This window comes from Amphiura filiformis, unplaced genomic scaffold (genome assembly GCF_039555335.1).
Source record: "Amphiura filiformis unplaced genomic scaffold, Afil_fr2py scaffold_50, whole genome shotgun sequence".
In the NCBI taxonomy this organism is placed as follows: domain Eukaryota; kingdom Metazoa; phylum Echinodermata; class Ophiuroidea; order Amphilepidida; family Amphiuridae; genus Amphiura; species Amphiura filiformis.
The window spans coordinates 751,580-823,668 of NW_027305514.1; the positions used below are offsets into that span (position 1 = coordinate 751,580).

Sequence of the window (72,089 nt, forward strand, 5' to 3'; positions counted from 1 at the left end):
TTTGTCAGATAAGGAAAAGAGGTAAGGATTTATTTTCTTACCTCGATATTTTATGGCAGGTAAGGATTTTTTTCTTACCTGCACGTAAAATGATATTGTCAGGTAAGGAAAAGAGGTAAGTATTTATTTTCTTACCTTAAACAAAAATGATCATGGCAGGTAAGGATTTTTTCCTTACCTCGCACGTAAAATGATTTTGTCAGGTAAGGAAAAGAGGTAAGGATTTATTTTCTTACCTCGATATTTTTTGGGAAGGAAGGATTTTTTCCTTACCTCGCACGTAAAATGATTTTGTCAGGTAAGGAAAAGAGGTAAGGATTTATTTTTCTTACCGTGACATTTTTTTTGGCAGGTAAGGATTTTGTCCTTACCTCGCACATAAAATGATATTGTCAGGTAAGGAAAAGAGGTAATGATTTATTTCCTTACCTCGATATTCTTTGGTATGTCAGGATTTTTTCCTTACCTCGAATAAAAATGATTTTGTTAGGTAAGGATTTTTTTCCTTACCTCGCACATAAAATGATTTTGTCAAGTAAGGAAAAGAGGTAAGGATTTATTTTCTTACCTCAATATTATTTGGCAGGTAAGGATTTTCACCTCAATATTATTTGGCAGGTAAGGATTTTTTCCTTACCTCGCACAAAAAATGATATTGTCAGGTAAAGAAAAGAGGTAAGGATTTATTTTCTTACCTGAAACAAAAATGATTTTGTCAGGTAAGGAAAAGAGGTAAGGATTTATTTCCTTACCTCGAATAAAAATGATTTTGTCAAGTAAGGAAAAGAGGTAGGGATTTATTTCCTTACCTCGAATAAAAATGATTTTGTCAGGTAAGGAAAAGAGGTAAGGATTTATTTTCTTACCTCAACATTTTTGGAAGGTAAGGATTTTTCCTTACCTCACATAAAATGGTTTTGTCAGGAAAGGAAAAGAGTTAAGGATTAATATTCTTACCTCGAACAAATATGATTTTGTCAGGTAAAGAAAGGAGGTAAGGATTTTTTTGTTGCTTTGCACATACAATTATTTTGTCAGGTAAGGTAAAAAGGTAATAATTTATTTATTTATCTCGACAAAAAATGATAAAAAATAACAGATGGAGCTATCACTGCAATAAAATGATAAATGTGATCATTTTATGACCAGTTGTAGAATGATTCATATGATCATTTTAGTGAGGTGGTATGTTGACAAAATATTTTAACGCAATTTGACGCACCTAATGACGCAAGACTATAATGTATTAAATTACACATTTCGATGTGTTGGGAAATCCTTTGACCACAACAGAAATCTCACGAAAATATGCCCTTTTGTGGTGGATAGTCACATGTTTCAATTCAATTTGTCGATGGTAAGGAAATAATGATATTTTTTTCACATTCATTCATATTTTATTCATATTTTATTTTATTTCCATAAAAATCAAAGACATTACATAAAAATATATATAAACACGGTACATATGGAGGAAAAGGCTGGAAGACCAAAAAGGTCTGAAAGTTAGCCTTTCCCTGAAATCAAATGAAATTAACAAAATAAATCAACATCACATAACATAACCAAAAGACAAGGGAAGGGGGGGCTGCTCACGAAAAAGATTAATTATATTTAGAGATCAGTTTTGTTTTGAATTGATTACGGAAATGTTTAACAGATTTTGAAGCTTTCAGATTTTTATCTAAAGAATTCCAAAGAATGGGACCTCTTGTACGTATTGCATGATCAGAAAAGACTTTCTTATTTTTGGTTAGATTTACAATTTTTTAACCCTAAATCGTGCCGTATCTAACCGAAATCGCCAATTTGTGATAAACATGATGCAGTCATGTCTACAGTAGAATTCACCACAACCTTTGCAGGACTTAAATCCCATTCAAGGCTAAGCTAAACCAAGATAACACTCATTGAAAACAGCTCAACTCGTCGGCTGTATTCCATAGTGGAGTAAAGTGATTTTTGGTCATTTTTTTTTAAAAATTAGCACATATGTTTTTAGTGATGTTCTCTTTCATTTTTTTTAAGTCTCATCAGTCATAATTAGCTAATTAATTAGTAATTAATTAATTAAATGTGGCGTATAGCTACAAAGTGACATTTTTTGTATTCCATAGTGGCGTATCGACCATACGCCACTTTGTATACACATTTTATAATCAAGAAATATCGGCAAAAATGAAAAACTTTGTATGTCATAGTGGCGTACACGTATCGGACCTATACGCCACTATGGAATACAAACAGCGAAAAGTAACGCCATAGGAATTACACGGCGACCGAGGTGGCGTAAGGTTAACGTTAGGTTAGGGTATTGCGTTTTGTTTGTTTTCCATAGTGACGTATAGTTTTGTGCTTTTTATTTTCAGTTTGTCAGCAAGAGTGTGTATTTATTTCTTTTGAAAAATATATAACATTAACATCTATTTAGTTTACTACAGAAATTTCACATCATTTACAAAATATAATGAATGTCTGATTTACACAACTCGATTTTAAATTGGCATTTCTTCAAACCCGATTTTCCCGAAAAGTTGTTTATTCGCGGCGCCCCACTATACGCCACTATGGAATACAGACGACGAACTGATTAAATCAGACCTTCTCTGGTTAAATCCACACAACACATGTGTCTGTTTTAACTGTGCAATGAGCAATGAGCTGGTATTATTGTTTCAGTTGGGTGAACGATTATAAAGCGAACGCTAGATAGCAATTCTGTGCGCGCTTTTGTTTACGAAATGAGACAATACTCTGCTTATTGTTAACCAGCGTTCTTGAAAATGAGAAGCATAGTGGTTTGCAGACTTAACATGGTTTGGAAATAATTTCTTCATATTTTTTGCGTTTACATATCCTTCCTAAAACACAAAAGTGCGACTATTTCCAAACACCTATTTAGGACATGTTACAAAACTATATTTTCTAGAATATCAGAGAATACTTTAAATATTGGCCGGTTATTTTTCGCACAGTGACGTTAACTAGGCAAATGCCTATCCTTCTAACGTACACTACTTGTGGAGGTCACGCGTCAATTGTGAGAGCTCTGTGTATTGTGTATAGGAAAACGGACAGTAACTGCAGTATGAATGTACTGTACCTGCTCTTCGTCACAAAACCAAGAATTACCAGTCCCAAAATTGGTGCCAACGTAGTCGAACCCGTGATTATACGGCAGATGTTCACCATCATTGTGATTGTGCGCATTGACACCTGAAACACACGTGATAAAGAGGATATAAATAGACATCGCTGAAAAGCTATCTTTTATACTTGGTGGCAATTAAAGTTCCATTCAGTGATCCCATCGAAAGTGCAAAAAAAAAAAGAAGGGGTATGAACGTTTGGACAGTATTTATTGTGGGACATTAGAGCACATCAGACATATCGAATTGCATTCTGAATACGACGAATGTCCTTCTGATATCAAATAATTTTGATTTTTTGAAATTCGCAATGTAATACACATTTTATGGCAAATCATTAAAATTGATATTTTTGATATTTAACAGTACTTGAAGTAAACTTTATAAATCTGATGATTTATACTTAAAGTGTATGTAGGTGGGATGAAAAGCCGACGATCAATTGAAAATTTTAACCTTTCGTATTGAAGATATGGATTTTTTTCCCAAAACACCAAAAAAAATAGGTCTTTTGGGGAAAAAAATCCATATCTTCAATATAAAAGGTCAAAATTTTCAATTGATCGTCGGCTTTTCCTCCCAGCTACATACACTTTAAGAATAAATCATTAGATTTATAAAATTTATTTCAAGGACTGTTATATATGAAAAATTTGAAAAATATCAAATTTTAATAATTTGTCATAAAATTTGTATTATATCGTGAATTTCAAAAACAAAAATTATTTGATATCAGAAAGACACTGATGCTTCGTATTCAGAATGCAATTCGATACGTCTGAGGTGCTCTCATGTCCCACAAAAAATACTGTCGAAACGCCATAAACGCTCATTCTAGATCCCTTAAAAGTGAAGGATAATAATTATAATAATTATAATAATAATTAATAATCAACGTCATTCAAATTTTGGCAAAAAACATGAAAACGAAAACAGCAGTATTGACCAAGTTGAAGCCCATTCAAATATATGTGCTAATTTACATACTGATAGTATATAAATAACAGATTCATGTAAAATGCCTTATTTTGTCTCAAATACATGGCTTTCGGCTGAACCACTAGAAGGCTCTGTTAGCAAATCTATGTCGATGACAAAGGTACCAAAATCTTAATTTTGATGATTTTTACGGTTGTCCAGATGAGCAAATCACCGAATGGGCCTTTAAAGCAACATTTGCTGAGGAGGACACCATAATTTTTTTTTTTTTTTTCAAAATTCTCTTTAACTAACATATTCCAATACTCTGCAAAAATCAAGACTTTTAGGTGGCGTATTTCTGATAAAATATGAGATTTTAACCAATTGTCTTATCATATTATAAAGATGTATTAGCCGAACGCGTACGCAATGTTCATAAGACTATTAAAAACCTCGGTCGAGGTTTATCAAAGTTTAAAAAATAACGGTTACTTGATGAAATAACGGTTAGTTAATGAAAAAATAAGAAGTGAAATTTAGCAGCGCGACGAGGTTTATTTACCCGTAATAGAGTTCTATTGAATTCGCTATTGTATCCGCTACTGTATTCTATTCATAAAAACTACTGCAGGAATCGCGGTAATTCCTGAAATACACATTTAGTGCGGATATCCCCGTAAATATCTTTATTGATTCATTTTCGGCTTACCAAAAGTCAGAAGTCGTCAAAAAGGCCGGCAAAAAGGGCAACATCCTCACCATTACCAAACTGCTTTATAAATTATCCTCGCTTGACCAAACACGCATAGTACGTTGATCGAAAGACCTAGCAGAGACCGCGTGGCTTGTCTTAACAATGCAAAAGAGACGTACATCTTGCCCACTAACACTAACCCATTTACAAAAACCTATTGAACAGTTACGTAGTCATTCGATAGTGCGGACACTCTTCACTCGCAAACCACCAAAATTCGTGCTATTGGGCCCTCTCAACAATGATCTACTATCTGCCTACATGTGTACACTCTAGAAATGCCAACTAAAATCATCCAACAACTTCATTTTAAGAATTATTTCAGTATAGAAATCAATAGGAACAGAAAGAGTATGGTCTACACATTCCAGGAAAATGTTTCATTTGTTTCTTCCACCATTCTATATTTCCCTAAAATTATCACATTTTTCTCCAAAATCATATGTAAATGATTCTCCACGCAACGCAGAAATTATATGCGATAAATCATATAAGTTTTACACAATTTTACATAACTTTAGACAGTATTGGAATATCTTGATGATTTTTAGGCATTTTGAAGGGCAACATAAGTATATTAAGAAATCAAATATCACGCCCTCGTCGCAACCTCCATGTAATCGAATGTCGTAAGGCTGAGTTCACATAGAAGTATACGGTATACGGTATTCGCTATACGAAATACGCTCATTCGATCAGGCTGAGTTCATTATAGGAGTATACTATGTGAACTCAGCCTGGTCGAATGAGCGTATTTCGTATAGCGAATAGCGAGTATACATTTGTAGGTCAGTTTACCAATTTTCGTCGTCTAATCAAATGCTTGTAACTTTACTTCTTGAGGTCACATTGCATTCAATGAGGTGTCATAATGTGCAGAATTAAATGAATTTACACACATATGGTTTAGTTTTAAAATTAGGACGGTATATGCTGCACTAAAATCGAGCACGCACGATTCCCACTATACTATACTATACTATACTATACTATACTATACTATACTATACTATACGGCCTTTTCGAATAGTGCCTTATGTGACCCGGGACTATGAAATTACCTTGCCCGATTTAAGCTATACGCGTGCACCTGCAAAACGTGCACCGTATACCCGAATAGTATACTTCTATGTGATCGTAGCCTTATGTGACCCGGTACTATGGAATTGCCTTGCTCGATTTAAGCTATACGCGTGCAACTGCAAAACGTGCACCGTATACCCGAATAGTATACTTCTATGTGATCGCAGCCTTAGTAACAATAGAGGGTATTCATTACTTTATCATTTATGTGGTTGCTAATGCATACAATTCCTCCACATAGGCTGTTTAGCTTAATCGGGAAGTGACCTCTTGAAATGATATCACACTGATTATACTGATCTTTATGTTATTACAGCGAGGCCCATAACTTGGAGAGCTAACAAACCATCACCGCCAAATTCGACTGACGTGTATACACTCGTTTTCTGATCATGCATGTGTGTTTATGGTTCGGATAGCGGTTACTTAGCAACTCTCGTTCCGCTTGGGTTTATTGAATACACTCTATATAAAGTCATCAATATGTCGTTTCAGTTCCTGGCTGAACTATTGGGTTCAGCTATTAATTTTTTAATAATTCTTTTACCCCATAGCATTAAAAAAAAACTAGTATTTTGATAATCAAAATAGCAGGATGCGGTATGCAGCTGATTGGGGTGGTCACGGGTCGTTAAAACCACTAGCCCCGCAGGGCTACAAAGAACCGCTAACCGCGAAATATGGATATCCGACTTGTTTGCCCCACGGAGATTCAAAAAACCACTCACCGCGAAATATGAATATCCAACTAGTTTGCCCCGAAGGGCTACAAAGAACCATTAACCTCGCATGGCTACAAAGAACCACTTACCGCACAATATTTTTTACCTCAAAAAAAGAATTAATATCTACCAAAAAACGTTTCAAATGTAAAAAGTGACCAAAGTTTAAAAATCTTTCCTGTGTGGCTTTTCAACCTTTTTTAAACTTGGTCCCATTTATGAAAGTTTCTAAAGACCCAAACGAAGTCATCTAGGGCGAATTTCTCGATAGGAGTCTTAGTAAGCCTTAGGCTTAAGGTGGCCTTGAGGCTACTAAGCCTAGCCCGCTCTCGAAGCCCGAGTCTTAACTGTAGCCGGATTTCTTGAACGCAAATTCAACCTGGTCTTAGTGGCCTTGTAGGCTTAACGCTTGACAACCGCGTCCCTTTCTACCAGCGACTTAATTGTATAGGCAGTTGAAGGTAGATGTGCATAAGCTGTTGTCCTTCACGGTTTACCGTACTAACAAGGTTACCAGCGCAAAGACTAGCCTAGACCGGCGGTCTTGTGCTTGGGCTTACACCGTACACAACTTGATGCAAGACTAGTATTTTTTCTGTTTTTGTGTCTTTTATGTATTATTTTATTTCCACTTTACTTTATTATGAGTCCTTTTTACTCGACTCATTGATTTTTCTTTGCATTTCAAAAAGGTTCAAACTGCAAGCCTACAGAAAAGGAAACTTTGAATCCCCTTAGGGCGAATTTCTCGATAGGAGTCTTAGTAAGCCTTTGGCTTAAGGTGGCCTTGAGGCTACTAAGCCTAGCCCGCTCTCGAAGCCCGAGTCTTAACAGTAGCCGGATTTCTTGAACGCAAATTCAACCTGGTCTTAGTGGCCTTGCCGGCTTAACGCTTGACAACCTCGTCCCTTTTTACCAGCGACTTAATTGTATAGGCAGTTGGAGGTAGATGTACATTTAAGCTGTTGTCCTTCATGGTTTACCGTACTAACATGTTTAGCAGCGCAAAGACTAGCCTAGACCGGCGGTCTTGTGCTTGAGCTTACACCACTGTACACAACTTGATATGCAAGACTAGTATTTTTTCTGTTTTTGTGTCTTTTATGTATTATTTTATTTCCACTTTTCTTTATTATGAGTCCTGCTTGCATGAATGATACTTCTATACTTTTTACTCGACTCATTAATTTTTTATTTTTTATTTGCATTTCAAAAAGGGTCAAACTGCAAGCCTACAGAAAAGGAAACTTCGATTCCCCTAAAAGTAGGCCTAAAGCAAAAATTGTTTCACACTTCAAACAAATCATACGCATGTTTGTCAAAAGTAAATCATCATTTAAGGATAATTTTGGTGCAAAAACAAAAACATAACCAAGCATTTGACCACCATCGCGTGTGTTATCTACTGCTGATATTTTCATGTTCTATTTGATGATGATGATAATAAAAGTTTTGTTTTTTGATCATTCAAACGTTTCAAGAACTGTTCCTTCGGGTATGTTAACGAAACGACTCCGTTCACAAATATAATCATTTTTACCATGATTACTTTCAGCATGCCTCCGAAGTGAAGTCGAACTCAGGCAACAAATGTACATGTTTACAGAATAATAAATCTCAGGCAAAAAAGAGGAAAGCATGGGAGCAAGTTCATGTGGAAGGTCAAGATTTTAGGACATGTCAAACATGGGGGGGGGGGCACTTCTATTTGTTGACCGTTACAAGTTAGGTTCAAGCAGATCAGTAAGCCTTAAAACATTGCCTTTACTGAATCGGCAGCGTGATTTAAATTTGGTATACGAATACTTCAGAAAAGGATCCTTCCTCTCCTGAAGACGCTCACGATAGCAAGTTGAGGTCGAAGATAATCTGCGTCTTGCTTTAATTGCACCCCTTTGGCACCGTTGCTCCAAAAGAAAGTCCATATTCAAAATGAGTAGGCCTTTATATATCACAGCAGGTTTAACTGATTCGAATGAACACTCAAATAAAATGGTGAAATGTTCAACTAACAGCAGGTTTAACTGACTCGAATGAACACTAAAATAAAATGTTTTAATAAATAAAAAGTGTTTTAATAAATAAAATAAATAAAAGGTGATATGTATCAAGAAAGGTGATATGTATTTTAATATGTATTGGTTATTTTTTGATGTTTTAAGTTTGACCCCTGGGCCAAACTGAAAAACAGTGTTTACACTGAGTTTTGTTACCCAGGCAAAAGAAGTTTGAATAAATAAATAAATAAATAAATAAATAAATAAATAAATAAATAAATAAATAAATAAATAAATAAATAATTAAAGAAAGAAAGAAAGAAAGAAAGAAAGAAAGAAAGAAAGAAAGAAAGAAAGAAAGAAAGAAAGAAAGAAAGAAAGAAAGAAAGAAAGAAAGAAAGAAAGAAAGAAAGAAAGAAAGAAAGAAAGAAAGAAAGAAAGAAAGAAAGGAAGAAAGAAAATGGTGAAATGTTCAACTAAATCGAACAATGATTATTACTTAGGGGTAGGGGCCTACTCTATGTTGATTGAAAGACAGCATCTGCTTTGGTTCAAAAATATGAAAGAAAAACCATGAAAACTTTGCATTACAATTTAAGCAATTTGTCAATTGAAATAGACCAAGGCTTACGACCTAAGACCTGCTCTGAGGCAGGGCCAAGAAAAGCCGCTGTAAGCCTGGCCTAACAGGCTTGCGTAGACTACGGCTACAGAAGACTGATTTCGAGAAATGCAAATTTTACCGAAGCCTGGGGCTAATCCTACAAGCCTGGCCCACAGGCTAACGAAGCCTCGAGGCTATGGTAGCCGTGTTTCGGGGAACGTGTTTTCAGTTAAGCCTGGTCTTACGACCTCTTAAGCCTTCAGGCTAGACTAGCCAACTGTTAAGCCACCCGTCGAGAAATTCGCCCTAAAAGTAGGCCTAAAGCATAAATTGTTTCACACTTCAAACAAATCATACGCACAAAAGTAAAACATTATTTATGCGATCTGATTGTGATGATTCACCATGGCAGCGAAATTACAGCGCTTTGAATCCTTCAAGATCTAGCTGGAAAAAGGCGCTATATAAATCCGAAATTTATTTATATATATATATATTTTTTAAGGATAATTTTGGTGCAAAAACAAAAGCATAACCAAGCATTTTTAAAACAACCATCGTGCGTGCTATCTATTGCTGATATTTTCATGTTCTATTTGCGAGTTTAGCATGAGTGCATAGTTGATGATGATGATGATGATGATGATGATGATGATGATGATAAAAGAAGTTTTGTTTCTTGACTATTCAAACGTTTCAAGAACTGTTCCTTCGGGTATGTTAACGAAACGACTCCGTTCACAAATATAATCATTATTACCATCAGCATGCCTCCGAAAAGTCGCACTCAGGCAACAAATGTACATACAGAATTGAATTACTGCATACTAGTATTTTGCATGCAGCCACTGCTTCATGCCATTGAAAGCAAGGCGTCCGATAATAAATCTAAGACAAAAAAGAGGAAAGCATGGAGCAAGTTCAGATGGAACGTCAAGGTTTTTGGACATGTCAAATATGGAGGGGGGCACTTCTTGTAGCAAAATATCGTAAGGTTAGCAATATTATTTTGTTGAACAGGAAGGAGAGGGCTGCTTCTATTTTGTTGACCGTTACAAGTTAGGTTCAAGCAGATCAGTAAGCCTTAAAACATTGCCTTTACTGAATCGGCAGCGCGATTTAAATTTGGTATCCGTTCAGAAAAGGATCTTTCCTCTCCTGAAGACGCTCACGACAGCAAGTTGACGTCGAAGATTGCGTCTCGCTTTAATTGCACCCATTTGGCACTACACTATTGCTCCAAAAGAAAGTTCATCATTCAAAATGAGTAGGCCTTTTATAGCAACAGCAGGTTTAACTGACTCGAATGAACACTAAAATAAAATGGTGAAATGTTCAACTAACAGCAGGTTTAACTGACTCGAATGAACACTAAAATGTTCAACTAAATCGAACAATAATTATTACTTAGGGGTAGGGGCCTACTCTATGTTGAATGAAAGATAGCATCTGTTTCTATTTCTCAAAAATATGAAAGAAAAACTTTGAATTACAATTTAAGCAATTTGTCAATTGAAATAGACCACGGCTTACGACCTAAGACCTGCCCTGAGGCAGGGCCAAGAAAAGCCGCTATAAGCCTGGTCTAACAGGCTTGCGTAGACTACGGCTACAGAAGACTGATTTCGAGAAATGCAAATTTTACCGAAGCCTGGGGCTAATCTTACAAGCCTGGCCCACAGGCTAACGAAGCCCCGAGGCTATGGTAGCCGTGCTTCGGGGAACGTGTTTTCAGTTAAGCCTGGTCTTACGACCTCTTAAGCCTTAAGGCTAGACTAGCCAACTGCTAAGCCACCCGTCGAGAAATTCGCCCCTATAGGCTACTTGTTGATTTTCTTAGTTGTCAGTGTTTATTTTGTAGAGCAAATGAATTAATGTTCGTGCGTAATTGAAGTTTTTCCGTATAGACGTTATAATGTATTTTGATTTAAGAAAAAGTAGCAAATACTCACTTTGTTAAATTCTTCATCGTCATGTCCGATTCTGCGCCTTATGTACAGATGTAGGGCCTATATAGCAGGTTGACACACAGTCAATTTGCTAACTATATATAATACTCTACTACTTTTTATGAACACGTAATATAATAAAACATAAACCTTGAAATGTTTTTGATAATACATAGCCTACGTCATATTGCACCGCTTTCGAACAGTCTTAAACCTATAAGAGCACATTTTTGCATGTAAAAATTAGGACTAATTCTTCATGTTATTACTACTTTACTAAATGGGACCAAGTTTAAAAAAGGGTGAAAAGCCACACAGGAAAGATTTTTTTAACTTTGGTCACTTTTTACGTTTTGAAACGTTTTTTGGTAGATACGTATATGCCGAACGGAATGTTGACAATACAATTGATGCGCCCGGCATCATAGTCACGATCGAAATACTGACACGCTTTGACGATATAGGCGCTGGTATTAATTAGCGATGTTCTTTGTTTGGGGTGCACCGCTCAGTCCGACACGTCGCTAGTCCGACACGCCGCTAGCACGACTACACAACTGCTTAAAAATGCAACTCCAACTCCTAACCTTTCCCCGAACTCATAAAATACATTTTACTCACCCAAATGCCACTTTCCGACCATGCCGGTTGAATACCCTACATCTTTCAATGCCTCTGGAATGGTTATTTCTAACCGAGGCAATCCGTTGGTGCATGTTGCTCCGAATACCCTTCCTCGATCACGAACGCCAACTCGTTGTGGCAATCTTCCTGAAATGTTAAAAAACACGACATGGGCTATTCCAGTTGAAGTCCATAAACCCCCTATGGAAGACATAACCATGCATATTCTCTCACACAGGGGGTGCAAATTTCAAATGGAGTAACCCAATCAGATAAATCCATTTGAAATTCACACGGCCTGAATGTACTTATTGTATACTTACCTACCTCAGGCCTGATTTCTGGGATTCCATTAATCTTATTGGTATCATATGCCTAATAATCAAGAGATACTGGACTAATTTCATAATGCGCTGGCTGGACTGAGATGTTGCAGAGCTCTAGCCAAAATTGACAGCATTTAGACTAACATCCAAATTAGTCAAGTTACATGCTTGACTGGTGTATCTACCTTGTTTGACTGGTTACTATACCTGGCAACTACAGTCCCGCAATAAAGGGCATGATGTGACAAGCATTGTGTTAGTCATTATTGCCACCATCTGGACTAATGTTTCATGGGTCAGTATGACCATTTTGGGATATTAGTGAAAACATGAACTAAGAAAGAAAAGAAAGAAAGAAAGAAAGAAAGAAAGAAAGAAAGAAAGAAAGAAAGAAAGAAAGAAAGAAAGAAAGAAAGAAAGAAAGAAAGAAAGAAAGAAAGAAAGAAAGAAAGAAAAAGAAAGAAAGAAAGAAAGAAAGAAAGAAAGAAAGAAAGAAAGAAAGAAAGAAAGAAAGAAAGAAAGAAAGAAAGAAAGAAAGAAAGAAAGAAAGAAAAAGAAAAAAAGAAAGAAAGAAAGAAAGAAAGAAAGAAAGGTGTGATTTAGAATTTTTTGCAAATATTCAACATTCAGGAATATTTAGGACTTTGTTATAGTTAATATAGTTAAAAGAACTTATCATACATCATTTTTACATAGTTACAGACACTAACCTGTCAGAAGACTTGCACGACTTGGAGAACAAAGTGCGGAAGTTGAGTAAAAGTTTGTGAACCGCTTTCCTTCGAGTGCCATATCGTCGATGGGACCCCACTCTTGTGTAGGATGTCCAAAAGAGGAGAAATCTGCCCATCCTACGTCATCACCATAGAAGATGATTATGTTTGGTTTGTCTGGCCAAGGAAACTTTTCTTCATTTGCACCAGCATTGACGACTGTGGGAATGCATGCGACCATACAAAGAATGGCTAGAATTTGATATAACCCCATGTTTAGCGAAACTGTTGAAACTACATGAAAAGAATCGAATATCTAAGTGTTCCGTGTCGAAGACGCTTTTATTTATACCTAATTATTTTGTAGTCACGTGTTTTGCAGCTGTATCAATGGATGCAATACGCATGCGTCACGTCTGTTTGAACCCGCAGGTAAACTTCGTTTGAACTCATCTCTATCAGTCAGTGTTGCCGATGGCTTATTTACTTATAATCTTTATTCACGGTAGGCCCGAATAAGCTAACCGCTGGTCTTTTTTCGGGGCCCTGCAATACAAATTTAATACAACAATAATGATATGATATTTAACTTCAACTAACATATCAACTCAGGCCCGTACGCAGGATTTTTTTTTTTTTTTTTTTTTTGGGGGGCTGATTTTGAAGAAGTGGACTTTGTCTCCAAGGGGGGCGAGTTTGTGAAAAGTGGACTTACTTCCTAAAATTTGACCTTTAAAAGCACAGGTCCTTGCAATACACAAATTTAAAACAACAATAATGATATAGGCCTAATAATGATATAATATATAATATTTAACTTCAACTAACATATCAACTCAGGCCCGTACGCAGGATTTTTTTTTTGGGGGGGGTGCTGATTTTGAAGAAGTGGACTTTTTCTCCAAGGGGGCGATTTTGTGAAAAGTGGACTTTTTGAACAAAAAAACGTAAAAATCCATGATTCTTTTTGCTCGCTACGCTCGTAAATTGTGATATTTTGGGAATGTTTGTATACTTTTGCAAATTTGTGTGTGGGGGGGGGTGCGGCCGCATCCACCCCCCCTTTCCCTCACCGTAAGGGCCTTTATCAACATAACACTTCAACTCATATTTTTACAACAGTATAATAAACTCAAGAAAGAGAGAACATCCTGCATGAGCACCATACACATAAATTAGTGCCGTTTAATTAAAGTGATGTCTCTTATACGTCTCCTTAAGGGATGTGCAATGGGCGGAAACCTGGTTTGGATTCCAGAGATAGTGTGCCTGTAAGAGACACAGCCATCAGAAAAGGAACAGCTCAGATCGCGCGTCAAATAGGTTTGCAGTTCAGAAATTGCATTTTTTTTCTCAGCCTTGAAAAAAAGGCAGAGCTAGGAATCGAACCCGGGACCTCCCTGTTGTAAAAGCCAAGTAACTATTAGCTGCGAGAAGTTTGATATTGCTGAATAGAATAAATCAATACCTATATCCCTATTTATCTAATGTACGATGCAATTCAAAATCAATACACGTTCCATATGGGCCTATAAACTAGGAATATGTGTGAAATGGCTATCAATCGATCAATCAATCAAGTTTTCAAGTTATCAACAATCAATAATAAACCGATGAATCATGGAGTATTATTAATTACATACTAATCTGCCAAATAAATAAATAAGTCAGTAAATAAACAAATAAATAAATAGACATAGGCCTAAATAAATAAATACATACTGCAGAAAGCAGTTAGTATTTTAGGTACAAAATTTTATTATTGTATTATTTATAATTTTCTACTATACACGCAAAGGACCTGTGCTTTTAATATCCGAGCCTAATCAATTATGGGTCTTTCACCGTGTTTACTCAATAGTTAAACTATACTTTATCCCTGTAGGATTATCTACTGACCAGGTGGATGCTTTAACAGTACCCAATCAAATGTACATATCAAGGTCATAGCAGGGCATTATACAAAGAATGGTCAAAGGTCAACGTTTCCAAAGAGTATAGAGGTATATGCAAGTGCGGGAAACATAAAAACATATTCCGCAGTCGTGGCCTCTTTATGAGATTGATACGGCGCCGAAGACTAGAACTGTTCCATAATTTAGTCCGAAACCTTGTTTCCAAACGAAGATTTGTGTGTTGTTAAAAGGAATTCAAAGTTATTTTTTCATCAAGTGAGCCACATAGAGGAATACGACATATATCGTGAGCCAATCTGCATTCTGTTGCCTGCAAAAGCTGACGATCAGGTAAAATTTCTAAAAGGAGCGTGACCAGATATTTTTCTTAATTTCATGATAAGCTGAAAATGCATTGAAAACGCCAAATTGCAGTCACAAAATATATAATATTCGTAAATCACCAAAGCGAATTGTAACGCAGGTATGTGGAAAAGAAGTGCAATGGCAAGTATGTGCCCAAAGAGTTGTCTTTGGCATGTCGCTTTTTTAAAATATCACCAAAAATATCAAATTTTTGAAAAACGCCCCAAAATTTAAAACAAACACGAACCTTCCAAAACAATCATCATTTTTGCTTCAAAATGGCAAAAATATTAGCGCGCTTCACGCGCATTTATACCATAAACATGATAAACTTATTTTGTAGCAGAATTTCCCATACTTTTTACAAGAAATTTTTCCATCCCCATCCCCCACAATGCCAGCAAGAAATGTACGCCACTGGTTTACCGCAATGTACCGCACATCTGCTCCTACTAAAATTAGACTGAAAAGTCAAATTGGTCATAGTCGTAATCAGGCGTGGAGTATTATCAGTTTAACAACAATCTTCCTGCATATTATTGACACTGAGCCATGGATAACCAATAAAATCCTTGAAAATATCAGGTACAGGCACCATAATAAGATTCAGATTGATATGTAAGATCTGCAAAAGCAGAGCACTAATAGTAGTAAAATATTGAAGAACACGAACATGACTCTAAAAACAGTGGCAACAGTTGAAAACATTTGGCTGCAGTAACAAACCTAAAAGTGAGACCAAAGTGGTTAGTGATATGCTGAAACTTGTTTTGATACAAACAAAGTGGCAAATTATATCATTGAATTTATTTTTACTCTCAGTATATAAATTACAGATTCATGTATGGCTTTATTTTGTCTTAAATACACGCCTTTTGGCTGAACCACTACATGTAGCAGGCTATGCTAGGTTATGCCATTGTCATAGATGTCATTGATGGTTTTTATGATCGTCCGGATGAGCAAATTACTGAATGGGTCTTTAAGGAGCTGGATATGTTGAAAGTGGAAGACAGGGTTATGTTTTTAAAATCTACAATGATATTGCACCAGAGTACCTAAATTCTCATTTTGTGAAAATTTGTCAGACTCACAATTACTATACAAGGGGCAGTGCAGCAATTTTTTTGGTACCAAAAGCCAAGGGGCAGGAGTAGAATATTTTTTTACTGGTGTACAGGAATGGAATTTGTTTCCAATTGATGTAAAAAAAATCCAAAACTCCTTCACAGTTTAAGAAGGCAGTTAAGAGCCAATTTTTACCTTGATTTGAATCTGTTTTATCACACTTATGCAGTTTTATCATATGCAATTGTCTCACCAAAAGTGGAATAATTTTTTTATATTTCTAAAAGGACCCCAATATCAATCAACCCTTCTTAGGGCTTTCTTAAGCTATGCTCGGCATTCCATGTTCTTTTATAAATATGTTGTGTGGTGTATTTTCTTGCAATGTTTTTCATAATTTGTATTCTGTTCTGGTGTATTGTAATTTGTACAATGTGTTGAATTTGCCAAATAAAATCTATCGATCTATCTATCTTTCTATAAATACGCTGATAGTGTCTTCAAACAGACGTCGCAAATATTATATATGTTTGGTTTGATAATTATGATAAAAACGCTTGCATGCATATTAACATCCAGGGTAGTACAAAGCTGGTGCTTGTTTTTGATTATTCAGGGTATCCCAAATTTAGGGTGTCCCAAATAATATGCACCCCGTGTCACTGCCGTGTTACAGTGTATGTTTCTGTTATTGCTGCTGCGTTGTTGTTATTTTCACTAGATCTTCATTTAGCCGTTAACACTATCACTGGTTCTCGGTTTTCGCGCGGTTACCGTGAATGAGTTCGCCCCAGAGAGATTGCAAAGCATGTAGATGTTGTGAAGGGGCAATTTAATAAGGTACGTTAAGAAGTTTCACATGCCGGGTTTATTCGGCAGAAAAACACAGGAGGAATGGTACGTTGAGGTGAGATAAATGGGAAAGGTGTAATATGCAGAGTGGGCATTTGTTCTCTCTGGGCCCATTTCTAAAAGCATGGCTAGTGGTGATAGGCTTCCAAAGCAACCAGGCCTAAGTCCAATTAGTCCAGTGACAGAGGATGTTTAAAGACATTCCCATAACCCAATGGGGTTTCTGACCTTGGTATGTCTGCCTTTTGTACACATGTGGCACAGTTGACCATATCTTGCATTATATCTTGCAAATATCCGGTGTTTTCATCCTTTTATTTAACATTCAAAACATTGAGACTTATGAATAAAATTAATGTAGTGGGACAATATGAATGTTTCCTGTAAGAAAGTCAAATATAAGTTATAAGTCTCAACTATTATTAGCTTGTTGGCTGCAGTTTTAAAATTACGATTTTGTGTGTGTGGCAATGGGGACTTTGCCTTTAAAATTAGGTTATATTGATCAAATTTCCCAATCATAGTGCATTGTAGGAATGCTTTTAAGCCTCCTCTGGTCCAGTGATTACAATTTCACATTATACATCACCTAGAAAGCTAAATCAATAAAATGGATCCACATTAGTAGATATTTTGATTTTTGATTTCTGTGTCTTAGTGGGTATAGTGATGACGACAACCCACGTTGGCATAAGTTGACAAGTCGGGTGTTATTACCCATCACCAAGACACCGATTGTATGGTAATGGAATGTTTCTCACCCTTAACAACTTACGCAATATACTTTCAGCACCAGTTATCTGACGATAAAGTGAACAATACATACAATCGACAGTGTGTTGATTAGAGTCTGTGTCGCGACCCAGGCGTCGAGAACGCAGATTAGTCGATTAACCAATATCAGTTAAATCCATAGTGTATGATTTCGGTAAATTTCAATTTTGTTATACCTTACCAAAAACTATTGCAAAATATTAGTAACAACTGTCAAGTAGGTTTTCTGATCATTTGAGGTAAAATGAATGAAAACTATAATCGGGAAATTGGCGAAGAAAACCCGGGATCCTAGATTTTTAAACAAAAACTCTTAAACTCTTAAACTTTTAAAGGTTAGTGTAATTAATGGAATTAATTTACATCATCCAACTAATGTAATACCAACATTATGCTGACTTTAAAATTGTTTAAATGTTCGGAGCTTTTTTAAAAGGTAGTAACCAACAATGGACAATTTAACAACGAAATTTGTTTATATGGAAAATTAAGCTTGCAGTCCATTTTCTTTTAAAGTTATGGCTACTTATGACTTTTGTCATTTTTGGGTATAAAAGACAGATTTCTAAACAAAATACCTCAGTTCACGTCACTTTTAGAAATGCCAGGCGGGTTAAACAGATATAGGAGGCTGGTTAATTCTAACCCGGCTGACACGTAACCCTATGTAGCCAGAAAGTGGTCTCTTTACTATATACGATAAACAAGATTTTCTTTCTGAATTGGCCGTATTTTTACGTGTAAGAAATCAATCGCATTATCGTGCACACCCTAGCGTAAGTTGGGGTCCGGCAAGGTCCGAACTAAGAGCTGGCATAGTATTTGTTCGCGGGCAAGTCAACCCAAACCTCCACGTGGTGCCGAACGCTAACTTGGGCAATGGGGAACAGGCTTGGATGCGAGGAAGTCACCTAGCGGAGGATCATGTAAAGTTTTGGCCACGTTCTAGCCCTTACTCGGCTGACTCAGCCTGGTGTGGCTCTGAAAGGACACCATTTGCATTTTAAACACGTCTGCAAGGAAATGAATTTGGATTCACCATACGAGTATACTGCAAGAGGCACACAACGTGGCATCAAGATAATCACTGATAATAGGAAAGAAAGTCCTGTCAGACATGTCATATATGGAACATGTTGAAATATTGGATTTCAGAATATTTTTGTGCGTGTCTATTGTCACGCTATACATTATGTTATTGTTGTTTTGATGAAATTGATTGGATTGATCAAATTTGGTAGCTGTAGTTTTGTTAAAATCCGAGATTTTGAATAAAACGACGGAACCGGCGTTTTATTATTACGATGGAACATACGAACACGTATGCACAGTACGTACACGGCGTGCGGGATACACATAGGCCTACACCCCGAGGATCGTACCGTATTACAACCGCGGGAGTAACATGCATGGGCGCTTGTAGTAAATTCCAATTTTTTATGCTTTATCTCACTTGTTCGGCGCGAAATTAAAAGGGGACATATCTGACAGTAAAAGCTAACATTTTATGGAAAATAAATACTAATCTATTTTTACAGAAATGTTATAATATGGCTTTAATCATGTCATGAGAAAGTAACTTAAATATTTAAAAAAAATTTAATAAATAAAGGCATTTGTCGACAAAGACACCAATAATGTGAGGACAAGGATGAGATAAGGCAAGACAAGTGAGACCGACGTACATGTTGAGTCTATGAAAAATATTATTATAGATTTATATCTTCCGCTCTTCTCCAGCGTGCCTCTTCAGCTCACTTGGTTAGAGCGTCATGCTAGTATTACGAAGGTCGCCGGTTCGAATCCGGCCAGATGCACTGGTGTTTTTTTTTTCAACGTTTATGTGCACTGGCTACTCTGGGGAAAGATTAAAATTTGTTCATGTTGAGTCTATGTTTGCGAGACAGATGACTAAAATGTACAAAGAACCCATTCCCACAATTATGTATAACGGTGAAGTTCACACAAAACAACTTAATTGAGGGTTAATTATCTGTATGGGAAATGTTACAACTGTTGACATGATTCTAATGTTCGTCCATTGTTTTTGAAACGTAGACATGGTAAAGATATGAATGATTAGATGACTGTGCAGCAGTTGTGGTTAATGTTGAGGATATTGCGAAATAATAGAGCCGGTTATGAAATGAAATCTAACAAGAACTGTCTTTTTAAAAGACAACACAGTTTATACTAAAATTAAATTCGTATTGAATTAAATGGCTACGCTAATGGATTAGCATCTGTAGCTAAGGGGTTAATTACTAATATCATATCTATAATGTCTGTGAGCTAACTTTTTTAAAATTGAGCGATTTTAATGAATTACGTATCATTTTGTACTAAAATTTATTAAAACACACATAGAATTGTAAAAGTCATATAGACGTAAGAAATTGGAATGAAGAGCAAAACGTATCACAAAACTTAAATACTACTTTACTAAATGGGACCAAGTTTTAAAAAGGCTAAAAAGCCACACAGGAAAGATTTTTTAAACTTTGGCCCCTTTTACGTTTTGAAACGTTTTGTGGTAGTAGAAATTATACCGCAATGTACCGCATCTGATCACACTATAAACAGCTGATAAACACGATCAGTGTCCTTCACTTGATTATGACTATTTACATATGCATTGATAATTAAGCATAATGTCAATATTGGCACTGCACCAGTGGGCTATTCCAGACAATAAATGCACACCCCCTATAGAGGAGTTCGGATTTACAGACTATTTAAGTATCCACCGGTTAACAATTCTGCACAAAATAGTTCAAAATCAAAAATTCCTCTATTTAAACGTCTCATTTTGAGAATTCTCTGATTTTTCATTCATTTTTGCATTTACAAGCTTTTTCCAGTAGCATTGGGAACTGGAATTCCCCAGTTTGCAAATGCAGACATTTCTGTTTTTGTAAAAATACTCCTCTATAGGGGGTGTACACTTATTTTCTAGAAGATTATCAATGCCATAGCCGTGTTTACTGTTTCTCATCTTACTGATTGTTCTAGAAGTATCATATCGTCACGAAATGTAAAATATATGGTGTTCTTTTCAAGTTCAATACGTCCACTGGCCGTTTCTTTGCGGTGGGATAGGGGTTTAATTAATTAATTAGTTTTAGCTGATCATCTCCCGAAACAGCCAATTCCCTAACACTAAACACTTTGCGGGCTATTGGAAAATGAGTATTGTTCTCACGTATACTATTGGTCTAAATAACCTAAACAGAGTTTGGTGTTGGATACCCCATAAGAGCTTTGGAAGTCACAATGGTGTACATGTATATATATGTGATGCGATCAAGCAAAATCAGTCGGAACTCGGAAATATTGATTTTGACATATAGCCATACAAAGGACATATTTCCTTTTGTTTTCTGTTGTTTTGGACACTCTTTAATTGCTCATATCTTTGGAACTGGTTGTTCAATTTAAATGGGGTTTTCTGCCAAATCCAGATTTGTAAATGCTTTTTACTATCCTGTAAGAAACTGAAAATTTAGTATTTCCGAGTTCCGACTGATTTTGCTTGATTGCATCAGATAATATTTCGAACAACAAGAAATAAACCCCATTATCATATAAATAATACCATGTTTACTTTTTAAAGCAAAATGAAAATAGATAATTTAATACATTTATGCCTAGTTCGATTTACTACCCAGCAAACACAAATATATTACAGAAAAACGATAAATGTCGGGTTAAAGACTGTATTAATAACATTCAAAAAACATTTTGTTCAAAACTAGCTGTAAAACATTTTAACATAATAGACAAAATGTTTGGCAAATAATATTTTACTATAGCATTTCGAATTTTGGTTTAAAATGTTGTTGTAATATTTTTTCAGTATAAAAGTTAACGTTTTAAAACAACGTTTTCATGATAACCTGACATTGATATGTTATCAAAATGTATTAAGTAAAACCAAAAACACGTGCATTATCAGCTGTTTAAGGGGGTACTACACCCCTGTGGTAAATTTGTGACATTTTTTGCATTTTTCTCAAAAATTAATAACAAACTGGTAACAAAACTTATGTATATTATTGGGGCAAGGAATCCAATTACTACACTGAAATTTCAGTGACTCAAGACAAACGGTTCAGTATATATGATAGGAAATGAGGTACACCCTAGCGGTACCTTATTTCTTATCATAAATAACAAACCGCTTGTCTTGGGTCACTAAAATTCCAGTGTAGTAATTGGATTCCTTGCCCCTATAATATACACAACTTTTGTTGCCACTGTGTTATTAGTTTTAGAGAAAAATGCAAAAATAGACACACATTTATCGAGGGGTGTAGTACCAATGAAATAGCAATGGTGATAAACGACATGAACTGCCGTTGCCCGTCCAAAACAACCAATTTATACCGCATTATGTCGCAAGACGACATGATCTTGCCTAAAACTCCTTTTCGCATGGTGTTTTTCGGACGGCATTCTCCACACTCAAATGAACAGGAATCTGCCCGTTCGAAGTCGCGTAGAAAAGTTTCTAAATCTATTCACTTCTTGTCGTCTATAATAGGTCAATTTGTAACCTCTAAAATAAATTTTATTACATATCAGACTCTACTTGTTCAATTTGGATACTTTAAATCGCTTCATAACATGACAAACATAACATTTTCCTGCATTTTGTAATGCCATTTTTGTCATTTTGGAACGTCATTATCTGCTACTAACCGCAACGTGACCGCCTTACGGGAATTCTACGATTGACCAATTCTCAATGGATTTCAACCTGTAAAGGGCATACTAACTTATTTTCGCCTAATGTAACATGCGGCCGGTTGCCGTTCCCTATCACGTTTCACATAAATTTCGCAATCTCTCTATCATACGGTATTGGTCGCCACTACAAACAGACCAATACCGGTTATTGTCGCACATACAGTATTATACGGAATCGGAATGGATATTCTTCGAAATCGATGGATATTGCAGTATAATATATAAACTGACAGGGCGCAGCGATACCGTTAATCAAGTGAGTTTTATAACTCTCCGAGCTCAAATTTGTAATAACACATCACCTACGAAGTATCGTTTCGATAGATCCGGGGGGATCCCCAATGTTGACGCCTGTATATGGATTTCTGGCCAAAGTAACCTCATATTTGTCTATTTTAGCCTCCAAAGTGCTAATTTTTCGGGCTTCGCGCGTTTATTTTTTGCTATAAGGTGACAACTGGGTTCACTATATTTCAAGAAATTTTTTTCCAACCCCATCCTCCAATGTAAAAAAGCATATTATCAAGTGCTCTAAATTTTCATATTGAAGATATACATTTTCCCCAAAAGACACCTTTATATTTTTGGTGATTTGGGGATAAAAATCCACCCATCTTCAATACGAAAGGTCAACATTTTCAATTGATCGTTGGTTTTTTATTCCAGCTACATACACTTTAAGTACATATCATTAGATTGATAAAGTTTACTTCGAGGACTGTTAAATATCAACAAAAAAAATTATTCATTTGCCATAACATGTGTACTATATCGAAATCAAAATATTAATTGATATCAGAAGGACATTCTTCGTACTCAGAATGCAATTTGATATGTCTGATGTGCTCTCATGTCCCACAAAAATACTTTCCAAACGCTCATACCCCAGCCCTAAAGCCAACAGTCTGTTTAAATTTCACACTTGTGATATTGATTGGTTATTTACTTGACTTCATAATTTTGTAACAATATTTCTCAAAAAGTTATATATTTTATAAATGCATAGAAGATATAAAAGATTACAAGCCCCGAGCCAGATTTATAAGAAACAACTAAATAATTTTACAGTTCGAACATAATGATCCAGATAATCAGCAATTACAAGATTCATTTGAACTTTGTTCCATCAAAAAGAGTTCTGAAGACAAATGTAACACCCGTCTTGTCATGAAAGTACCCTTCACACGTTTTTCTGGCAACAAGGATCCACTTTTCTTGAGCAACCATGTCTTGAATTGCCTCTTCCAATTGATTATTCTGAAACTCCTTCGCAGTCCAAAGATACTCTTCTCTCATTGAAATCACAATAATACCACCTAATAATATGATAAAACCAATAATATGAGTTAATATTGAAGACCCATCTTCAGTTGATAGACATTCACCGATATTTCGGAATGATATCAGTTGTGTTTGATAGACATTCACCGATATTTCGGAATGATATCAGTTGTGTTTGATATACATTTATCGATATTTCGGAATGATATCAGTTGAGTTGGGTTTAAGTTATTGTGCAGCAGTAGACTTGTCATTTTAAATAAAATGATTTTACTTGCTAGTTTCTCTAAGCACCTATTTACTTATTAATTTGCCATACCTCAACAAGGTATCATGTTCTATGTAAAAAATGTATAATTTCGTCACATAATTCATTTACAGCAGGTTGAGGTTTCCGAGGTTTGTTTACTCACAACTCTCCAACGTTATACTCTGCGCCTATACCATTACCAATTTATTTAGTAGATATTACCGAACATGTAAATGTTTGTAACAACGTGCCCCAGTCTCAACTATAATTTATTCATAAGGCTGAGTTCACATAGGAGTATACTATTCGGGTATACGGTACACGTTTTGCAGGGCACGCGAATAGCTTAATATCGAACAAGGTAATGTCATAATACCGGGTCACATAAGAGGGCACTATTCGAAAAGACCATATACCTGCGCATTGGTATAGTATAATAGGAATCGTGCTCGTTCGATTTTAGTGTAGCGTATACCGTCCTAATTTTAAAACTAAACCATATGTAGGTAAATTTAATTTTTTAATAGATGCACTAATTCTGCACATTATGACACCTCATTATATTCCTCACCTGTACCCAAGTAATTGACCTATCAATGTTGCGAGAGTGAGTCAGCATAATTATAACGTACTAAAAAGATCGTTAAAGCCGCCCTCTATAGTCAGAATAATTCATAGGGAAGCGGAGGCGGAAGTACTGGTTATAGTTGTTTTATATTCGACAGTATGCGGGGATTGCAGCGATATGTTTTCATGACCAGTGATTAAATAGTACTTTTTTTTATTTCCATGTAACATCTGGTGATCTGGTGACGACACACCATTGACTAATCCAACTTCAAAAGACATGAACATCTTACAGACGCTGAAACTTCCACAATGAGAACTGTTTTATCATGTTTATTGAACAAGAAATATGACATTTTGAATGTACAAGCTACTGTATGAGGGGGAGGCAAACAACGGAGACAGACCATTGATTGAAAATAGTGCATACATTGATAATTTACCGGGTTTAACAATTCTTATCATCTCCGGAAAGCAGGATTGGTTTAGATGACCAGGAGTAAAGGAGCCACAGCACACCAATCCACCATATGTATCTGAAATTCAAAAGAAAATTGTATGATAGTTCCAAAATGTTGTATTACCAAAGTCACGCTTTACTTTGTGTAGGAGTAAGTGAATATACATTATAAACAAATAGATTGCTTAAAGACCAATCTAACGCTTTAAAAAGTGATGGAAAATCTTTCTTAAAATTAAAGCGGTGCACCCGCCATTGTGGTATTAATAATAACTAGGTTTGTTTGTTATGACTATCAAAATGTTTAAAATACCATTCTCAAAGTTTCTCTCAAAGCTGGCCATGTTCATATTTATACGTCACTGTAGTTTCTAGGTCAAATCTGTCTCGATCGACGGAAAACTCACCGCTTATACAGTTGGTTTTTGCGGAATATCAATTTAGTACGACTTATTTTCTCAAAAAAGGAGTCATTTTCATTGGCCTCAAAATGTTAGTTTGCCAATGATATGATGTTGTCCGAGCAAAATTTGTGACGTGTCATGTCAAAAGGAGACACTTTTGGGCAGGTTATAAATTTTGAGGTTTTTACATATCTTAAATATAGAGATATTTTGCTCCACAATGCCGTTTTCCCCAATGTAATCGGACATTTCTAAGCGAAGATATTGAGTTCATAAGTTATGGTATTATAAAATTGGAAAATGAGATATCAGCCTTTATAAGTATTATTGACAATGTTGAGAGTAGGAATTACCTTGAAAAATGTCTCAAAAATACAAAATGCCAGTTATATTCGGGTCTGAAACTATCAGACAATATTTTAAACATTGATTACATCACAAATTCGCAACAAACGCAAATTGTGAAAAATCACCCCGGACAGATTTTTGGCAATTTCTCCATTTACGATCCTGCCCAAAAGTGTCTCCTCATTTATGCTTTTTAAGCTTTTTTAAGGCTACACGATCTATTGACGGTCGAAGCAGTCAAAAATCGATTTTGAATTATCAAAATCAATATTATTGAAAAATAACACTTTGATGTTTTGTAAAGTTCATTTTACAAACCATATACTTTGAAAACCTGCTTAATTTATAGTTGTTAATGAGTTACGTACGTTTTACAAAAATGTTGTTGTTTTAGCCCTCTTTACAACATAACTCGAGAACCACAGGACCTACAAGAGTACGTCGTATATCTGTAATATCTGAATTCTTCTACACACTCGCTATGAAATGATAAATGCCAAAGCTCACTACTATTCGCAAGATGCTGTGAACTACCAAATCGCAACAGTTTAAAATAGTTGCTAACCTTAAAATACGTTTTTCTCGATGAACAATAATTTTAAACAGTTTTCGTTTCTCTAAAACTTGACAAAATATCAAATAATGAACTATTTGGAAATAAATGGATTACTTGACTGGCAATTTTCCGGGACCGGGTCGGTTAACAAGAAACGGGGACTCGACTTTCATTAGCCTGACATACGAAGTGGAGACCCTTAAAAATGATGATAAATGATGACTTACCACATTTAATGTCCAGAGGGGTTGAACCAATCTCGGAGCAGATGAGTGTTTTGTAAACTTGTTTTTCCTCACTGACTTTGAGGCTATTCGGTGACATATCAATGGCATCTATGTTAATGAATTGACGCGTTTTAAGCTAAAATATGACAAAGAGAAATATGAGAAATACATGTGTAAAAATGTGTTCCAGTTTCATTGTTGTTGGAATCCCTTGTAAAATGTCATATAAAGTATAAGATGGGAAACTAAAATACTGATTTGTTATATTCGCTTCACAAATCTACATTATTAAACCAAAATCAGTAAAATCGAATGTTTAAGTATTAAAACTTTAGTAATAGTAATTTTACGATACACGTTTAAATTTACTACTAAATTTCGCCAGGTTTTACCAGTTATCAGTATACCATTGACAAGATCTAATACCCGTACCTGTTCGCCTACCAAACCGGTACCAGAACAGAAATCAAGAATCCGGGCATTCTTGTCTGGGAGGTGATCAGCAAGTATACTTGCAGCTACTTGAGGTCCTTTGTAGCCAAATTGTTTGGCTTCCTGAAAGGTTTAAAAAAGGCATACATGTAGTAAATATTCCAGATATCAAATACCCAATATGTTGATAAACCCTAACTCCCGCGTTGAAGCTTTTTGGCGGTGGAGTACTTAACAAGCCATATGCCACGGGGGGGGGTGCCTTTGCCGGCCAAGCTTTCCGTCACCATTTTTAAATGCGTTTCGTATGATGACGCAATCGCATTACCTGGAATTCTTGCGCTCGCAGTTTGTTGCTCTTGTAGCTTTTCGTGGCTTTTGGTCACGTTAGGGTTAATAACCATGATAACATAACAGTGCAGTTCAGTCGATCGAAGTATTAGAGAGCTTGCGAAATGGCGTTACTTTAACTTTAACGTCTAGAGGATTATAGAGGATTATGTATTCAAAACCACCGTGGTTTTGAATACATAATCCTCTATAATCCTCTAGACGTTAAAGTTAAAGTTAACGTAACGCCATTTCGCAAGCTCTCTATTATTCAGTACAAAACTGAACGTTAAACTTGCATACATTAATGCTAGCTAACTCGGCCTATTATGGGAATATTTTTGCACAAACAATTAACCCTCTAACAGGATATTTTAAGGTAGTAGAGTGGCGAACTTACAGGTTAGGTTATGCCAGGGCAAAATCAACCAATTATTAAAGTAATCGTCTTCTTTGAGGCAAAATATTGCATGCAGTGGCGCAGCCCGAAGGCAGCTGCGCCCCCCTTGTGAGAAGTCTTTCCCTCCTCTTGCCCACCCCTCCTTCCCCTTATAATTTTTAGCCCATTTTTGACCATTTTCGTCAAAGTTACCCCCCCCCCCCTGGAAATTTGCAACTTGATTTGAAACCAGAATACTTTAGGGAAGCAATAACATGTGCCGTAATTCCCGTTCGTGATGTGCCATGCGTGCGTGGCGTAGATGCACTGACACAAGCTCCACTGTACTAGGTACACATTTCAATACTACTACGGTGACATTTCCCCACAACCAGTCTTTTCGTGTTCGTCTGTGACAATGCTGGAAATGCCCGTACTATAATAGTGAACGGAAAATTTAGATTTTTAAAAACTCTTTTTCATACCGATTCAGAAAAAAAGAAACCCAATGTATTTCCCATTGCAATATGTACATTTCAAATGAATGTAAATAATTTTGGGTTTAAAAAATGGAGCAGAAAAAAACAAACTATCACTATCGGGATTTGAACCGGGTACCTCTGGTTCAAAATACGCTGCTCTAACTAACTTCACCACGCGGGCAGCTACTAATTTCGGATGAAGTTTAATACCTTTATAGTAACGTGGTCGATCTGAAGTCTCTTCAGCAGTTATTGCGGTTCGCTCTTTTCATACAATGTGAATGATGCGAAACCAAACTAGCTGTTTAGGAGACTATAATTATCTACGATAAACCTGTCCATAATTCAAGAAATTGGTAGCCAGGAAGTAAGCTATTTTTGTGTGAATTCTCTGATTTCTCCGGAAATACATCGACTTGGAGCGTCAAATTTCAGGATAGTAATGAGAAAAATAGTATCTATTTTGTGATACCAAAAACTCATTAACAATGACAAAAATCGGGGGGATGATGTTGTCGATCGGGTTACGGACCTTTAAAATTACGAGCTCTTATCGAAGTACACAGTTATACAGCGTGTATCAAAATGATTGGCACCCATATATCCAGTGGGTATGGACAAGAATACCACATCAAAATGCAGTACAGCACACAGCGTCATCATCCCTATATCTTCGTGTCAAAAATTGCCGTGATAGTACGGCGAATCCTCTCGTTTTTCAACAGCTACGCATGGCGATTTTGTTCGAGATAGACTCAGGCTAAGCATACCATTTTACACGATATGAGATACCACAGAGTTTCTATTCTACACGTGTTTACGATTTGCGCATGCTCAGTACCCCATATGATATTGCCATTACAAGATTTGTTGTCAGGTAAAACCCAGGTTTTGTTTACAATACACCAACTGGAAATTCAATACACTAATTAGCGGCGATTGCTGTTTGCTGTGGATATATTTTTCTGCATTTTATCCATAACGATTTTTAAATCGTACGTTAAAAATGTATATTTAACTGTTTGATTATTGTAATCATAAAAAAGCTAAGCTCAGATCCAGGTGCTGTATAGAATATTAAATCACAAGTCTATAATACAATGCACATATCGAGACACTATGCCACTTTCTTTATCTGTATCAATAATAGAATATTGATTTCAATCGAATTGAATACATATCTACATTTTGAGTTTGTACTTTACCACTGAGCGATCTAGCGATCGATTTCTAGCCAATCAGATAGGACTCCTTTTCTTGCAATCGGTGAAATACCAATCGCCCGTCGTTCACCAACGGAGTATTTTAAGTTGCAGGGAAAAATATTTATAATACACGGTGTCGACACTGTGCAGCATCCATCTTTTTGTGGAGTTATGTCTTTAAAAGTTCATCAAACATCACGAGGATCTAACGTGGAAGACGCAGTCATTTCATCAGACAACCATTCTTATAAGCACCCAGAACACTAACACCATCTGTTGTTATGCTGTAAGTCGATCGATACATGTTGAAATCAACACAATTCTGCAATACACCTTCTGAGATACGTGCTTTGAAATTAATTTTCTCCGTAAATATAAAATAAGAATTGTATTTTTCCCGTAATATCAGATAAAACCATGGTCTTTTAGCGTAATAGTACTTTGCCCATAGCTTTTTTTGGAAGGTTAACTTTTTAGCTAAAGAAAGATTTTTTTCCAACTCTATAAGCATTACCTGCTATAAGGCACATCGTACGGTTCTACATAATTATTATAGTTTTGTTAGAATACCCGTTTTGATTTCACAATTTCAACTCGGTACTTTATTTCGAATACAAGTAGCAGAATTGTATTGTGGCATTCTGAATTGCGGCATTGAGAATCATCAATCCATGGCATTGGTATATCCATGATCCAATTTTGAAGAAAATGGCAGTCGAAAGTGAAGAATAGCCTTGATCAAGGCTTCCTCCTTACTTTTTCTCTATTCATGCTCTTCATAGGACCCATGTATAATCAGTGGTAGAAGTAGGCCTATCATAATACTGGACTCTCTAAAATTTTTAGTCAGGTCAGATTTTTTGTGTAGGACGACATGCGCTAGGGAGGAAGTGTGCCTTGTGGGGTGGGCGTGGTGGGCATTTTGCTCAAACACTACCCCTGCAGTGCACAGTATGCCTGGAGTCAAGTAAGATATAAAGTCCACTATCTGGCCTCAACAATTCAAATGTCAAATAAATTTGCACAAAGTTATGATGGTAAATAATTATTTCGAAAGAATAACTTTTGAAACAGAAATTTTTGAAAGATGTGGCAAAGCTTCCATGAATTTTACATTCTCTAACTATGGACGCCAAAGGACTTGAAGCAAGTCTAGTGAAGAATGGTGCAATGAAAACGGAAATTATGACAAAACTATGATATATAGCCCGGTATGATGGACTTTAGAAACGAACCATATTTCATTAGCGAACCATAATTACTTTGCAAAGTTTACACCCAAATAAGCTCACGGATGAAGTTAAGGCCTGTCAAAATCTAAATTTCATGACTAACACCAGGATTTTTAAAAAAAAAATACAGTATATTTAGCATTATTGGTTTCTGCTGATATTTACTAAAAATTATTGCTTTTCATTTGGCCGAGAAAATATGTTCTAACGTGAAAAGGCGTAAAAAATACAATTTTGCTCATTTCATCCCCGAATTCAATATTGGTTCCAGCGCCTAATTAATAGAGCATTTCGTTATCCACAGCATCATCCCCCACTTTTCTCAAAAAAAGTTGGGATTTTTATATCACTGGAAACCTCTGGCTACATAATGTTTATGTACAAAAAAAATCTTGCATATTAATTCGTTTAGCAAAGATATCGTGAATTTGAATTTCGTTCTAGTATACCAGAACGAAATTACAACACATTGTCTATAGAGTAGTGTAATATACATAATCATGCATAACTCGCAAACGCAAAATCTGAATCAACTGAAATTATGGGAATAAGCTTTTTTCGTGGATATCTACTGAAAAATGTCATAAAAAGAGGATTCTGGGATCACGAAACATGATGCAGTCATGTCTACAGTAGAATTCACCACGACCTTTGCAGGACTTAAACCCCATTAAAAGCTATTAAACCAAGATAACACTCATTGAAAACAGCTCAACTGATTAAATCAGATCTTCTCTGGTTGTGCACATGTGTCTGTTTTACATGTGCGGTATCGCAATGAGCTGGTATTATAGTTTCAGTTGGGTAACCGATTATAAAGGAAACGCAAGGTAACAATGGTATGTGTACCTTTGTTCACGAAATGAGACAAAGGTCTGCTTATTGTTAACCAGCATTCTTGAAAATGAGCAACATAATGATTGTTGACTTACCACGGTTTGGAAATAATTTCTTCATATTTTTGGTGTTATCTGTCGTTTACATATCCTTCCTAAAACACAAAAGTGCGACTATTTCCAAACACCTAAATTAGCTAAAAATTTAGGACATGTTACAAAACTATATTTTCTAGAATTTCATAGAATACTTTAAATGTAGCTTGTACCGTTTTTTGTGGCATCCTTCAGAACTGAGCGGTCCGTTACCAATATTTTCGGTCAAATCCTCATTCAATTAACACGAGGAGTTGGCTAGCTATGAGCTAGCTATGCCTTGCCCTCACTCATATTTTACGAAAGTACGACTATTTCTGAACATCTAACCTAGCTGTAATTTTAGGTCATGTTAGAGAAATATTTTTGCTAGAAGTTTGGAGAATACTTTAAATATTGGCCGGTTATTTTTCACACAGTGATGTTAACTAAGCAAATGCATATACTTCTAACATACACTATTTGTAAAGGTCGCGCGTCAATGGTGAGAGCACTGTGTATTGTGTATAGGAAAACGGACAGTGACTGCAGTATGATACTCCTTTAAATGACCGGGTTAACCTTGTATATTAACATGTAGCTATCGAGTAACTGGCGTTCTGAGTTATGGGTACCAATCATTTTCATGCAGCATGTAGTAAAGAAAATTTACCTGGTCATAAGAATCTGCCCATTGATCATATAGAATGAACAATTCGTCTTGGTTAGTCGGCAGTGCCTGGTTGTAAATCGATAAACATTTATCATCTGCCGTGGCCATATTGCTGTCTTCTTGCTTCAAAACCTGGAATACACCATGTACATGTCATACACTGTCATACTATATTGCATTAATTATTTATTTTCCATAACACATTGGACTGTTCGAGAAACGGTTAAAGGGCATGGACCTTGTTGAGTATTGGCCGTAATAAGTAACGGAAATAAGTATTATTGACTTCCCGCCAATTGATGATTGAATAATACTTGTTCAAAAATAAATGTTACTCAAACAGTTGTGGAATAGTATGCGAAATTTATTTTTCAGATGTAAAATATTATGTTGAGTTAAACTCTTTAAAATAATATCAGGATCACAATGTTGTTGTTATGGTTGTTGTTTTGATAAACCAGAAAGCAGGTATTTAAACACGTAGATAGGTATAATAATAAACTTAATTCTTAAATTTTGTTCAAATGAATAAACTTAATTCTTAAATTTTGTTCAAATGAAGCTGGTCATGATTTTTGCTAATTTTAATTCAAAATGGTCAGCAAGTTCGATAAAAGTATTTAGGACCGGTATAAACGAGACGACAGGGTGCCAAAGTTCACAATTATACCCAAGGCACATTTTCACTGCGTTCGTTCTGTTTTTAATGTATCATTGCGACGTAAACTAAACATCTACCAAAAAGTAATTAACCCCCTTAATTATTATCATGCAGGTAGTAAATCAAAATCCACACATCAAACTTTAAAACTGAAATAGCAAAAGGAATCCCAGTTTTGTTTTGCAAATTTTGATGCCTCAATTGTCTTAATAGTTGCCATGGTGACCCGTTGAATGAAAAAAGATGCCTATACAAAAGTTGCACCGAAACCCATTGAAAATGTTACTTTTGTTGCAAGGCAAATTTGGGTTATTTTTTGAGAGAAAGTGGGTTATATTTCTGGGCAAAATACCCATCCATATGTCACAATTGGCCTAGATCAGGGTCATTGATATCAGTGGCGTAGATTTCTTTTTAACATGGGGGGGATAGGTTTGGAATTTTTTATGAAATAGTAAATGCGGCACCTTTTTGGCGACAAAATAAGTTTATGGTACAAATGTGCGCGAAGCGCGCGAAAAATTTTGCCATTTTGAAGCTAGACTGATAAAATATTGTGCAAAAGTGGAATAAATTGGCGCGTAGCACGAAAAAAATTGGGCTTTGAGGGCTAAAATGGCTAAATATGAGGTTAATTTGGTCAGAAACCCACATACAGACGTCAACATTGGGGGATTATTGTATGAACCACCCCCCCCCCCATCCTCCCTATATTGAATACCCGAAAACGAAACCTATGTTTGCGGCATTTACAGGACAAGGTTCAACCTCGGCGTACCGACTGGCATTTTAAGGTTGGCTGGCTACGTTGACTCAACTTTGGCAAACTAATATCGATTAATCGAAAGGTTTGGCTGCAAAACGATACTCTTATAAATGCATCTATGCACACTTTCCACCTCGATACACCTGAGTAAACACATTTCAAGCACAATGTCTCTACACAGTCTGTGGTTACACTACACGGTTGAATGCATAGCATCATAAGAGTTGTGTGAGCTTCTAACCGGTGACTAGTTGAAAATAAGACCTCTGTGATTGGTTTTGTCAAAACCCCGATAGTTACCTCCATCCAATCAGAAAAGTTTTTATATCGAACAAAAGGTAACACTTCCTGCTGACAACACTTTTTGTTTCAATATGTCAACAGGTGACAAAATTCAATGTTTTTAGCGAGGCAAATGTGGTAAATCTGTTGAAACGGTCTATTCACGCACAAGATGTAGGTTTTAATAGTCAAAACCCCGATTGATCCCTACAATATTTTGCCAATTTTACGGCATTAAAGCCATATTGTAACATTTGCTGAGGAGGAAGCCCTCAATATCAGTTTTCAAAATTCTGTTTTATACACGATTAAATTGTCCTTTATTAAACTAACATACCCTGCAAAACTCAATACTGCAGGTGCTGTAGTTTTGTCAAAATCCGAGATTTCGCATAAAACGCAGGAACCGTCGTTTAATTATTAAGATGGAAATATTAGTCGGGACATCAAAGGATTGTGCTGTAGCACAACTGACGGATTGACACGCATTTGCAACATCGGCGCTCGCTGGCAATGAATTTCAATTTTCTTTACTTTACCGCAGTTGTTCGGCTCAAAATTAAAAGGGGCCATATCTGACAGTAGAAGCTAATATTTTATGGAAAAGAAATACTTATTTATTTTTATGGAAATGTTACAATATGGCTTTAAATGGAAGAGCAGACTTATATTGTCTTTATTTCCAAACCGTGTTAAGCCCACAACCACATGTTTCTCATTTACTTGTGTGATACAATCACAATTGCTTTGACAAGTTTGACATTAGCAACAATGTACAAGCCGACACCAATATGACCAAGCCAACATTAGTCTTATGTCGGCTTGGTGTCGGCTTACCAACCGCGACCATGCCGACACTTTGGGCCAACGTTGCTTGCTATCTGAGGCAGCTGTATAATGCTACTCAGGCGTTGGTGTCTAACTCTTCTCTCTGCATTTACAAGCTTTGAAATGTAGAATACGCTTTTCCAGTAGGCCCATATATAGGCTTATATTTACGGAAGTAACTAAGGGCCACGTGAGTTCGCTTTGTAACGCAAGAAGTCAGGATCTTGTGATCACAAATCCCGACTTCTTGTGTTCCTGACTTAGCCAGTTTGAAATAAAGAGATAATAAAATATCAAAATAAAGAAATAGTTAAGACAACTCAGGATCTCAAGAACTCATGAAATCTGTTCAATTTTCACGGCGTTAGTAGTTTAATTGTAAGTCCATCCACTTTAGTTATCTCGAGATCCTATTTTCTTGACTCAAAGTCAAGAACTTGTGAACTCAAGCCGCGCTTGAGTTCCTGACTTCCTGACTTCAAGTCAGGAACACAGGATCACGAGATCCTGACTTCATGACTTTAAAGTCAGGAACTCGTGAACTCAAGCCGCGCTTGTGTTCTTGAGTTCCTGACTTCCTGACTTTGAACTCAGGAACACAAGAACTCAAGCGCCGCTTGAGTTCACGACTTCTGACTTTGAACTCAGGAACACAAGAACTCAAGCGCCGCTTGTGTTCACGACTTCCTGACTTTGAACTCAGGAACACAAGAACTCAAGCGCCGCTTGTGTTCACGACTTCCTGACTTTGAACTCAAGAACACAAGAACTCAAGCGCCGCTTGTGTTCACGACTTCCTGACTTTGAACTCAGGAAGTCACGAACACAAGAACTCAAGCACGGCTTGTGATCGCGACTTCCTGACTTTAGCACGTGTGTTGCTAGGCGCCATCATTTGATATTATAATGCATGCATTTAGGCTCTCTCTCAAAGTCAGGAAGTCGTGAACACAAGCGGCGCTTGAGTTCTTGTGTTCCTGAGTTCAAAGTCAGGAAGTCGTGAACACAAGCGGCGCTTGAGTTCTTGTGTTCCTGAGTTCAAAGTCAGAAGTCGTGAACACAAGCGGCGCTTGAGTTCTTGTGTTCCTGAGTTCAAAGTCAGGAAGTCGTGAACACAAGCGGCGCTTGAGTTCTTGTGTTCCTGAGTTCAAAGTCAGAAGTCGTGAACTCAAGCGGCGCTTGAGTTCTTGTGTTCCTGAGTTCAAAGTCAGGAAGTCAGGAACTCAAGAACACAAGCGCGACTTGAGTTCACGAGTTCCTGACTTTAAAGTCATGAAGTCAGGATCTCGTGATCCTGTGTTCCTGACTTGAAGTCAGGAAGTCAAGAACTCAAGCGTGGCTTGAGTTCACGAGTTCCTGACTTTAAGTCAAGAAAATAGGATCTCAAGATAACTAGCGTGGATGGGCTTACAATTAAAATACCAACGCCGTAAAAATTGAACAGATTTCATGAGTTCTTGAGATCCTGAGTTGTCTTAACTATTTCTTTATTTTGATATCTTTACTTTCTCTTTATTTCAAACTGGCTAAGTCAGGAAGACAAGAAGTCGGGATTTGTGATCACAAGATCCTGACTTCTTGCGTTACAAAGCAACACGCATGGCCCTTAGTTACTTCCGTATATATTAAAACTTACCTGAAATTCTGGTATTCCCTTTGGTTTAGCAATCTAAATTAAGGATGTATCTGTTCAGTAAGATAGCGATATCAAGAGAACACACCAGCGACTATGTTCAATGTTCAATGTTCAATGTTCAATTTATTTCACCGAAAATACATAACATGATAAATATACAAAACAGTTCATTGGTAGGAAAACCAAAGGAGAGCAGAGCTCGTTAAAATTGGCCACCTTGAGATTACATAAATATGCACAGTAACATGAAAAACTTGCTACAAACAGTGGACAGGACAAAGTGCAGACAAACAGGACGAGACAGGTGCAAACAGAGTGTTGCTGGCATGTGATGGCAGTATAATTCTTATATTAATGGTCAACTGGAAAAATATAATATTAACATGAGTAGTTGTTGGGAGGGTTGGCCGACTTTTTTGTTTGACAGGAAGTGTTTGAGAGAATCTTTATTTAGAGAGTGTTAGTAATTGGTAGGAAGTTATATCCTAGGAGGGTCCCTACATCAGGGGGGGAAATTGGGGTAATTAGGGTGAACTGTCAGTCTTAGGGTAAATGTTAATTAAGCGTTATCAGGTAGTAGCAACTAATTATGATCATTAATTAAGTAATGTCAATTCATTTATACTGTAGTGTAGGCCTATAGGTTAATTTAATCATATTTATAATCAAGTTTCCCAAATATTCTTATAATCCAATTTAACTTTGATTCTTATTTGGATATAAATACAAGTAAAAATATTCTGACTTCATTAAACTTCTCAGAAGACAAAACAGATACATCTCTTCATTAGACTATATACCGTAATATATCATAGTACCAGCAGCCATGGCTAATGTACAATATGTTCCAGCTCATCAGATTGCATTTTGGGATATAGAGCCTGAAAATATCTCAAGTCATTCGCATGTATACATCGAAGATTTTTCAATGAGCCAAATGTGGCAATGCATTACCATATTCTAACGCAGACCACCAGTGTATATCTGGCGATGGAGAAGACGATGGGTTTGAAGAAAGTATGGGATATCATGACAGATTTGTACGTTTTTGCGAAAGATCGCAAAATAATCCCTACATTAGTTTGGTCATGCAGTGTGAATGTGGAAATCTGCACGGTGTCTACCCGGAAGATGTTACTGTGAACAATGGGAACCAGCCACGTGTGAACAACGGGAACCAGCCTCAAGTGAACAATGGGAACCAGTCACATGTGAACAACGGAACCAGCCTCGTGTGAACAACAGGAACCAACCTCAAGATATGGATATGCACATACGTAGAATATAGGTGATAATAAGAGCAACCGGTGGGTGTGGCTTTAAAATTGTATAAAACAAGAGAGCAGATTTTTTGGAAAGTCACAATATCACCAATGATCCTATAGAACAGAAATCTCTACCATCACAATTATAAGACTCTTGTGCTTGTATAGGAATGGCAGCTAGTAGATCACACCATTTGGACGATACCGAGAGTGTGCAAAAAGCTACAATGGTGCCAGAGGTATGGAGACTGTTAAAGTACTTGTACGCTGACCAAATATTGTTTGCATACAGAACGACTCTGCAGTCAAGGTGTAATGGTTGCGTAAATGATCACCCCTCTCAGTCTCAACATATGTGCATGGAGCATTTAGACGACCAGGTTTCCTTTGTGTTTAATTGTGAAGCAGAAACCAAAGTGAATAAACACTTTTTAAAACTATTATACATCGAAGCATGCAACACGTTGTGGCTCAAACATAGACTGTTAGAATTTGATAGTACAGTGGAGGAATTGCTACAATGGTGGATGGACACAGATTTCCAAGACTTGGAAGAGACTTTGAAGAATTTGGAAGAATTTTATGTCACCGCATCCGTATCGGCAGCTATGAAAATATGTTCGCTGGATGAACGGTTTACAAAATGATGGACATTTGCTCTGCAATGAAAGAACTGTGAGATGTGAGAATGCTTTTTCTGAAAACATTCAAATGATAAGACAACATCCAGATTACAGAGTAAGTTTGATTTGGATTGAAAAAAATGTTGCATCTGCTGAGTGCTAATGAAAGAACTTTTTACCAAAAATCAGCAATGATCAAGAAGACTTACAGAGCTTCGACTATTTTCATATGCACTTTTGATGTTTGTGCGAAGATTACAGACAATGATCTTAACAGGGATATGTATCCACAGACCATGTAGATAATGGGATATCAAGACATAATGTTGATTGGACAGTGCATATGGATACTGACTGTACTCCCACAAGTTGAGATATTTTGAAAGCTTTAAGTTTAAAATGTTCGTTTGTACTTCAATGTTACATATATATTATATTGCAACTTGTGTGAAATAATACTTTGAAATCATGTTGCAAAAAGATGGATTAAAATAAATTAAATGAAAAACAAAATGCAATGCCTGTAGTTGTTTCTTACGTGTCTTTTATTATTTAAAAAAAGTATGTATGTGTATACATAAGGGTAATCATTCTTTGATATAATGGCTAAAGATCAAGAGGTAAAAGATACAATGCTAGTCATCCAGCAGGTTATGGGAGTATAAGATCTCTTAACTTAGCGACAAGAAGAAAAAAAGGTTTTTATTTTCATCCAGTCATCGTTTCAGGCCTACATTTTATAAGTATAAATATTAAGTGTAATTATATTTATTTTACGCTTTTTATCGTTCATTATTTATACTTCACTTATGTTCAATTCACACTAAAGTGGTTTAATTTGTCACGATCAAGATAGACAATGCACTCAAAAACGATATCATGTATATGACAATGAGAAAGAGTAACTGACATATTTTTTTATAAAATAGTTTTTAAATAACTTATACAACTTATGAATGATCTAAATGTCTATTTAGTATAGTCTTTAATTGGCATTATCTTCTTCATCAGTTTCCTCGTCCTCATCTTGTTGGAATAGTTCGTCAAATTTGGATTGGTGTTTTGGTATCACTCTGCTCAGTGCTTTGCTCACATCCATGCCTTTATCCATTTTCTCTTCAAGATCTTCGACAATCTCTTGATGAGTGTCGTCGTCTTTAAGGTGTAGGTAACTGGACAAAAAGTCCATATATTTGTTGAAGAAGTTTTTCTTGACTGCCCAAGTGGTCTTCATATTTGCTTTTTCCTTGGCTTCATCTTCCCTCATGCCTCCATTGACATACTTTTCATACTTCCCACTCCACATCTCTTCAGTTGATTCCATGGCTTCTTTCAGCCAGTCTTGATAGGCGGTATTGTCTTCCAGATCAGAACTAGACTCATTTGCATTCGATGACTCATCATCTTCTACCTCCTTTTCAATCTCAGAATCCTCTTCCTCTGAATTGTCATCTTCATCCGGAGATACACTTTCAGAATCTTCTTCTTCTGAATCTTCAACTCTAGGATGCAATGATCAAGAAGACTTACAGAGCTTCGACTATTTTCATATGCACTTTTGATGTTTGTGCGAAGATTACAGACAATGATCTTAACAGGGATATGTATCCACAGACCATGTAGATAATGGGATATCAAGACATAATGTTGATTGGACAGTGCATATGGATACTGACTGTACTCCCACAAGTTGAGATATTTTGAAAGCTTTAAGTTTAAAATGTTCGTTTGTACTTCAATGTTACATATATATTATATTGCAACTTGTGTGAAATAATACTTTGAAATCATGTTGCAAAAGATGGATTAAAATAAATTAAATGAAAAACAAAATGCAATGCCTGTAGTTGTTTCTTACGTGTCTTTTATTATTTAAAAAAGTATGTATGTGTATACATAAGGGTAATCATTCTTTGACATAATGGCTAAAGATCAAGAGGTAAAAGATACAATGCTAGTCATCCAGCAGGTTATGGGAGTATAAGATCTCTTAACTAAGCGACAAGAAGAAAAAAGGTTTTATTTTCATCCAGTCATCGTTTCAGGCCTACATTTTATAAGTATAAATATTAAGTGTAATTATATTTATTTTACGCTTTTTATCGTTCATTATTTATACTTCACTTATGTTCAATTCACACTAAAGTGGTTTAATTTGTCACGATCAAGATAGACAATGCACTCAAAAACGATATCATGTATATGACAATGAGAAAGAGTAACTGACATATTTTTAATAAAATAGTTTTAAATAACTTATACAACTTATGAATGATCTAAATGTCTATTTAGTATAGTCTTTAATTGGCATTATCTTCTTCATCAGTTTCCTCGTCCTCATCTTGTTGGAATAGTTCGTCAAATTTGGATTGGTGTTTTGGTATCACTCTGCTCAGTGCTTTGCTCACATCCATGCCTTTATCCATTTTCTCTTCAAGATCTTCGACAATCTCTTGATGAGTGTCGTCGTCTTTAAGGTGTAGGTAACTGGACAAAAGTCCATATATTTGTTGAAGAAGTTTTCTTGACTGCCCAAGTGGTCTTCATATTTGCTTTTTTTTTGTTTTCATCTTCCCTCATGCCTCCATTGACATACTTTTCATACTTCCCACTCCACATCTCTTCAGTTGATTCCATGGCTTCTTTCAGCCAATCTTGATAGGCGGTATTGTCTTCCAGATCAGAACTAGACTCATTTGCATTCGATGACTCATCATCTTCTACCTCCTTTTCAATCTCAGAATCCTCTTCCTCTGAATTGTCATCTTCATCCGGAGATACACTTTCAGAATCTTCTTCTTCTGAATCTTCAACTCTAGGATTTTTAAATACAGGCTCATAACTGTTCACCATAGAATTGTCAGGATCATAGTTCATGCTTTCATCCATTGTAGATTTCGCTTCGGCATGTACGCTCTCTATGTGTCTTCTTAAGCTATACCTTCGACCAAAACGTGTATCACACATGGGACAAGTATGGGGTTTGATGGCAGAAATAGAATTCATGATGTTTACTCTTCAAAGGGTTGTCTTCAAATGACAGGAATATTAGTTAAATATAAAGAAGTACTGAATACGAAGACTCTGAATATATGTGTCATTGGCTTGCAATGTAGATCGCAAGATTCGAAAAAGCAAGGAATGTGTAAGATGTTGTGCCAGAAATGTGCAATTGTGCAAATAAATGTGCCGGAAATGAGCAATTGTGCAAATAAACGTGCCGGAAATGAGCATTTGTGCAAATAAACGTGCCGGAAATGAGCATTTGTGCAAATAAATGTGCCGGAAATGTGCAATTGTGCAAATAAATGTGTAAGATGTTGTGCCAGAAATGTGCAATTGTGCAAATAAATGTGTCGGAAATGTGCAATTGTGCAAATAAATGTGCCCGAAATGTGCAATTGTGCAAATAAATGTGCCGGAAATGTGCAACTGTGCAAATAAATGTGCCGGAAATGTGAAGAAATGTGCCCGAATGTGCTAGAAATGTGGAAATGCACATTTCTTGCACCGTGATTCCATTGCACATTTCTTCACACTTCTTCACATTTATTTGCACAATTGCACATTTCCGACACATTTATTTGCACAATTGCACATTTCCGGCACATTTATTTGCACAATTGCACATTTCACACATTTATTTGCACAATTGCACATTGTACACATTTATTTGCACAATTGTACATTTGGCACTTAACATCTTACATTTATTTGCACAATTGCACATTTCGGCACATTTATTTGCACAAATGCTCATTTCCGGCACGTTTATTTGCACAAATGCTCATTTCCGGCACGTTTATTTGCACAATTGCTCATTTCCGGCACATTTATTTGCACAATTGCACATTTCTGGCACAACATCTTACACATTCCTTGCTTTTTCGAATCTTGCGATCTACATTGCAAGCCAATGACACATATATTCAGAGTCTTCGTATTCAGTACTTCTTTATATTTAACTAATATTCCTGTCATTTGAAGACAACCCTTTGAAGAGTAAACATCATGAATTCTATTTCTGCCATCAAACCCCATACTTGTCACATGTGTGATAAAAGTTTTGGTCGAAGGTATAGCTTAAGAAGACACATAGAGAGCGTACATGCCGAAGCGAAATCTACAATGGATGAAAGCATGAACTATGATCCTGACAATTCTATGGTGAACAGTTATGAGCCTGTATTTAAAAATCCTAGAGTTGAAGATTCAGAAGAAGAAGATTCTGAAAGTGTATCTCCGGATGAAGATGACAATTCAGAGGAAGAGGATTCTGAGATTGAAAAGGAGGTAGAAGATGATGAGTCATCGAATGCAAATGAGTCTAGTTCTGATCTGGAAGACAATACTGCCTATCAAGATTGGCTGAAAGAAGCCATGGAATCAACTGAAGAGATGTGGAGTGGGAAGTATGAAAAGTATGTCAATGGAGGCATGAGGGAAGATGAAGCCAAGAAAAAAGCAAATATGAAGACCACTTGGGCAGTCAAGAAAAACTTCTTCAACAAATATATGGACTTTTTGTCCAGTTACCTACACCTTAAAGACGACGACACTCATCAAGAGATTGTCGAAGATCTTGAAGAGAAAATGGATAAAGGCATGGATGTGAGCAAAGCACTGAGCAGAGTGATACCAAAACACCAATCCAAATTTGACGAACTATTCCAACAAGATGAGGACGAGGAAACTGATGAAGAAGATAATGCCAATTAAAGACTATACTAAATAGACATTTAGATCATTCATAAGTTGTATAAGTTATTTAAAAACTATTTTATTAAAAAATATGTCAGTTACTCTTTCTCATTGTCATATACATGATATCGTTTTTGAGTGCATTGTCTATCTTGATCGTGACAAATTAAACCACTTTAGTGTGAATTGAACATAAGTGAAGTATAAATAATGAACGATAAAAAAGCGTAAAATAAATATAATTACACTTAATATTTATACTTATAAAATGTAGGCCTGAAACGATGACTGGATGAAAATAAAAACCTTTTTTTCTTCTTGTCGCTAAGTTAAGAGATCTTATACTCCCATAACCTGCTGGATGACTAGCATTGTATCTTTTACCTCTTGATCTTTAGCCATTATGTCAAAGAATGATTACCCTTATGTATACACATACATACTTTTTTTAAATAATAAAAGACACGTAAGAAACAACTACAGGCATTGCATTTTGTTTTTCATTTAATTTATTTTAATCCATCTTTTTGCAACATGATTTCAAAGTATTATTTCACACAAGTTGCAATATAATATATATGTAACATTGAAGTACAAACGAACATTTTAAACTTAAAGCTTTCAAAATATCTCAACTTGTGGGAGTACAGTCAGTATCCATATGCACTGTCCAATCAACATTATGTCTTGATATCCCATTATCTACATGGTCTGTGGATACATATCCATGTTAAGATCATTGTCTGTAATCTTCGCACAAACATCAAAAGTGCATATGAACATAGTCGAAGCTCTGTAAGTCTTCTTGATCATTGCTGATTTTTGGTAAAAAGTTCTTTCATTAGCACTCAGCAGATGCAACATTTTTTTCAATCCAAATCAAACTTACTCTGTAATCTGGATGTTGTCTTATCATTTGAATGTTTTCAGAAAAAGCATTCTCACATCTCACAGTTCTTTCATTGCAGAGCAAATGTCCATCATTTTGTAAACCGTTCATCCAGCGAACATATTTTCATAGCTGCCGATACGGATGCGGTGACATAAAATTCTTCCAAATTCTTCAAAGTCTCTTCCAAGTCTTGGAAATCTGTGTCCATCCACCATTGTAGCAATTCCTCCACTGTACTATCAAATTCTAACAGTCTATGTTTGAGCCACAACGTGTTGCATGCTTCGATGTATAATAGTTTTAAAAAGTGTTTATTCACTTTGGTTTCTGCTTCACAATTAAACACAAAGGAAACCTGGTCGTCTAAATGCTCCATGCACATATGTTGAGACTGAGAGGGGTGATCATTTACGCAACCATTACACCTTGACTGCAGAGTTGTTCTGTATGCAAACAATATTTGGTCAGCGTACAAGTACTTTAACAGTCTCCATACCTCTGGCACCATTGTAGCTTTTTGCACACTCTCGGTATCGTCCAAATGGTGTGATCTACTAGCTGCCATTCCTATACAAGCACAAGAGTCTTATAATTGTGATGGTAGAGATTTCTGTTCTATAGGATCATTGGTGATATTGTGACTTTCCAAAAAATCTGCTCTCTTGTTTTATACAATTTTAAAGCCACACCCACCGGTTGCTCTTATTATCACCTATATTCTACGTATGTGCATATCCATATCTTGAGGTTGGTTCCTGTTGTTCACACGAGGCTGGTTCCCGTTGTTCACATGTGACTGGTTCCCATTGTTCACTTGAGGCTGGTTCCCGTTGTTCACACGTGGCTGGTTCCCATTGTTCACAGTAACATCTTCCGGGTAGACACCGTGCAGATTTCCACATTCACACTGCATGACCAAACTAATGTAGGGATTATTTTGCGATCTTTCGCAAAACGTACAAATCTGTCATGATATCCCATACTTTCTTCAAACCCATCGTCTTCTCCATCGCCAGATATACACTGGTGGTCTGCGTTAGAATATGGTAATGCATTGCCACATTTGGCTCATTGAAAAATCTTCGATGTATACATGCGAATGACTTGAGATATTTTCAGGCTCTATATCCCAAAATGCAATCTGATGAGCTGGAACATATTGTACATTAGCCATGGCTGCTGGTACTATGATATATTACGGTATATAGTCTAATGAAGAGATGTATCTGTTTTGTCTTCTGAGAAGTTTAATGAAGTCAGAATATTTTTACTTGTATTTATATCCAAATAAGAATCAAAGTTAAATTGGATTATAAGAATATTTGATTATAAATATGATTAAATTAACCTATAGGCCTACACTACAGTATAAATGAATTGACATTACTTAATTAATGATCATAATTAGTTGCTACTACCTGATAACGCTTAATTAACATTTACCCTAAGACTGACAGTTCACCCTAATTACCCCAATTTCCCCCCTGATGTAGGGACCCTCCTAGGATATAACTTCCTACCAATTACTAACACTCTCTAAATAAAGATTCTCTCAAACACTTCCTGTCAAACAAAAAAGTCGGCCAACCCTCCCAACAACTACTAACATGATTAATACCGAGACAATAAATGTAACTTAAACCCTTTCTTAAAAACATGTATTGACGTAGTATTTTTCAACTCCTGATCCATGGAATTCCAATGCAAAGGACCCTGTCTTCTGATAGTGTTCCTTGCTAAATCATATTTAAAATTATAAGGACGATACAGTAAAGAATTGCGAGTAGGATAATTGTGAATGGATCTGTTTTGAACAAAGTAATCTGAAAAAGTACCAGGAAGGTTGCAGTGAGAGTGATTATACATAAATAAACCAAGCGTTAATTTGTGGATGTCATGAATAGTCAAAGTATTGAACTTTTTAAATAATGGCGGAGTGTGTTCAAGCCAGTGGGAATTTGAGCAGATTCTCATAATTCGTTTTTGTTTTAGGTGAACAGTATTAAGATGGCTGTTGTTTTGATCTGCCCAAATCAAATTACAATACAAAATATGAGGTAATACTAAAGTGTTATATAAAGAAAATAACGTTTTGCAAGGAAGAAACTCTTTGAAACGGTATAAAATGCCACAGTATTTTGAAAGAATATTAACAATGTTAGAAGTATGCTTAGACCAAGTTAATGATTCGTCTAGGATAACGCCAAGGAATTTAGTATTGGCAACTCTGGAAACCTTAATACCATTTATACAAATATCAAGTTGATCATCATCATACCTTCTATTACTGTGTCTATTTTTAAACATGATGAAATTAGTCTTATCGATGTTAAGTGATAACTTATTGCATTTAAACCATACAGAAAGATTTTCCAACTCAGTGTTTACAATAGTAATTAGATCAGAAAGATTTGGATGTGAGACGATGACATTAGTGTCATCTGCAAAAGTTACAAAATTGAATTTGTCAGAGGAGAATACAATATCATTTAAGAAAATAATAAAAAGCAGTGGACCTAACACTGAGCCTTGTGGCACACCACATGATACAGAACGAAATGATGATTTATGATTTTTGAAGACAACATACTGAGTTCTGTTCAAAAGGTAATTCTTGAACCACTCGAAGGCACTTCCTCTGACCCCATAGTGATTAAGTTTGGACAGGAGAATGTTATGGTCAATGGTGTCGAATGCCTTCGAGAGGTCCAAAAGATTCCCATGGAATGAAAATTCTTATCTAGGGGAGAAATAATGTTATCATATGCAGTGAGAAGTGCCATGTAAGAAGAGTGGTTATGTCTAAATCCAAATTGACAATTTTGAAGTAAATTGTGACGATCAAGAAATCCAAATAATCTTTTGTGAATAATTTTTTTTAAATTTTAGAAAATATGGGCAAAATAGAAATTGGACGATAATTGTTACATAAAGTAGAATCACCAGATTTGTAAATGGGAACAACACGGGCAATTTTAAGATCATCCGGCACAATACCTGAACTTATTGATAAGTTAAAAACATGGCTTAACGGTGTCTTAATTAAGTGAATAATATTCTTAATTATGTCAGGCTTAATATCATCATAACCACAACCTGTACCAGACTTGAACGATGAACAAATATCAACAATTTCCTCCTCATCTGTTGGCTTAAGAAAGATCGAGTTCATTGGTGAAGGAGCAGATGTGAGAAAATCATTGAAATTTGTTTGAACATCAGGAATTTTACTGGCCAAATTAGGGCCTATGTTGGCAAAATAGTCATTGAAGTCATCAGCTATTTGTTGTGGACTAGACACACTGTTACCATTAATAACAAAATAATCCGGAAGACTTTTCTTACTTTTACCCAAGAGGCCATTCAATACTCCCCATGTCTTCCTCATATTACGTTTGTGAATATCTAGTAAATTACAAAAATAACTTTTCTTAGATGCACGAATGATTGAAGTAAGTTTGTTCCTATACTCAGACAGTGCAAGCTTGTTTGAAGCTGTTGGAGAATGTTTATATTTACGATAGAGCTTATCTTTCCTCTTGATGGACTTAAGGATGGCTTTAGTAATCCAGGGTTTGTGAGGTACTCCATTTGCCCTAGAAACTCGCTTGCGCTGTACTGGAAAACTTGAGAACTATCATAAATATCCTTAAACTTTAAAATGAAATTTGAATATGCACCAGTGGGTGAATTATCGGATAAGATATGGTTCCAATCGGTCAATTCAAGGCGATTTGTAAAATGTCCCTATTACTCTGATTGAAGGACCGAGTGTAAATAAATTTAGGAGCATCTTTATGAATATCAACATCATCAGTTATTTGAAAAATAGGATAGTGGTCTGTGATATCATTAATGAAAATACATGACTGAATCTTTTTGTCAAGTACATTTGTAAAAATATTATCAATAATAGTGGCAGAAGTATCAGTGATACGAGTAGGACGATCAATAAGAGGGTACATATTGTGAGAATAAAAGTTATTAACAAACTCATTTATTTTACGGTCTTTGTCAAAATCGAGAATGTCTAAATTAAAATCGCCAGAAATATAAGACAACTTATTTTCAGCTAGAATCTGATCTAAACATATAGATAAATCAGAATTGAAAACATCGACATCAGTATGATGGGCTCTATACACATTACCAACAACTATATTTTTAGAATTTGGAGAAATTATTTCAACAAAAACAGACTCCGAATGATTAATAACATTATGTTGGTTTTGTGTTAGATTTAAATCAGAACGATCAATGTAAGACAACGACTCATGAATGTAAAGAGCAGACCCACCACTTCTTCTACCCTGTCTAGGAAAATTAAGCAAGTTATAATTGGTAATGTTAATCAAATTAGAGTGATCTTCCTTAAACCAGGTTTCGGATAAAGAAATAACTGAAAAGGTAACATTTAAATTGGAAATAAAAGCATTAATAAGATCCTGGTTTTTATTAAAGCTACGAGCATTTAAATGAAGAATTGAGAAACCAGATTTGATGGAAAGTTTGAAGTCTGAATTTGGATTAAAAATATAATTACATGAATTCAAGACATCACTTTGCAAATAATCATTGGTATGATTGTTCATACCAATTTCAAATAATAAGGGATCAAATTTTAATTCTAAAAACTTATTATAAGTATGGCAATTATTCATAGATTGAATTGTAAATAAGAACTCATTATCATCAGCAATATGATTAAAGGGGAAAATAGTACAAGAACATTTGAAACAATACCAGTTGTTAATATCATCATGATTTGCATCAACACAACATTTATGATAAATTGATGTACACAAATTACATTGAATAGAATTTGTACCATAAATATATTTGTAACAATTATTGCATTCAACCATCACAGTGCCAACAGTTCAAAAACAAAAATAAAAACACACAAACAAACAAAAATTATTAAAACGAAATAGAAAGTGCTACAAAATTTGAAATTTGAGTAAAGAAAACGGCGGTCAGGCCAAAAACTTCAAAACACCATAATAATTAAGATAAAAAGGTAAAGATGGATGGGAAAACATATAGGAATGGGACCAAACAGGCCAACTTACACGGACAAAAATGCCGCCAAAAACCCATACCCAGGGCCATGCCACGCACATCTCAAAGCAGCATCCCTCTCCGTGTAAGTCCGTGGGGAAAAATGAATATGCAGGGACAAAACTTGCAATGCAAAAGCAAAGGAACATACAAATAAAGAATTATTAAACCTTAAGCATAGAGATCATTGGGTACACACGGATATAAATGGATATCAAAATACAATTTACTGATACTGTTAATGGTGAGATAGAAAGTTCAAAATGCAAAAGTTCAAGAGTTGATGAGCTAAAGAAGAGCATAGTGAATCAACTTTCTAACTGGTTACCCAAAGTCATACAATTTATGGATGTAGTAGTTCAATATCATTGAAGACAATAATAATGTCAGGGAATAAACCATAATGCATCTTCAAGTTAAATTCACCACAAAATTTGGAAGTCTGCATTAAACAGGGGGGAAGATACAAGTAGGATCATAGAGTATATTGTCTATGTAGAGTCTGATGTCGGTGCCCACGGTCTTGATGAAGGTCTTCTTGCCGGCTGCCATAGCTTGTCGTTTGATTGGTAGAAGTTTCTGACGCTGTTGTTGCATCTCCTGCGGGAGGTGAGGTGAAATGCCATATTTGCCAGGAACATCCTTCAGATGAGGAGCCATGCTTATGACCGAATCCCTATCTTTTATCTTCACGAACTTCACTATGACGGGTTTTGGTTTTGAGCTATCTGGTTGACGGGTGGGAAGGCGATGCACGTTAACAAAAGGCATCGTATCTGCTCGAGGATGCTTGAGAGCGTTCTTCAGAAAGTTGCGAACAACTAACTCAGAGTCCTCATCAGGTGTTTCTTGCCGGATACCATAAAAGAGAAGGTTGGCCTTTTTTGCTATATAGTTCTGACGAAAGGCGTTGAGATTTCAGAGCTTGAATTTCCTTCATCAATTCCGCACGTAACGCCGGCACCGTTTCTTCTTTCACAGCGTTGATTTCTGAGTCAATAAATTCAACGCTTAGATTTAGGTCCGTGACTTCCTGTTTCAGGTCTGATAAATCATTCTTTAATGTTTCGATTTGTGACGAAATACCCGCAAAGTTATTCTTGTTTTCCTTTCTCATGTCATTGAGAATTTTTTTGAGTTCCTCCATAGCGACAAGTTCATAAATTGCCGAAGAGCGTAATCAAGCAAAACGATTTAGTGATGCGTAACACCGTAATGTCAAAAGAAGCACGTCAGTTCAAAATCCGCCGAAGAGCACGACACAGTATACACAATACAAGCAATGGAGAATGAATGGATGACACGGCGTAAAACACGGCTTTGAATGTAGCGGGCGAATACACAGTGCAAAGCAAAGCGATGCGAGTGGTGAAAATGAGCGACAAATCAGTTTATATTGGAAAATATATAATACCTGCTGACATATCGTGAAGACAGAAGTGTTCAGAAAATCATAATACAGTCACATTAAATACAATTGAGGTGTTGTAGACACATAAAGATGGAGAAAACAGATGGGCCTGTACGACGACGTTTTCTATCGTGGCTCACTGTCCGCCATATTAACGGACTATTATGAGCTATATGTGTATCACATTATTTATATTCCGTCATTATTATTTTATTACGCGTATTCCGCAGCTGTAATATTTTAATTACAGACCAGAGACTATAATGGTCAAACACATCATCATTAAAAAAATTAATTTCATTTCCAAATATACAGTTAAGTATTACATCTATTTAAGGGATCCAAAATGAGCGTTTATTGCGTTTCGACAGTATTTTTGTGGGACATGAGAGCACCTCAGACCTATCGAATTGCATTCTGAATACGAAGCATGTCTTTCTGATATCAAATAATTTTCATTTTTTAAAATTCATAATATAATACAAATTTATGACAAATTATAAAAATTTGATATTTTTCAAATTTTGATATATACAGTCCTCGAAGTAAATTATATAAATCTAATGATATATTCTTAAAGTGTATGTAGCAGGGAGGAAAAGCCGACGGTCAATTGAAAATTTTGACCTTTCATATTGAAGATATGGATTTTTTCCTAAAAGACCTATTTTTTGTGTGTGTTTTGGGAAAAAGAATCCATATCTTCAATACGAAAGGTCAAAATTTTCAATTGATCGTCGGCTTTTCATCCCACCTACATACACTTTAAGTATAAATCATCAGATTTATAAAGTTTACTTCAAGTACTGTTAAATATCAAAAATATCAATTTTAATGATTTGCCATAAAATGTGTATTAAATTGCGAATTTCAAAAATCAAAATTATTTGATATCAGAATGACATTCTTCATATTCAGAATGCAATTCGATATGTCTGATGTGCTCTAATGTCCCAAAATAAATACTGTCCAAACGTTCATACCCCAGCCCTTAACAATCATATCTGGCAAATTTGAATTTAAGGTAAAGCTTGCCAGGTCCTATCAAGTTCATATTTGGTCTCAGGTGAAACCAATTTGAAAAATGGGTGAAAGAAAAAATCGCATACGGTTGCCATGGTAAGGATATCTGATTGCGCGCAGTTTTTTCGTTACTTCCAATTATCAGAAACTCATGAAATTTGGTTTAATTACAGGGTATGTATACCTTTAAACTCAAATGGAAAGATTTTTTTTTTGAAAAATTGAAATTGACGTTAAAATCAAAATTGCACATTTTCCCGCCCAAGCTTTGGAAAAAATCACTTTTTTCAAAACCTAAGTAATTTTTTTAAAACTCTCCATTTAAGTTTGAAGGTATGTAACCTTTAACATACCTAATTTCATTGAGCTGTGATATACAGAAGTTGAAAAAAGCTGCGCGCAAGGTTAAACTAACGCGAAACGACAAAATGGCTGAGAAAATGACGTTTAAAGTCTAAAAACACTGAATTTTGAAAATTGAGTTGAATTATTTAACTTATCAATTCAATGTTAAATAATTGTTAATCACTAAAAAACTGTGTAAATCGAATGCAACTTTTAGTAAATATCACTCATATTGCTTGTACATGGTATAGTCAGACCTCATAATAATTACTTGTGCTATTGGGTAGTGGCAGAGGCTCTATACTAGAGCTATCCACATACGGAAGAACTACGAGGCCTTTGCTTTTGTCTTGGCTGTCGCTAGCTCCTATGTGAACTCAGCCTGATCGAATGAGCGTATTTCGTATAGCGAATAGCGAATACCGTATACTTCTATGTGATCGCAGTCTAATTGACCACTGCGGGTAGCCACATTGACTGAGAGCTTGTTCTATGTGCCTGTTTGCGATCCGCTTCTTCAGAAACTATGGAATCTTTTCTGTCGATGAGGGTCCTCACATTAACACCTAACTTGTGATGTAACAGATGGTGCGATGGAAATTGCAAATACTGGTCCGTGAATAGTGCAGTTATTCTGCACAGCAAACATGATTCGACCTTTGCAGTACTTAAACCTGGTTAACAGGAAATACTCCAGCAAAATCAATCGATAAAGTCTATCCCATCCTCCACATTGAATGATGGACTGTACTTATGTAGTAGATAAAGGGTGAGAAACAGACCATTACCATAGATAATCGGTGTCTTGTTGAGGTATGGTGAGCATGTTAGTCGCTCGGAAGGCGAGACCTCGAAAGGTTCGAGCCTTCCGAGCGACTAACCTGCGTATCATTAAATGTTTTCAACCAATTATTTAATTGTACCTGGTTGAGCTGCTATTTGTCTATTATTTGTAGCTTATTTATATACAATAATGATCACGAATGTATCTATCAATGATTATTTAGGATATATTTATTCATAGCCAAACTATGCATGTAAAACGTACGAGCATTGCACAACAGCTACTTATTAGCTTGTACTAGTTAAATGTCCGAATGAACTGAGCCTACAGGGTATCCCAATAAAAACAGACCCCTCATTGCGCCCTCTTTTTCTCTTATTTTTGAAAAGTTAATCAAATATATTTTGGTATGTTTTTCACTCTGTCCACGGAGGAGGTTTGTCTACTTCAAAGATTGAAAAGGAGTACGCGTACCATGTGTGAATATCAAGCATTCCTAAATGATAACTAACTTCATAAAATAACGAACTTTGTTTAGGGAATGGCCTTTACCGGTGGGCCTATGGGCTATGGATTGTGTTAATTGTCATTAACTTGTTGGCAAAATGGACGTGGGATGGCACTTCTCTTGCTATTCTTGCGATTAAACTTGTTTTTTCTTGGTTATTTATGCCTTTTTTTTATTATTATGTTTCTTACTTTCTTACATTGTTGTTTCTTGCTTTCTTTTTATTTACAACATGTCATTTTCTCTTTTTTGGATAAAAGGTAGCCTGATTTGCCCTCTACCTGGTTATCTCCTTGACGAATACAGGTTTCAGCTCTGGATAACTGGTCCTCGTTGCATCAACTGCATTGCGTCTGCGCCGTATACTTTTTTTTATGTTTCTGTGTTTGTTTATTTACGAATGCAGCAGTAATACGGTTGCGAATATGTTAGAGGCTAGCTGGTGATCCTCGCTCATAGTGAATGCGTTCCAAAGCCTAATGCTATTATCTATCCATGTCATTAACCGTGTGTTTCGTTTTAATCTTTGATGTAGACAAACCTCATTGTTTTCAAGGTATCAAGGCATGAAAAAAATAATGATATATTTAACCTTGTTATGTAAAAATTGCTTTTATGAGATTTGTTATTTTATTTGGATTTATTTACCTGCCCAAAGTTTAATTTACAAAAACCACATTATGATGCAGATAATCATTAGTTACATGGTTCATTTAACATGTTTAAACTTGGTTTTATCAAACAAGAGTTTTGAAGACAAATGTGACACCGGTCTTGTCATGAAAGAACCCTTCACACGTTTTCCTGACAACAAGGATCCACTTTTCTTGAGTAACCATGTCTTGAATTGCCCTTTCTAATTGATTATTCTGAAACTCCTTTGCAGACCATAGATACTCTTCTCTCATTGAAATTACGATAATACCACCTACAAAAAAGAAACAAGAAAGAAAAAAGAGGGAGTGGGGATCAGTATGAGTTAAAGCGAGAGAATTACATCTTTTTAGACATTTAAGTCAGTTTTTCCAACATTTAACTGAATTAATGCAGTGGTTCTACCATGTTCTTGATATGTATCCATGATATTTCAAATGGGCTAAAAACCAACATTAGATTATTTGCCGATGATGGTATTCTATATCGCGAAATTAGTGGACCTGAAGATCAGCAAGATCTGCAAGCTGTCTTTCGATAAAACAGAAGATCTCCGGATTTATTATAAAGACTTATATTTTTCTCTAATTAAAGCACTTCAGGCTTAGTCTTTCACATGGTATTATTATTATTGGTATCACCACTAGGCATCAGAATTATGCAAAAAGTGGAAATGCAAGAAAAATTGAGGGAAATTGGGGGTATTCGGGTATCCTTGCCGACGGTGCGCGGAGACGAACGAAAACAAGTCTGTATGTTATCTGCAACGTGCAGGTCGCATTAAGTGCGTCTTACAAATGCGCCCATCGTCCATGTCGCGCCTGCAAGACAACGAATGCCTCGAGGGCATTCCGAGGGAAACCGAATACCCCTGATGTTTGCTACATGTCTGTATAAATATGGCGGTCGGGTCCCGGTTTTCTTTCTCTAATTCTGTGGGTACATGTATAAATTGTCATGGTAAAAAAAGAAAGAAATATCAAAAACATATAGTCGGATAGAACTTGCTTATCAGTGTAAAGTTGGGTATTACTAACATGTTTTAAATATTGACATCTGAGGTATAATGAATCTGAGGGCACCCAGAGGTGGGCATCCTTGAGCATTCCGATAAATTCAGGGTCAAAGTTTACAGAGGGGTCAAAATTCAAAATTATTTCGATTTAGTTAAAACCTGTTTATAAACATTCACTAGGTCACTTTACGAATACTGATACTAGATCACAAGGATTCAGAAAATGTATAGTTTCACCTACCTACGACCAATCTGTCTGGCGTTATTGGCGAAAAGGTCAAAGGTTGGAATTTGGGTTGCATCATATGGATATGTTTCTATACAAAAACGATTCTCTTATAAACCACCATGCGCACAGTTTCCACCTCGATACACCTGAGCAAACATTTTCCTCCAAGAGCTTCCAAGCAGAGAACAACAAGCAGTGAATGTCTTCACCACAGTCTTTGATTACGCTACACGATTGAGTGCATAGCAATGTAAGAGCTGTGCTGAAAAATGGGCCTCTTTGATTGGTTTTTGTCGAAACCTCAAGTGTTCCCTTCATCCAATCAGACATTTTAAATATCAAACGAAAGCTAATACTTCCTCCTAAAAACACTTTCAGTCACTAGGTCAACAGATAACGCAATTCAATGTTATAGCAAAGCGAATGTAGAAAATCTGTTGAAAACTACCTATCCAAGCACATTTTTTGACCAAAATGTAGGTTTTAAAAGTCAAAACCTCAAGTGTTCCTTTCAATATTCTCAAATTTGGGACCACAGGTCAACTTCCCAAACCCTTGTAAAAATGGAGATTTTGTCACAGGTAAATTGTCTTTGTTTGGTTACAATCGGACATTCCTATCTAAAGTTATTGCCAATACAAGATGATAAGTCACGGAAAAATACTAGAAATAGCAGCTCGTTCTTATGTTATTACTATAAATAATTTCTTTTGTATTTTATTGTTTTTCAAGCTGCGATAGTTAAGGAATTTCATAACAATATTATTTACAGCAAAGTAAACACCAATTTATGATGTAAACTGTTTTAGTAATTTAGGAAAAATATAAATCAATACAAATTTCAATATTTAAATGTAAGTGTTTCTAAAATGTGAATTAAAAAAATTATTTAGTGTTTCTAGACTAAAAATGCTAATATCTCAAAATGGTAATTCGGCGGTTTCAGAATTTTGCCCCAAAAAACTTTTCCACTTCCCATAGGTTTATGACCATGAAATTTGGCACACATGTACTATTTGCAATGCTCTACAACTTAATGGGAGCTTTTGTTGATATCTGCTTTAATTTTTTTGATTTATAGGTCTTCAAAGTCAAATCCAGACGAAAAAATCAGTTTTTGTCATCAAACGGTTGCCATGGCAACAGAAAGCAAAAATTTCAAAATGTCTCTCCATTAAGTTGCAAAGCTATACCTATATAACATATCTGGATAGTGAATAGTAAGTTAAATGTTCTCCTTAAACATTATTTTTTGGGGGCAAAATTCACATTTTTCCTATGCCTCATTTGAACATATTTGACCTTTGACCTCGCCTCATTTGCATATACATATCGACACGCACAAAAAAATTTAATTTTCTGAAACTTTAATCTTTTTGTGTTACATTGATATATAACAAGCCATACTTCTATAATTAAAAGTCTATAAACAAGGCCATTCACAATTCCACCTAAAAACGACCTGTGGTCCCCCCTTAAATGAAAAAGCACACTTATATTATACATAATAGAGTCACTAGAATGAGCAATGGTCAATTCTCTTTAAATTGCAAATCTTGTGCAAAAAGTTACTATTTTCGCCTGTTTTGTCATACGGTTGTAAATTCAATGAACTAGAGAGCTTACAAATTGATATGGGGGTAAAACACAGAAAAGTCAGCCAATTTTGATGAAAATGGTCTCAAAATGTTTGTCTTGCTATAATAATTCAAAAAAGAAATATTTTGCACTACCTTCAATGTTTCGTTACCATGGTAACACACCAAAAGGAGGTACGGCCTGTAGAGTCCAATGGATGTTCACATATTTTCCCGCGTTACCTAGGTAACGAAATGTCGCACACTATTCTTTTTATGAATTATTATAACAAGACAAACATTTTGAGACCGTTCTTTTCAAATGCTATCAAATTGTATGTATTTGACCCTTATGAAGCCAAAACTTCAACCTTTGACCTTTTTGCTAATAACTTCAGACTAATTGTCCGTAAGGTAGGTCAAACTATATATTTTCTGAATTGTTGTGACCTGAGAAATATTTTGGTATATCTTTTAACCAAATCCTAGCAATTTTTAGTTTTGACCCTGTGTAACCTTTGACCTCATATTTCTTTTATTGCTCAAGGGTGCTCACTGGACACCTGTCACTTTTGACCTCTCAATATGTAAAGCATCAACTTTAAGCAAAAAATGTTAGTCATACGCATCATTACACTAAAGGAAAAAGAACAACAGGCATCTACTCGACTAATAAACAAATGAATTTAGAGAATAAAAGATTTTGTCTTTTGCCTATCCAATATCGTGTCATAATGGATGGGCTGGCCAATATTTTGAGTAGTGGATGCCGGCGCAGCCGGTATCCATTACGATTCAGTTTTAATGTAATTTTTGCGAGAAAAACTGCATTTTTTCAGAAAAAATAAAGTTACTTTTGTGAGGACATCCCCGTTGTTTTAAATGAACGAAACCATCACGAACATCTAAGCCGCCGAATCGCGTTCTTAGTTCTCGCACGTGTATTACGCAAACGCATTATCGCGCGATCATTGAGGAGCAACAAGCGTGCCGCCGTTGCGTGGCGGCGCCCGCCCTGACTAATATCATTATCAACTATTGTGAGATATTATACACCAGAAAACCAATCAAATTACGTGAATTCTTTACAAGACGCACCCATTGAATAAGAATATAACAATAAACAACATTAATGGCGGCGCCCAGACTATAAATGGCAGCGCCCTGAATTATCAATGGCACGGGCCTAGTAATGAAATGGAGAGCTTGTCTCTGTCCACACCTTTTTGCATTGAGCTGGTATAGGAGTACACATCTTGAAAAATACATTTGCTCAAAAAATGGCAATGAGAATCATAACAATAATCAATGGACCACACTTTCATAAATGCAATATTCTCAATGTTTTTGAAACATACAAATAATACACTCCTCAAAAGAATTAAAGGATCAGATGAAAATACCAGCATTTTTGATAACAAAGGATATGATGATAATGTTATTGATAATTGTGCTTTTCATTACATCACTTGTTCCCTAAGTTATAAACAACGGAGATATATCATCAATTTTGATTGAAAATAGTCAATACATTTTCTATAGAGGCCTTGCATGTGACGTATCATCCCGTAAATATGGCGGACTACTCAAATGCATTCAACAAAAGCATGATTGCAATCTACTACCGTGACAGTTCGTCTCACACACATAACCGTGCACTACGATCAAATAGGTTGATGACAACATTTGATTGAATGGACTGCACTCCGCCATAACTACGGTGAAGGACACCGGCTCAAATCCTTTGTTTGGAGCCAATCGATAATTTCATGCAGGGCCTCTATTATTACCTGGCTTAACAACTCTTAACATCTCCGGAAAACAGGATTGATTTACATGACCAGGAACAAAGGCGCCACAGCACACCAACCCGTCATATGTATCTGAAATTCAAAAGATTTTTTATTCGGTCATTCAAAAACGTTGCTTTCTTTTCAAACTCGCTTGTTACTTTGTGTAGGAGTATACGATACATCGCTAAAGATTGCCGATGTTTTACCATGGTAACGAAGCATCGTAGATATATAGTTCAGACCATTTTGTAGACCATTTTAACAAATTTCGATAAATTCTGTGTTTTACGCATATGTATAAAAATGAGTAATTTCAACTTCCTGGCACTTACATCTAAGATAATCAGAGATACGATGGAAGTAGAACTTTTTGAATGACCGTCGTATTTTCTAAATCCTTGATCCTTGTGACCTGAGCATTATTTTTGAATATATTTTAATCAAATCTTAAGGACCCCCCCCCCCACTTTAAACTTGAACTTTGAATTCTTCGAAATGTGCAAGTTTACCCACTGAACACTGATACACCTTAGATGTTCACATTAAAGCAAAACATGTTAGTCATAACCAATTTTACACACAACAGTGTGTGAACAATGATGAATACAGCGCAAAGCGGGAGTATATAAAACGGGGACCCCGAAAACGGGGACCCCAAAAACGGGGACCCCGAAAACGGGGACCCCCTAAAATCACCCCATAAAGCTACTGACAAATTTCTAGGGGGTCCCCGTTTTTCAACTTTGGGATCCCCGTTTTACAGATTGACCTAGGGTAATCTGTAAAACGGGGACCCCAAAACGGGGACCCCTATTTTTCACTCTATTTTAGGACTGATGAGTCTCCAAATCTCGACAAAATATTCACCATGGATATACTAATATTACAAATGTAATTTATGAAAGTAGTAAGCACTTCTTATATAATTGTCCAATATACACAATTTTGGGGTCCCCGTTTTTAGGGTCCCCGTTTTACAGATTGACCTAGGGTAATCTGTAAAACGGGGACCCCAAAAAAGGGACCCCTTAAAATCACCCATAAAGCTTCTGACAAATGTTTAGGGGTCCCCGTTTTTCTAGGTCCCCGTTTTACAGATTGACCCAGGGTAATCTGTAAAACGGGACCCCAAAACGGGGACCTATTTTTCACTCTATTTTAGGACTGATGAGTCTCCAAATCTCGACAAAATATTCACCATGGATATACTAATATTACAAATGTAATTTATGAAAGTAGTAAGCACTTCTTATATAATTGTCCAATATACACAATTTTGGGGTCCCCGTTTTTAGGGTCCCCGTTTTACAGATTGACCTAGGGTAATCTGTAAAACGGGGACCCCAAAAAACGGGGACCCCTAAAATCACCCATAAAGCTTCTGACAAATTTTAGGGGTCCCCGTTTTTTGGGGTCCCCGTTTTACAGATTGACCCAGGGTAATCTGTAAAACAGGACCCCAAAAACGGGGACCTTCACTTCACTCTATTTTAGGACTGATGAGTCTCCAAATCTCGACAAAATATTCACCATGGATATACTAATATTACAAATGTAATTTATGAAAGTAGTAAGCACTTCTTATATAATTGTCCAATATACACAATTTTGGGGTCCCCGTTTTACAGATTGACCTAGGGTAATCTGTAAAACGGGGACCCCTAAAATCATCACCCATAAAGCTTCTGACAAATTTTAGGGGTCCCCGTTTTAGGGGTCCCCGTTTTACAGATTGACCCAGGGTAATCTGTAAAACAGGGACCCCTATTTTTTCACTCTATTTTAGTACTGATGAGTCTCCAAATCTCGACAAAATATTCACCATGGATATACTAATATTACAAATGTAATTTATTAAAGTAGTAAGCACTTATTATATAATTGTCCAATATACACAATTTTGGGGTCCCCGTTTTAGGGTCCCCGTTTTACAGATTGACCTAGGGTAATCTGTAAAACGGGGACCCCAAAAAACTGGGGACCCCTAAAATCACCCCATAAAGCTTCTGACAAATTTCTAGGGGTCCCCGTTTTGGGGTCCCCGTTTTACAGATTGACCCAGGGTAATCTGTAAAACGGGGACCCCAAAAACGGGGACCCCTATTTTTTTCACTCTATTTTAGGACTGATGAGTCTCCAAATCTCGACAAAATATTCACCATGGATATACTAATATTACAAATGTAATTTATGAAAGTAGTAAGCACTTCTTATATAATTGTCCAATATACACAATTTTGGGGTCCCCGTTTTTAGGATCCCCGTTTTACAGATTGACCTAGGGTAATCTGTAAAACGGGGACCCCAAAAACGGGGACCCCTTAAAATCACCCCATAAAGCTTCTGACAAATTTTTAGGGGTCCCCGTTTTTGGGGTCCCCGTTTTACAGATTGACCCAGGGTAATCTGTAAAACGGGGACCCCAAAAACAAGGACCCCTATTTTTTCACTCTATTTTAGGACTGATGAGTCTCCAAATCTCGACAAAATATTCACCATGGATATACTAATATTACAAATGTAATTTATGAAAGTAGTAAGCACTTCTTATATAATTGTCCAATATACAAAATTGTGGGGTCCCCGTTTTTTAGGGTCCCCGTTTTACAGATTGACCTAGGGTAATCTGTAAAACGGGGACCCCAAAAACGGGGACCCTAAAAATCACCCCATAAAGCTTCTGACAAATTTTTAGGGGTCCCCGTTTTTGGGGTCCCCGTTTTACAGATTGACCCAGGGTAATCTGTAAAACGGGGACCCCAAAACGGGGACCCCTATTTTTTCACTCTATTTTAGGACTGATGAGTCTCCAAATCTCGACAAAATATTCACCATGGATATACTAATATTACAAATGTAATTTATGAAAGTAGTAAGCACTTCTTATATAATTGTCCAATATACAAAATAGGGGTCCCCGTTTTTTAGGGTCCCCGTTTTACAGATTGACCTAGGGTAATCTGTAAAACGGGGACCCCAAAACGGGGACCCCTTTAAAATCACCCCATAAAGCTTCTGATAAATTTCTAGGGGGTCCCCGTTTTTGGGGTCCCCGTTTTACAGATTGACCCAGGCTAATCTGTAAAACGGGGACCCCAAAAACGGGGACCCCTATTTTTCACTCTATTTTAGGACTGATGAGTCTCCAAATGTCGCCAATATATTCACCATGGATATACTAATATTACAAATGTGAGTTGGGGTTCGGAAGACCCTGGCGCCCCACACATCCACGTGGCCACACCCACAATTAATTCACACAAGGCCCGTGACCTCACCACGTACATATTGCACCACTTTGAATTAGATCTACGTCATGATTAGATCAATTTTGATTTATTAAAGTAGTAAGGACTTCATATATTTTGTCCAACATACAAAACTTTAGGGTCCCCCGTTTTTAGGGTCCCCGTTTTACAGATTGGCCTAGGGTAATCTGTAAAACGGGGACCCCAAAAACGGGGACCCCTAAAATCACCCCATAAAGCTTTTGACAAATTTCTAGGGGTCCCCGTTTTTGGGGTCCCCGTTTTACAGATTGACCCAGGGTAATCTGTAAAACGGGGACCCCAAAACGGGGACCCTGTATTTCTCTCTTTTTAGGACTGATGAGTCTCCAAATGTCGCCAATATATTCACCATGGATATACTAATACTACAAATGTGCGTTGGGGATCGGAAGACCCTGGCGCCCCACACATCCCCGTGGCCACACCCACAATTAATTCACACAAGGCCCGTGACCTCACCACATATTTCACCACTTTGAATTAGATCTACGTCATGATTAAATCAATTTTGATTTATGAAAGTAGTAAGGACTGCATTTATTTTTGTCCAACATATAGAACGTTGGGGTCCCCGTTTTTAGGGTCCCCGTTTTACAGATCGACCTAGGGTAATCTGTAAAACGGGGACCCCTAAAACGGGGACCCCTTAAAATCACCCTATAAAGCTTCTGACAAATTTCTAGGGGGTCCCCGTTTTTGGGGTCCCCGTTTTACAGATTGACCCAGGGTAATCTGTAAAACGGGGACCCAAAACTGGGACCCCTGTTTTTCTCTCTATTTTAGGACTGATGAGTCTCCAAATGTCGCCAATATATTCACCATGGATATACTAATATTACAAATGTGAGTTGGGGATCGGAAGACCTTGGCGCACCACACATCTATGTGGCCACACCCATAATTATTTCACACAAGGCCCGTGACCTCACCACATATTACACCACTTTGAATTAGATCTACGTTATGATTAGATCAATTTTGATTTTAGAAAGTAGTAAGGACTTCATATATTTTTGTCCAACATACAAAACTTTGGGGTCCCCGTTTTTGGGGTCCCCGTTTTACAGATCAACCTAGGGTAATCTGTAAAACGGGGACCCCAAAAACGACCCTAAAATCACCCATAAATCTTCTGACAAATTTCTAGGGGTCCCCGTTTTTGGGGTCCCCGTTTTACAGATTGACCCAGGGTAATCTGTAAACGGGGACCCCGGAAAACGGGGACCCCTATTTTTCTCTATTTTAGGACTGATGAGTCTCCAAATGTCGCCATTATATTCACCATGGTTATACTAATATTACAAATGTGAGTTGGGGATCGGAAGACCCTGGCGCCCACACATCCACGTGGCCACACCCACAATTAATTCACACAATGCCCGTGACCTCACCACGTACATATTGCACCACTTTGAATTAGATCTACGTCATGATTAGATCAATTTTGATTTATTAAAGTAGTAAGGACTTCATATATTTTTGTCCAACATACAAAACTTTGGGGTCCCCGTTTTTAGGGTCCCCGTTTTACAGATCGACCTAGGGTAATCTGTAAAACGGGGACCCCAAAAACGGGGACCCCTTAAAATCACACCATAAAGCTTCTGACAAATTTCTAGGGGGTCCCCGTTTTTGGGGTCCCCGTTTTACAGATTGACCCAGGGTAATCTGTAAAACGGGGACCCCTATTTTCTCTCTCTATTTTAGGATTGATGAGTCTCCAAATGTCGCCAATATATTCACCATGGATATACTAATACTACAAATGTGAGTTGGGGATCGGAAGACCCTGGCGCCCCACACATCCCCGTGGCCACACCCACAATTAATTCACACAAGGCCCGTGACCTCACCACATATTTCACCACTTTGAATTAGATGTACGTCATGATTAAATCAATTTTGATTTATGAAAGTAGTAAGGACTTCATATATTTTTGTCCAACATACAAAACTTTGGGGTACCCGTTTTTAGGGTCCCCGTTTTACAGATCGACCTAGGGTAATCTGTAAAACGGGGACCCCAAAAACGGGGACCCCTTAAAGTCACCCCATAAAGCTTCTGACAAATTTCTAGGGGTCCCCGTTTTTTGGGGTCCCCGTTTTACAGATCGACCTAGGGTAATCTGTAAAACGGGGACCCCAAAAACGGGGCCCCCTTAAAATCACCCCATAAAGCTTATGACAAATTTCTAGGGGTCCCCGTTTTTGGGGTCCCCGTTTTACAGATATAGTACCGAACCCTCCCCAAACCAATACGGTCTTTTAGTACGCTCTATTTAAGAAATATTTATTCCATGGTGTCATTTCAGCACTTTATAGGAGTCAAAGGACCATGCATGTAGGGCATACCTTCGACAAGGGTGTGTACAGTGACGGGGTCTTCTAATGAGTATGTTGTACTCCTCAGAAAAAGGTGATGAAGAGGTGATCTAGCGAGTATCAAAGCCGTGAGAACACATCATCACTTTAAAATTAATTAATGAATTCCCGAATGAATTACATTCACAATACGCGGACATTGCTTACAGTCTAGGTTAGTAGAAGGAATGCCCGCCTTACGAAAGGTGCACCACTGAAGATCATGGCCAGTATACGAAAGAGTTTAAAACAAACAAAGTTAGTTCACAGTTTCTAGGAGCTTGTAAGAAATGATTCCACAAATAAACAACACAATCAATTCTTATGCATTGTACATTCTCGATGTAGGCCTAAATGTATCTAATTGTGGACTAGAAATGTTCGATAAAACCAGCAACGCCAACCGGGCAACGCCTATACGCCTATGAATGTTTCTTTCTTAGGGAGTGTTCATAAATACTTTTGTAGGGGGGCTGGAAAATATGTAGTGGGTCATAAAATTTTAGGAGTTCTGAATAGGGGGGTAAACAAGTTTTGGGTGTATGAACAGGTGGGGGGTAGTTTTTGGGCACGTAGAGGGCCAAGGGGTGTAAAATCTTAAGCAACATTAGTCCTGAAGCAAAAAAAATACCAAATAGCCTGAAATTTTTTCTTTGAACGCTACGCGCAAATGTTCCGATAAAACCATAACAAAAGTACATTCCAGATAAGGGTATTTGATCAGGCATGTCAGAAAAATTGTCTTGTTGTCTATAACTTAATTTTGAGGTTTGTGTCAGTTCCTTCTGGTCTGCTCTTTAAATCTCTAAAAAGCTGCAATATCTTTGCTCTAATTCTTTAGTGTTGACAATTTTACAATAATGTTTCATGCAGTACAGATTATTAATTTATTATCACTATTCTATTTCTCTTTCTTAAATTTTATATTCATAGATGTAAATTTCAACAGGTGGATCCTTCTCTTCAGAATTCCCGCAATTTTGTTAAACTTAACAACATTGAGTACAAAATTGCTGAGAAAAATGGCAATCTTGGCAAGCACTTTTCTTTTCTTTCGACAGTAATTTGATTGCCTCTTATATTATGTATAGCCTATATCATGGCTAGATTGTGTAAGTGTGTGAGTATAATATGAATCGTTTTTCTTGTTTGTCTTCTGTCTTTTTGTATGTTTTGTATGAGTGAGAGTGATCGTTGTCTTCGTCAATAGTCTTTGTCTCGTCTCTCTTTGTACCTGTTGCTCAAAAAGATTTTTTGATTATATGTAATTGTTCATGATTGTTGGGAACTGATGCCTCATTATGTATGTCTTTTCTCCTTCCATCAGTTCCAAGCACAGGGAATAAAAAAAAAATATTATCACTAATATATACATGTACAACTAAATCATGTTGCATTACAATTATAGACTGAGGAAGCTTGGAGAACAGGGGTAGGCCTACACGTTTCCACCCCTACTTTTTCCAATGGGGTCATCCCCTAAAAAATCCTATTAGGATATAAAAAAAGCAATAATTGCCCTATGCAACTTTTTAGCACATCGAAAAGCATTGTGTTCTGGGCCCAAATAGGGTTCATGCGAACTTGAAATAAAAAATAAAAAAAACACCATTTCGGCAGTAGTATAGCCACTGGGCATGGGGGAAAGCACGGTGGCGTAACTAGGGTCGGTAGCGCTCGGGGCAAAAACAAAATTGGCGCCCCTACCCCCCTTGAGAATTTCAGTTAATTCTTGAAAGAATTGCGCGCGGCAAAATTTTGGACAAATAAGGCCTACCACTAATTAATTTGGGTTACTAGAAGTTGAATATCGGTCTTAAAGTATTCTTTCAATTGATTTTGTGTTGAAAATTTTGACTTTCATCACTTGGAGGGGCGCAGAATCGATGCTGGCCCTGGCTGAATTGGTCAATTTGGCGCCCCCTAGCGGTAGCGCCCGGGGCATGTTGCTCCAGCCCCTCCCCACCAAAGTATTTATGAACACTCCCTTATTAAGCACCAGCTAGCATTCACTACAACAGCATACGCCATAGGCCAAGTGTTTTTAAAATGCGTAAAAAACAACCTGATTTTAATGCTAATTTATTGCCCATGATGAGGAAGTCTGATTACCTTTTTGAAATAACCCAATGGGCGGGTTTTCAATGAAATATTTTTGGTGTAAAATCTGAAGCTTCCTATGTATAAAAGAATATATGAATATTAACTGCACATCATATATAACGATTCGTGATACCCAATTGTGGTACAGTTGATGTCGTTCAGATTCAGATTATTTTTTTATTATTTTATATACGCCAAAATTTTTTGTTGAATTTTAGTGAAAATAAAGATTGAAAAGATGACGAAAATGCTATTAAAAAATTACATTAGACCCCACCAAAGATTACTGTTTCATATCTAATCTAATCTAATCTAATCTTTTCCTGAAAAAAACTTTGGGGTTTTATAGTGTGGATTTTTAATATAAATTATGGTCATAAGCAAGATCAGACCTACCAAATGTGTAACAACCAGAAGTAATTAAGAAATAATTAAGAAATAGCACACACTGCTGTGTGTAGGTAAGCACAAAAGTGGTCAAATTCTTATGTATATGCCTATTGTGATTGTGCAAGCGTGACCTTGTGTGCAGATACACTAAGGGCGAATTTCTCGACGGGTGGCTTAGCAATTGGCTTGTCTAGCCTCAAGGCTTAAGAGGTCGTAAGACCAGGCTTAACTGAAAACCTATTTCCCGAAGCACGGCTACCATAGCCTCGAGGCTTCGTTAGCAATGGTTAGCCCGTGGGCCAGGCTTGTAGGATTAGCCCCAGGCTTCAGTAAAATTTGCATTTCTCGAAATCAGTCTTCTGTAGCCGTAGTCTACGCAAGCCTGTTAGACCAGGCTTACAGCGGCTTTTCTTGGCCCTGCCCCAGAGGTCTTAGGCCTTGGTCTATTTCAATTTACAAATTATTTAAATTGTAACGAAAAGTTTATCTTTCATATTTTTGACGGTCTTTCAATTACCATGAGTAAGCAGTCGCGTAACTGGGGGGGGGCGGAGGAGCTCTTGCACCCCTCCAATGAAAAGGTAAATTAGGCCTACTTCTGAGAGTTATTAATTAAGCTCATATTTGGTCATTTTAACCTTAAAAACTCAATTTATAAGGTTAAATAAATTGCATTTATCCCACTTTTGTACCATTGGTCCATATGTCACCAGCTTTAATAGCTAAAATATGTCATTTGTACCATTTTTTTTTTCAATCCCACCCCCCAACCCCCATGTCAAAAAGAAATCTACGCCAATGTTCCGGGGACACATTCCAAGCAGATCCCATAACTCCTCAGACCCACTCCACCCCTTACAAACCCAAACAGCATGAACGATGCCTGCCCCTCATTTATTATGTTTGCCCCGCTTTCCCCACCCCACTCCAAATGAAAATGTCTAGTTACGCCACTGTGGGTAAGTAAGGGAGCGATCGTTATTTATGGCAGGGGGGGAATGGGTAAATTTAGGGGGGAACACAACATTTTTTTGTGGTCTTGAGGGGGAACCTGAAATTTTTAGTTGAACCAGGAGGGGGGTTTGTTAAATTTTAAATGGAGAAAATTGGGAAAACAAGGGGGAACGCGAAAAATTTTTTAACAACGAATATAATTAAAACAATTCTTTCATCATCATCATGATCATCATGATCATCATGATAATCATCATCATCATCATTATCATCATCATCATCATCATCATTATCATCATCATCATCATCATCATCATCATCATCATCATCATCATCATCATCATCATCATCATGAAGACCTATATGATACCACCTGTCCCTATCCAAGCCTTAATAGTTTGATACTCGTACTTTTACTCGTACTCGTAGGCCTATTACAATATTATTTTGGAGTGCCTATATTATACCAGGTTGGACATCAATTTAATACAATAGAAGATGAATGACAAAATTGGTAAAGATATAGTAAATATTTGACACGAAACAATAATGCATGCAGTATTAAAACTGAATTTACGGATAAGATGCATATAATATTGCTATATCTTCTACTTAAATAATTATAAATATTGTACCAACAGATAACTTCATGTGAGATCTGAGAAGACTACTGATATCAGCAGTAGATATCACGTTGGTTGCTTTCCTTTTAGGGGAATCACAGATTCCTTTCAATAGGCTTACAGTTTTACCCTTTTGGGATGCAAAGAAAAAAATCACGAGTATAAAGCATAGACGTATCATTCATACAAGTTGGACTCATAAAAAGTCAAGTGGAAATAAAATAATACATAAAAGACACAAAACAGACACAATATTTTTGCATCAAGTTGTGTATACGGTATAAGCCCAAGCATAAGACCGCGTGTCTAGGCTAGTCTTTGCGCCGGGAACATTGCGATAATGAGACGGCAACCTTGTTAGTACGGTAAACCGTGAGGACCACAGCTTATGTACATCTACCTCCAACAGCCTATACAATTAAGTCGCTGGTTGAAAGGGACGAGGTTGTCAAGCGTTAAAGCCTAAGACAAGGTTGAATTTGCGTTGAAGAAATCCGGCTAGAGTTAAGACACTGCAATTTCAGCTTTTCCATCTATATCTATTATGAAGAAATCTATATTTTTGCTATCATGAAACCCTAGAATCGACATTGAAACTTAAATGTCATTTAAAAGATTCATAATGACAACATTTAACATAATAAATCCCCGGAATAAATCTGATGAAATATAATGTAGGCCTATAATACTATACATGTTAACTATAGAAATCAAAGTGTATTACATGCTTTGTCTATTGGTCCATTGTTAAATATCTCTGAACAAGCATCTTGGAAAATGGACTGATCTGGTAAAAATGGTCTCAAAAATTTTGGAAAGAGCTATCCACTTTGTTTTTTCAGCACTTACTGCCAATCCATGTTCATTAATATGTAAAAGTGTTTAAAAACAACAGTGCCAAAAATATACTGTTACTACAGGGGCAATTTAAGCAGAAACTTGGCTTGTAATCACTGTTGAAGTCAACCTTGAGTAGTGGACTGATCATGGAAATCATCTCACTCTGAACTCCTGGTGCATTTTTGTCATCCTAGAGATGTTTATTTTGAACTTTATCATTTGTTCATTTCATATGATAGCGTTTTGGCCGATTTTTTTCACACTTTTCACATCCAGGCGTGCGTTTAACAAACTTTCACTCACTCTCATAGGAAACCATTATACATAACATTACTCAACAACAAAAACTTGATTCACAAAAAATAGATCCTTACACAACTTAATCGATGCCTCAGCGACATTGCTTAGAGTCTTGGCTTTTCTGTGATACCCTATTTGTTGGAATTATCTTCAAATTCTCTTAGAAAATTTAAAATAGGTGAGGCTGCATGAGGCTCCCGGAGGGGCCACTTACATTATGTGATGGACACCATGCTCATGACAGTATGGACTCTCGAAACGCACCCTAAACGAGTATTACTCAGCGCGTGCAAAACATACCCTAAACAAGTATTTTGCCATTTTTTAACACTATAAAGTAAAAATTCATGTTCATACTTTTATTTAATATAAGTAGTTTGATGTTCCTTAATGTTTTACCCTACGATTTGTTCTGATAGAAGCCAAACATAGCCTATTTCACCCTTTTTTATTTTGCCATTAAACTTTGGTACCCTAAAAAAGCCAAGTATTTTGCATGGAAAAGTATACCCTTTTTCCCGATTTTGGCAATTCTGGCACCCTTTGCACTGTACGCGCGTACATCGCCCGTTCGTGAAAAACTACCCTTTTTACGCGTTTTGTACACGAGCATGGTGTCCACCTTGTAATGGCAGTGCCCCCAGGCATGAGCTCGGTTGTTACGCATTACAGGCCCATATGAGCGCTTCGTTAAGAAATTAAGTGCTAATTAAACAGCTAATTAAGAATTTTGTTTTTGTTTTTTTTGGCTGAAATATATACCTTAATATCTTATTAATAAATAGAAACAATTAGATCGATGTTAATAATAGTTTAGACTGAATTCTACCAATTAAAAGATCAGTGGTGGGTACATAATGCAATTGGTAGGTCTAATGTTGCTTATGACCTTATAAAAACATCGAACCTGAGACCATAATACCTAAATATGACCTCCGGATAATAATGGTGATGATAATGAGGAGGAGGAGTGACAGACAGGCCTACAGAAAAAGGAGGGGGATGATGATCATCATCATGATGATGGCGACGATGATGACATGGATATATTGGCCTATAAATATAAATGTTAGTTCTTCCGCTTGTTTTAGCCCAGCCAATCATGGTTACAAGGGGGGGGATGATGGGATGATGATGATGATGATGATGATGATGATGAAGATGATGATAGGGCGATTTCACGAAAGGTCATTAGTTCAATCTGCAAACATTTTGCTCAAAATTAATTTGATTACGCGATTGCCTGTTGCAACATGGTTTGATTACACCACACAGTGATTACACCATAAGATTACACACGTCTTGGTGAATATTTCTACATATCTCTCCCTTTCAAGTTTGCCGCGTGTGTCATGTCTGCATGTTTATTTACATTTTTGAGCAACTTTATGAATGAAACAAATTTCCAGGCGCAGACCGCGACCGTGCAGCTCAACATGAGCAAGATTGCATGTTACTGTGGTGAGGTCACGGGCCTTGTGTGAATTAAAAAATAGGGGTCCCCGTTTTCGGGGTCCCTGTTTTACAGATTACCCTGGGTCAATCTGTAAAACAGGGGACCCCAAAACAAGGACCCCTAGAAATTTGTCAGAAGCTTTATGGTGTGATTTTAAGGGGTCCCCGTTTTTGGGGTCCCCGTTTTACAGATTACCCTAGGTCGATCTGTAAAACGGGGACCCTAAAAAACGGGGACCCCAAAGTTTTATATGTTGGACAAAAATATATGAAGTCCTTACTACTTTCATAAATCAAAATTGATCTGTCATGACGTAGGCCTAGATCTAATTCAAAGTGGTGTAATATGTGGTGAGGTCACGGGCCTTGTGTGAATTAATTGTGGGTGTGGCCACATAGATGTGTGGTGCGCCAATGTCTTCCGATCCCCAACTCACATTTGTAGTATTAGTATATCCATGGTGAATATATTGGCGACATTTGGAGACTCATCAGTCCTAAAATAGAGAGAAAAAAACAGGGTCCCCGTTTCAGGGTCCCCGTTTACAGATTACCCTGGGTCAATCTGTAAAACGGGGACCCCAAAACACGGACCCCTAGAAATTTGTCAGAAGCTTTATGGTGTGATTTTAAGGGTCCCCGTTTTTAGGGTCCCGTTTTACAGATTACCCTAGGTCGATCTGTAAAACGGGGACCCAAAAACAAGGGACCCCAAAGTTTTATATGTTGGACAAAAATATATGAAGTCCTTACTACTTTCATAAATCAAAATTGATCTGTCATGACGTAGATCTAATTCAAAGTGGTGTAATATGTGGTGAGGTCACGGGCCTTGTGTGAATTAATTGTGGGTGTGGCCACATAGATGTGTGGTGCGCCAATGTCTTCCGATCCCCAACTCACATTTGTAGTATTAGTATATCCATGGTGAATATATTGGCGACATTTGGAGACTCATCAGTCCTAAAATAGAGAGAGAACAGGGTCCCCGTTTTCCAGGGTCCCGTTTTACAGATTACCCTGGGTCAATCTGTAAAACGGGGACCCCAAAAAAGGGGACCCCTAGAAATTTGTCAAAAGCTTTTATGGGTGATTTTAAGGGGTCCCCAGTTTTAGGGTCCCCGTTTTACAGATTACCCTAGGTCGATCTGTAAAACGGGGACCTTAAAACGGGGACCCCAAAGTTTTGTATGTTGGACAAAAATATATGAAGTCCTTACTACTTTAATAAATCAAAATTGATCTAATCATGACGTAGATCTAATTCAAAGTGGTGCAATATGTACGGGGTGAGGTCACGGGCCTTGTGTGAATTAATTGTGGGTGTGGCCACGTGGATGTGTGGGGCGCCAGGGTCTTCCGATCCCCAACTCACATTTGTAGTATTAGTATATCCATGGTGAATATATTGGCGACATTTGGAGACTAATCAGTCC

The 72,089-nt window shown here is 36.6% G+C and overlaps 1 protein-coding gene across 2 annotated transcripts; it reads right to left on the reverse strand.

Annotated features, from left to right (window-relative positions):
• Positions 1 to 23,285: 23,285 nt before the first annotated feature.
• On the reverse strand, positions 23,286 to 36,513 carry LOC140144331 (methyltransferase-like protein 27). Of its 2 annotated transcripts, XM_072166156.1 has the most exons (6): positions 36,457 to 36,513; positions 32,284 to 32,415; positions 27,072 to 27,194; positions 26,640 to 26,775; positions 25,088 to 25,180; positions 23,286 to 23,862 (listed from the first exon to the last, which is right to left on the reverse strand). In XM_072166156.1, exons 2-6 carry the CDS (start codon positions 32,389 to 32,391, stop codon positions 23,654 to 23,656), a joined length of 669 nt encoding a protein of 222 aa, XP_072022257.1. In that variant the 5' UTR covers positions 32,392 to 32,415; positions 36,457 to 36,513; the 3' UTR covers positions 23,286 to 23,653. The 2 variants fall into 2 exon arrangements, with proteins under 2 accessions (XP_072022257.1, XP_072022256.1); XM_072166155.1 differs by lacking the exon at positions 36,457 to 36,513 and having other exon boundaries at positions 23,287 to 23,862; positions 32,284 to 32,475.
• Between the last annotated feature and the right edge of the window lie 35,576 nt (positions 36,514 to 72,089).

Bases quoted from the DNA above. Each gene is read 5' to 3' on its own strand.
- LOC140144331 (XM_072166156.1), bottom strand. From the start codon at position 32,391: ATGGCCACGGCAGATGATAAATGTTTATCGATTTACAACCAGGCACTG. The intron at 27,195-32,283 runs GTAAATTTTCTT...TAAACCTTTCAG, and splicing joins GGGCAGATTCTTATGACCAG to GAAGCCAAACAATTTGGCTA. The intron at 25,181-26,639 runs GTAAGTCATCAT...TTTGAATTTCAG, and splicing joins CCCTCTGGACATTAAATGTG to ATACATATGGTGGATTGGTG.